This window comes from Dermacentor andersoni, chromosome 11, assembly GCF_023375885.2.
Source record: "Dermacentor andersoni chromosome 11, qqDerAnde1_hic_scaffold, whole genome shotgun sequence".
NCBI classification, from domain to species: domain Eukaryota; kingdom Metazoa; phylum Arthropoda; class Arachnida; order Ixodida; family Ixodidae; genus Dermacentor; species Dermacentor andersoni.
Genome location: NC_092824.1, coordinates 33,610,035 through 33,682,123, shown reverse-complemented (window position 1 = coordinate 33,682,123; position 72,089 = coordinate 33,610,035). Strand labels below are relative to the sequence as shown.

Here is a 72,089-nt window from a genome sequence, read left to right as displayed (position 1 = left end):
TGCCGGCGGCACAGAAATGGAGCCGCACAGTTGCCGAACATCCCGTGAACCGTCGTGTGAACTGGTTCACGGTGGCGCAGGTGAATCGAAGGACACCGTTTCGACGACTTGTCGTTCTCGTGTTTCGAGCGTGGCTTAAAATGTGTGACTCTGGCATCCCGTCCTTGTCTGTACATTGCGCATCGTTTTCTTCCTGGGTGATGTGAAAGTATTAAATATCACCGTAAGGTCTCTTACATTAAATCTGATGAAACTGTTACTTTAGACGATTTTCCATATATCATGTTACCATTCTTTTTGCTTCTTTTTCCTGGTTCGACACACAGTCATGGTCATCTTAAGAAAACATTTTTTTCTCGTGTAACTAAGCACTGATAAAATTTAGCCTGATTTGATGTGTAGCTTGTCGATAAATAGGAAAAACATTACAGATTCTCAAGTGGTAGGGCTATTACATTTACTGCAATAAATACCGTTTACGTAAAATGAAACGAGTAATGCAGCATTATGGAATCGTGGCACTTCTTGAGAGCGCCAGTACAGGTTCCAGCATGGACAGCCAGCGGAATGGGCTCACACTGTCTCATTTCTTTTCTATAATTAAACTGTTAAATATGAATATTACGCCCAAGTGATTCTCAATCACACTAGTAAAAATGTTCTCTTTTGTCTTTCGTTTGCATTTTTGCCTTTACTAAGCTTAACAACAGTTACCCTTCTTGAGGTTTTACTTCAGCAATCCAATTCCTAAAAGGAAGGTTATTTTATATATGCTTTCCTTTGCTTCACGGCCTCTCTGCTTCATATAGTTGTCCATCTGACAATAAATTGCGAATATTTTTTCTCTATATTCCTATCTTGCGCATTTATGAACTCACACAAGCTCCGATTTAATTAAACTCATTCTGACTCAAGAATCACGCTTATTTCGACTTAGATCAACTTCCTCTGACTACAGGTTTTCCCGCTCAATTTAATCCAAGCGCCAGTCAATTTAATCCGAGCGCCAGTCAATTTAATCTAAGCGCCAGTCAATTTAATCCAAGTGCCAGTGATTTTAATCCGAGCGCCACTCAATTTAATCCAAACGCCACTCAATTTAATCCAAACGCCAGCCGAAATAATCCAAACGCCAGTGAATTTAATCCAGGCACAACGGAATTCAAGAACCTTTGGATTGCAAAAAATTATCAAAATTTGCGAACATATTATGAGTTAACACCTTGAACTTGAAAGAGCAGGGAAGTAGACCAGTAGCTATCCTGCCACGGGACTAATGACAACTTTTGGAGGTTTTGAAGCGAAATGTTTCGCTACGCTAGTCAACACCGTGCATGGAGCGAGCCGGCGTATGTCGGAATTGGCTCCGTAAGCATGTTCGGAGTTGAATTGGCTCCGTGAGCGTGTTCGGAGGTGAATTGGCTCCGTGAGCGTGTTCGGAGGTGAATTGGCTCCGTGAGCGTGTTCGGAGTCGGCGCAGGCGGCCACTGCCGCGCGCTATGCGTCATCGTTTCAGTTCGCCGCAAGCGCGTGTTTATCGCAGAGGCCGACTATATAACCGCTTGCCAGAGAATAGGCGTGCGCATTCAACATGGAACAAGACGAGAGTGATACTACCGATACAGAGAGCTGTGTTTATGGCTGTACAGAAATCGCAAGAGACTGTGCCCAGCAATGATGAATAAAGAAGTTTAATAATCCTGCATAAGTTATGGTATATATCATTGATAAGCAATTTGCATAACTACACAAGGCACACGTGTAGCATAACCATAAGCTAACCAAAGCATATCCATAAGTGAAACCGTAAGCATAACCATAGGCTAAATCATAGAGCTTAACCATAAGCTGAACCCCATGCATATCCATAACTTAAACCATAAGCATATCCATAAGTAAAACCGTAAGCATATCCATAGGCTAAATCATAAAGCATAACCATAAGCTAAATCTTAGAGCATAACCATAAGCTAAACCATGAGCATCACCGAACCTTTTCGATTCGAGATATCCAGGCTTAACCTTAGCTAAGCCCCAGGCAATTTTCTTATTTTCTACTTCGTTATGAGAGCGACACAGAAGATGAACATTCTCCAAATTGAGAGGAAACGTCAGCATGAGTACGTCGAGTTAACGGTACGCATGCGATTTGGTCATGGCTATCATACGAAAGAATAAAGGTTGATTCGATGATAATCACTGGGCCCTCGCCGGGAGGCTTCGGTCGCTAGCGAACACTATTCACTATTCTACTGCGATATCCGCAGCCTCCAATCAAACACCTTGTCATCGGTACCGCTAAAACAGTCATGAATACCATTTAATTGCATAACTGATAAGGTCGAGTCACTAGTGATCACAAGTGAAATACAATGCGCAGTTCGGGGTTCTTGGTGTTTTGCGCAACATAAGGTCATATGCATTGAATGAAATACGATGAAACGAGTTGCCCACTATGCCTACTATAAACTCGTATACTTAAGTCATTGGCGAATATTATTCACTTATTTTACTATCCCTGAGGCAGCTTTCCTTCGTGAGTGCCGTCAGTAGTATCAATGAAGTTGTAGCACGATGGAGCACTTTTGCGTTACCACTGCCAACTGATACCACCGAGTTTTTAGCCATCACTAGTGATACGCTCACTGCGATGTTCTCGAATTTTCATGCAGAATAGCGTCATAGATATGAAATTAAATGTAATTCAGACGGCTATTCACTAACTATAATTTGATAACTATAGGAAATATCAAGATTGATTCACTCTAGTGATGAAGAATCACTTTGTGTAGTTTGATGGTCACAGCCATCATTCATGCGCGCCGTCAATGGTATAAATGAAAGTGTCAGGAAATGAGAGTTTTAATCAATCAACATTGCTAATTGACATCGCAGAGCCATTAATGGTCACTAGCGATAAGCTCTGTTCGGTGTTCTTGCACTTTTATGCTGCATAGCGTCAGGCATGTCAAATGGTAAGTAATTCAAACGATGATTCAAGATTAATAACCTGGAGATGATAAGAATTAGCCACTAGTAATCACGAATCACTTTGTTATGACAGCGGTAGCCACCATTCGTTCATTTTGCCACAGGTATTGAATGGTTTTCCCTAATTACTTTCCTCTGAGATTTCTGATGGGATCGAATTACTGGGGGTCATTGGTGACTACGTTCACTTTAATTGTCTCGACTGCTCACCAATCACAGCTTCATGGACATAAAATGAAAAGTTTCTCAAAAGGTGATTAAGTTATCACAATTATGAAATGAGAAGATTGGGCCAGTAGTAAATATCAATAATTTTTTACCATTACAGCGTCTACTTGTACGCGCTGCAATTGAGTAAAGTTTCAATAAACCAGCAATATTTCGAAGAATAGAAAGAACATCAGCGAGTCATTAGCAATAAATAGTGATTTTGCACAGTTCTGTTTGCCGGGTATATACAATTCTTCACTGTAACGGCATCTCAAGAAAAGTCATTAGCAGCGTAATTAGATTATACTGTGTAGGATCTCATATGGTTTAGTCCCTGGAGATGACAGATCACATCACATTTCCCGTACGTCGCATATATATAAACTTCGGTTATACGCTATGAAGTGAACAGGGCGTTCACGGTGCTTTACAATGCGTATGGAAGCTGTGATGCGTACAGAACGTTTTCGCAGGTCTGATACGTTCAGAGAAAGGCGGCTTATTTGACGGTTTGCTGTTCTAACAAATTCCTTGAAAAGGCGAATGATGTGAATTAGTAAAAAGGGCGGCGACAAACGACGAAACGCCCAAAAGGACTGGAATGGACACATAATTGCACAAAATGCAATCTGCAAGAACGGCTGTACAATAATTTAAAAGAAAGCATCAAGCCTCTTGAGAAGCAAGCGTACCTGCGTGCACTACAATTTGTGTTTTGTTTTCTTTCACTTAAAGAGGGCCGTACTAATAACAGGGTAAATGATAAATGCCTAGAACGGTTGCATTTGTTTTGCTTCGACGTGTTTCAGTGTACATTATTCCTTTCAGGGAGAGCTTAATTTGTATATATGGCCTTGCTTATCGTCATATCTCTCAGTCATTGCTTGTGTACATTAGTCAGGTCCATCGTAGGGGATGCTTTCTTCTTGCCAATATTCCTGTATAATTCTGTTCACTGTGTGCGTCCGCTGGATGCACGCTTGTGAAGCACAGGCCAGGCGTTCCTGAGCTTCATCGATGGCTGACAAAAGTGGCGAATCTTGAACTGCGGGAAAGCTTACTCTCGCGACCGCCATAAGCCTGCCACTTTCGTGTTTCGACTTTAAGAAGCCCTTCGAATGGCCACAATGAATTTTCCCGTTAGTATCACAGTTTCGCTCCTGGTCTTTGCCATATGCTACTGGCTAGGCAAAAGTAAGACCATGCCTATATACTATGGGCTCGCAAGAAGTTAGGAGGGTTTTGGAAAAGCTAGACTTCCGAGCATCAAAGTACTTTGATGTCGTAGAGAAAAAGTTCAAAGTAATTTTTATTCATCAGCCTAATAATTTCTGCTAACGCGTCAAGTGATTCTCATCGAATCAACCTTTATTCTTTCGTTTGATAGTCATGACCAAATTGCATGTGTACCATTAACTCGACGTACTCATGCTGACGTTTCCTCTCAATTAATTTTGAGAATGTTCATCTTCTGTGTGGCTCTCATAATGACGTAGAAAATAAGAAAATTGGCTGGGGCTTAGCTAAGGTTAAGCCTGGATATCTCGAATCGAAAAGGTTCAGTGATGCTTATGGTTTAGCTTATGGTTATGCTTTAAGATTTAGCTTATGGTTATGCTTTATCATTTAGCCTATGGATATGCTTACGGTTTCACTTATGGATATGCTTTGGTTAGCTTATGGTTATGCTACACGTGGGCTATGTGCAGTTATGCAAATTGCTTATCAATGATATATACCATAAGTTATGCAGGATTATTAAACTTCTTTATTCATCATTGTTGGGCACAGTGTCTTGCGATTTCTGTACAGCCATAAACACAGCTCTCTGTATCGGTAGTATCACTCTCGTCTTCTTCCATGTTGAATGCGCACGCCTATTCTCTGGCAAGCGGTTATATAGTCGGCCTCTGCGATAAACACGCGCTTGCGGCGAACTGAAACGATGACGCATAGCGCGCGGCAGTGGCCGCCTGCGCCGACTCCGAACACGCTCACGGAGCCAATTCGACTCCGAACACGCTCACGGAGCCAATTCGACTCCGAACACGCTCACGGAGCCAATTCGACTCCGAACACGCTCACGGAGCCAATTCGACTCCGAACATGCTTACGGAGCCAATTCCGACATACGCCGGCTCGCTCCATGCACGGTGTTGACTAGCGTAGCGAAACTTTTCGCTTCAAAACCTCCAAAAGTTGTCGTTAGTCCCGTGGCAGGATAGCTACTGGTCTACTTCCCTGCTCTTTCAAGTTCAAGGTGTTAACTCATAATATGTTCGCAAATTTTGATAATTTTTTGAAATCCAATGGTTCTTGAATTCCGCTGTGCCTGGATTAAATTCACTGGCGTTTGGATTATTTCGGCTGGCGTTTGGATTAAATTGAGTGGCGTTTGGATTAAATTGAGCGGCGCTCGGATTAAAATCACTGGCACTTGGATTAAATTGACTGGCGCTTAGATTAAATTGACTGGCGCTCGGATTAAATTGACTGGCGCTTGGATTAAATTGAGCGGGAAAACCTGTAGTACTCTTACCTACACATACTCAACCTAAAGGGTGTGCGGGGGGGCATGGAGTTCGAGACACGTAAAAACGTCGACAATGGAGCGCATCTAACCAGGCGGCTCTGCATACAAAAAATAACTTCTATGCAACTTTTGTTTGGAAGCCCAATTTTACGCGAACGTACACAGGATTGAAAATTTAAAAAATAGATATCTTTGTAAAAATTCTCCACGCCGTACAGCAAGAAATTGGTGGTTTTACCCGGATGCGAAGCATTGAAATCGAAGTCTGTGTTCTGCTGGCCCAATGTAGCACACACGACACCTGCTGCTGCGCGCATGAGGATAATCGGCCGTGTCACAACGCTCGTGTGACGAGGAACACCGGCAGTCGCGATATCGGCGTCGCACGAGATAAGGCCAGCGCGGGAAACCATCGACAATTGTCAGTGCCGAATGAAACGATTAGTACGTATCAAACGGCGCCTATCATCCAAATAAGGCACGAATTCAAAAATGCTGCACGCGAAGTTCTTTTTTCTCTCAGTCCTTCTTCCACCGTGCTTCCCAGGAATCGAACCACGTTTTCCCCAAGTGTCGTACCCCGCTAGCAGGAGCGTTAGCGCAACGTTCATGCCCGCCGCGAAACCCAGAAGGCCGCGCTGGAGTATCAGGCCACGGAGGCGCCTTCCCGGGGCGACCTCCCTTCTTTTCCCTCTCATTAAACCTTCTCTCAGAACGCCGCCCTGGATCCGGAAGCGCGGATACTTGTTCTTGTTTTTGTTTGAAATTGCGCAACCCATTCTGGTAGATCCACCATGAATCATGCGGTGAAAAAACTTACCAAATTTTTGAAATAAATTAAGGTGAACTGAAATAAGTATCTTGCAAATAGGGTTTAAAGTGCCTACTGTTACAGATATGAATGATCAATTAAGTAAGCATTACGCAAAAAGGAATTATGTGAGCATTAAGTGCTAAGAAGAAATCTAGAGTGCATTTCTTCTTTGTCTCACGCAGAAAGATGCAGAGGGCTTCGCAAACGTTCCTGTGTCCGTGACCCAGTGCGGTAGCCCCAGAAGGAAAGAATTACAGGAAGAGTCAAATTCAAGCCAAGCTTTTGGACGGTTCCTAATGAAACGGCGGCCTATCAAACAGAAGTGTCGCAGAGATTCACTCTCATTTAATCACGGACACAATGGTGACATATCCAGACCAGACCTGCGGAGGCAAAAGTTAGACTCAGTGCAGCGTGAACGGGCACCCATCCGACTCCGTCGTTTTCGCAGCCAAACGGATACTGCGCGTGTCTGGAGACCGCGTAACCATGAACGCGCGGACGCCGCGTGTGCGTTGATGTCGGGACAGCACGACGGCGCCCACGGCCCGAACCCGCTTCGAGTATTCGTATAAATGCTATCGCAAAGAAAGCCGCGAATTCCATTAGGAAATTCAGAGGTGGTTCAGCGCCACGTCTGGGACACTCGAAATACTTGACATTAATCAGCTCGAGAGAGAGAGAGAGAGAGAGGAGAGAGAGAGAGCGTGATTCGGGCGAGTAAGAGGCGCTAGTTTCTGCAGCCCTTTGAGTAGCACGTGTCGTCATCGAGCCTGCTTTATAACCCTCATCTACCCCGCTCTAATCTCCCTCTCGGAAGCTCCCTCGCTGCAGTAGTACCTCGCCATTTTGGTGCCAATATTCATTAGGTAAATTGCGGCTATTCTGTGTACTCTTTGTGATGCCGGGGTATTACATAAATAGCCATTCCTTGCCAACGAAACATTTTGCATTGATTGTGTTAATAGCAGTTATCTTGTACTTGAAAGGAAACATTTAGGAATTTCCAACAACTTCACCTAATAGCCACTGCCGTAGTCGTGCAACATTGAATGTTACACTGATGCGAGACTACCTTTGTTTGCTTTAGGTCGCAGTCAGTTGTAGGTATTTTAGGTTTTTTGTAGGTTTTTTAGGTAACCCAGCAAGGTGGCTACCTAGCTAGTTTGTAGCCACCTTTCGTGCCACCTGCTGAAACACATGGTACGAAAGGACGCTCACGAATGTCTTGCAAAACCAAATATACACGAAACGCACCCACGAATACGAAAAAACAAAAAAATACAAGAGAAAACGAGCAAATTACTATCTGAATGCTAAAAAAAATCAGCACATCAGAAAACAGAAGCAAGCTCCAAGCATGCACAAAAAACTTATGTTTTCGTCCCTGGAGAAACACGTCCATCCGCCACAAGCATCACCGCCGATGAATGGATGGATGTTATGAGCGTCCCCTTTGGAACGGGGCGATGGTTCGCGTGACCAAGCTCTTGCTGTTATACTGCTTATAATGCCCTACCTAGGCTAAAAAAGAAACAAAAAACATGATGAATTCTCATAACCAAATTTTCTGACCAATCTTCCAATCGCCTCTTACTGATCTCTATTGTGGATATGTTTACACCTGCTCTCGCTGAACCCAAGGGCTTTAAGGAAGCCAGCGGTGCCCAAATCTACCACTGGGCAAATATCTTCACATTCTAATGGAATATGCTCCGTCGTTTCCCTAGCTTTACCGCAGCAAGCACATATGCTCCCTTTTCCTCCTTATAACTCGCTTTATAGATTCATGTTCTAAGGCCTCCTCACCTCGCTTCGAAAAGTAATGAGCTTCCCTTTGAGTTATCATAATTTTTTTCTTTCCTGATTTCATTTTTCCTCTTAAGTAGTTACTCATGGTAGGTTTCTTTTCCATTGCCGCCACCCATAAGATTAATTCGGCTTCTCTGACTTTCCGCTTGACGTTCTTTGTTGCTGTGTTGCCCACCCTACAGGCCGCATACTTGCTGGTAAGCTTCCTAGTTCTTTTCCTCCACTGTGAATTAATGTTACTCCTGCACAAATACCTGAACACTTTCCCAGCCCATTTGCTTTCTTCCATATTACTCACTCGTTCTTCATAATTAATTTTACTGTGAGCTTCCCTCACTCCAAAACTTGCCCCGCCCATATCACCCTGCACAGCTTCATTTGTAGTCCTCCCGTGAGCGCCAGTGCGAGGCGTTCCATTGACCTTTGGTTGCCATCGAGTACTGATTGTAGCCCTGGCTCCAAGCAAACAACCGCATTTCCAAATGTAAGTCCTGGAACCATTACACCTTTCCACATACACCGAAGCACCTCGTACCTATTGTATACCCAGAGCGCGCTCTTTCATTATGACTGCATTTCTCTTCCCCTTTACTTTTATTGTTCTTCCCTGTATATATATGTTCCTGTTCCCTATATATATATATATATATATATATATATATATATATATATATATATATATATATATATATATATATATATATATATATATATATATATATATATTGCCTTCGTTTATCCGCATACCAAGGTATTTATATTCTGTTACCCGAGGTATTTCCTCGCCCTGTATTGCCACGGTCTGTTCACTATTTTCGTTGAATACCATAACACCTGATTTTCAAACGCTAAATTTAGAACCTAAATGCTCGCTTTCCTGTCCACAGATATTTGCCAGATGTTGCAAATTACTTTGATTGTTAGCTAGAACACGATGTCATCTACATAAAATAAACCTGGAAGCTGCTGCTCTACTACTGCACCCGCCTGTTTGTATGAAAGATTAAACCCGATATTATGCGATATTACCGTATTTTCGCGATTCTAAGCACCCCCCGATTCTAAGCACCCCCCACCCTCTATTTTCGCGAGAAAATTGGGAAAAAAGTTTGCATGCGAATCTAAGTAATCTAATCTGTTAGGAATCTAATTTGTTAGGAAGAGCGTGTAGCCGAGGCCGCCAAGCGCACTTGCTCACTCTGACATCGAGCCGGAGCCGTCGGAGTCCCGAGGTGGCACGGAGTCCGCAACGCGATTACGCCGTAAGCGGGACTGTACGGCGAAAGCTGCAGAAAGCGTCCCCATCAACGATGGCAAAGTGGATTTCGGAAGCGTGGAAGCGGGTCCAAGTGGACGTTGTGGTCAAATCATTTCAGAAGTGCTCGATCCCAAACCACTTCGACGGAACGGAAGACGACCTGCTGTGGGATACCGAGAGCGGCGGTTCAAGAGGTGCGACGAACTCGAGTGGCAGTGATAGCGACTGAGCATCCGACGCAAGCGGTGGGTTCACTGACTGCACCGATTTTTCTTTTGAATGTTTGCAAAATAAAATGTTATTTCTCGCACCCGTCTCATCGTGATGTCGCAGCGAAAAGAGGGAGGGGGGGGGGCATTCTAGATTTTTTGAGTCTAAGCAAACCCCCCCTCACTTTGGGCGTCGCGATCGTGAAAAAAAGGGGAGTGCTTAGAATCGAGTAAATTACTTCCAGCGCCCTCTCCATCCTCACTATGTACTACATCATAAAAGAAGTGAGGATAAAGGGCACCCCTGCCTCAGTCCCTTGTTGATATCAACTTTCTACTCGTTCCTCATCCCTTCCCATTCAACGCAAACGGTATTTTCTAGGTAAATCTCTCTCAAAAGCTGTAGACAATCATCGCCTAAGTCTTCCCCTTCCAGAATATCCCACAAAGGGTTGCGGTCTACGTCGTCAGATGCTCCTGTAATGTCTCAAAAGGCTACATATAAGGATCTGCTCTCTGCTCTTGATATTTCTATACATTGAATAAGAACAATAAATAAGTTATCATCCAAACGTCTACCTATTCTGAAGCCATTCTGAAGTTCTCCCAGAAAGGCATTATTCTCTGCCCATGCTTGCAGCTTTAATTTGATTGCCTGCATTTTTAACCTGTATATCATTACAGATGTAACATGGTCAACGGTCTATTTGATTGAATTCGGTCTTTCTCCCCTTTAGCTTTAAAAATTAAATTAATTCTACTTTGTCTGGTTTTCGTCTATCTTTTAAAGTTTTTAAGTTCTTTCCACTGCTTTCACGAGAGTTTCCTTAGTTTTTGGTCCTAGTTCATTAATCATCTAAACGGAAACCTCGTATAGCCCTGTGGCTGTGCGCTTATATATTTTCTCCGGCATTTTTCCAGTTGAAATTTGTCAGCACCATCTCCTTTTCCATCTGGTTCTCTTTCAGGCTCTTTTTTTCCTCAAATACAACCTCGTCATTTGCATGGAAAGATTTGGCTGTTATTTTTCGGACCTAATTTAATGCCAAGTCCCTTTCCCGTTTGTTTCCATCTTCGTTAGGATATGTTGTCGAATTGTTGAGTTCCTGCCTAATATTTTGTGGTTCCAAAATATTCTAGGTGCGGCCTTCTTTTTCTCACGTATTTCTGATAACCGACGTTCACTTTCACCTTTTATCTCGCTAGCACCGGTATTTGAACCATAGATATTTTTTTGTCCCGGGATATTTTCTCCCGCCATTTTGAGATCACAGCGCCTCTATCGTCCGGCGCCATGGTGGTATGTGCGGGATCGCGCTGGAGGGTGCTCGGCAAACGTGCTGTTGACGACGAGTGGCAAGTTTTCGCGCTTTCCGGAGAGGTATCAACAAGTTTCTGGGATTGGGAAACTTCTTGGCGCGTCGTCACTAAGCCTTGAGCTTCGATTGGCGACGAGCTATCGAAGCGCTACCGCAGCTCTACGCACGATCGAAATAAAAGGCGAGTCAAGTATGAACATTCTCGAGACATACCATACGTGCAACGAGCCATTATTGTATGTCTAGCCTTGAGCTCTATTCAGGTGTCACTCGTGTGACAACAATCAGAGGTCTCTCCGCGTGCCTTGCGGTGTGCCGCACCTACGTACATCCCAATGCAGGTAAATGCGAAGCTCCCGGGAAACCCGAATTTTTAGCCTTGGCACTCCCAAAATTTTCGCGGTACGATTTTTCAAGGATTATTTACCTGGCCCCCTGCACTGGCCTTACAAAAATAAGAAACTGCAAAATAACTTGACCGGAAGCGCCGTCAACGTGGTCGTCAAAACAGGCTAATGACAGTGGCTGCGAGTATGTCAAAATCAACCAGACACAAGCGACGCGTTGAAAGAATATGCGCACTCTTAGGCCTAGAGTGGCGCCTGTGCAAGGGCACCTGGCCTACTCGATGGAGCTGAAAAACGAGCTAGTCTTTGCAGCAGTAACTTTATTTTCCGAAGTAATACAACGCGCCAATGGCGGCCTGTCCGGAGGTCCGGACAGGCCGCCATTGGAATATGAACCTGGCAACGTTTAAGGCTAGAACGTTATCTAGTGAGGCGAGTCTAGCAGTGCTATTGGAGGAATTAGAGGGCAGTAAATGGGATATAATAGGGCTATAATAATAACTATAGTAAGTTAGGAGGCCAAAAGAGTATACAGTGCTAAAAAGCGGGCCCGTCCTGTGCTACCGTGGCTTAGCGGAGAGAAGAGAACTAGGTGTCGGATTCCTGATTAATAAGAATATAGCTGGTAACATACAGGAATTCTATAGCATTAACGAGAGGCTGGCAGGTCTTGTTGTGAAACTTAATAAGAGGTGCAAAATGAAGGTCGTACAGGCTTACGCCCCTACATCCAGTCATGATGACCAGGAAGTCGAAAGCTTCTATGAAGACGTGGAATCATAACTGCTATTAACATAATTAATATAACCTGAGGAGGGAACGGAAGAAACTGGTACATAAGAAGCCGATTAATGAGTTAGCGGTAAGAGGGAAAATAGAGGAATTCCAGATCAACCTACAGAACAGGTATTCGGTTTTAACTCAGGAAGAGGACCTTAGTGTTGAAGCAATGAACGACAATCTTGTGGGCATGATTAAGGAGTGTGCAATGGAAGTCGGTGGTAACTCCATTAGGCAGGATACCAGCAAACTATCGCAGGAGACGAAAGATCTGATCAAGAAACGCCAACGTATGAAAGCCTCTAACCCTACAGCTAGAATAGAACTGGCCGAACTTTCGAAGTTAATCAACAAGCGTAAGACAGCTGACATAAGGAAGTATAATATGGATAGAATTGAACATGCTCTCAGGAACGGAGGAAGCCTAAAAACAGTGAAGAAGAAACTAGGAATTGGCAAGAATCAGATGTATGCGTTAAGAGACAAAGCCGGCAATATCATTACTAATATGGATGAGATAGTTCAAGTGGCTGAGGAGTTCTATAGAGATTTATACAGTACCAGTGCCAGCCACGACGATAATGGAAGAGAAAATAGTCTAGAGGAATTCGAAATCCCAAAGGTAACGCCGGAAGTAAAGAAAGCCTTGGGAGATATGCAAAGGGGGAAGGCAGCTGGGGAGGATCAGGTAACTGCAGATTTGTTGAAGGATGGTGGACAGATTGTTCTAGAGAAACTGGCCACCCTGTATACGCAATGTCTCATGACCTCGAGCGTACCGGAATTTTGGAAAAACGCTAATATAATCCTAATTCATAAGAAAGGAGACGCCAAAGACTTGAAAAATTATAGACCGATCAGCTTACTGTCCGTTGCCTACAAACTATTTACTAAGGTAATCGCAAATAGAATCAGGAACACCTTAGACTTCTGTCAAGCAAAGGACCAGGCAGGATTCCGTAAAGGCTACTCAACAATAGACCATATTCACACTATCAATCAGGTGATAGAGAAATGTGCGGAATATAACCAACCCTTATATATAGCTTTCATTGATTACGAGAAAGCGTTTGATTCTGTCGAAACCTCAGCAGTCATGGAGGCATTACGGAATTAGGGTGTAGACGAGCCGTATGTAAAAATGCTGAAAGATATCTATAGCTGCTCCTCAGCCACCGTAGTCCTCCATAAAGCAAGCAACAAAATCCCAATAAAGAAAGGCGTCAGGCAGGGAGATACGATCTCTCCTATGCTATTCACAGCCTGTTTACAGGAGGTATTCAGAGACCTGGATTGGGAAGAATTGGGGATAAAAGTTAATGGAGAATACCTTAGTAACTTGCGATTTGCTGATGATATTGCCTTGCTTAGTATCTCAGGGGACCAATTGCAATGCATGCTCACTGACCTGGAGAGGCAAAGCAGAAGAGTGGGTCTAAAAATTAATCTGCAGAAAAGTAAAATAATGTTTAACAGTCTCGGAAGAGAACAGCAATTTACAATAGGCAGCGAGGCACTGGAAGTCGTAAGGGAATACACCTACTTAGGGCAGGTAGTGACGGCGGATCCGGATCATGAGACGGAAATAATCAGAAGAATAAGAATGGGCTGGGGTGCGTTTGGCAGGCATTCTCAGATCATGAACAGCAGGTTGCCATTATCCTTCAAGAGAAAAGTATAAGTATATGTGTATGTCTTACCAGTACTCACCTACGGGGCAGAAACCTGGAGGCTTACGAAAAGGGTTCTACTCAAATTGAGGACGACGCAACGAGCTATGGAAAGAAGAATGATAGGTGTAACGTTAAGGGATAAGAAAAGAGCAGATTGGGTGAGGGAACAAAAGCGAGTTAATGACACCTTACTTGAAATCAAGAAAAAGAAATGGGCATGGGCAGGACATGTAATGAGGAGGGTCATTAAGGGTTACGGACTGGATCCCAAGGGAAGGGAAGCGTAGCAGGGGGAGGCAGAAAGTTAGGTGGGCGGATGAGATTAAGAAGTTTGCAGGGACGGCATGGCCACAATTAGTACATGACCGGGGTTGTTGGAGAAGTATGGGAGAGGCCTTTGCCCTGCAGTGGGCGTAACCAGGCTGATGATGATGATGATGACAACGCGCGAGGTGCCGCATGGGCAAGAAAACTTGCCGGCGAGAATCGAATGAACGAGTGAACCCATGTGAATTAGGGGTAGCCGGAAGATATTAGAGAACGAAAAAGAACGCTCTTTTTCTCAGTCGGCACGTACATGTATTCGCGATGCAAATAGTCGCTAAACTTACACCTGACCGTCAGTTTCCACGCATGATAATCTTAAAGATATTCGAACAGAATAACTCTAATGAGCGTGCACGAAGAAATAGTTGCACTAGTTGACCGACTAAAATACGCACATTTCGTTCATATCCCAGTTAGATCGTGGGTGGGCTCATTGGAAACAAGCCCGTCTCAACATACACGCGACGAAGCTGATGGCATGAAGTCCTTTCCGCTAATGCTCACAATCCAAAGCTCCGGCGCTTGCTTCCAGCCGCAGTGGCGGAGTGCATGAAGTCGCCGCGGCTGAAGAAGCTCTTCACGTTCGCTCCAGAAAGTTATTTTTGAAGCAGAATACAGCAGAGTGATAGCCTGTTGACGTTGTGTCATTTGACATCGCAGCAAGCACAGACAAAACACGTCAGAATCGCACTAATTCGCCATGAAACCGCTAGTGTTCCAAGCTGCCGATGGGAAAAACGCCGATCCGCACATACCAGTGCGAGGAGGAGAGTGGCGTAAGTAGCTGGTTCGAGGCTACATTCCTCCTCGCCAATAAAACGGTCTATGCAACATGCGCAAACGGCCGACAACGCCGCCTGTCTCCAAGGCTGCGAAGCGTAGGTGGGCTCGGGCGAGCACTGTTCTCGTCAGCGCCTATGCGCATGCTGTAATGTTTGCGTTCTTGATCGTAATTTAACCCTTCTATCAGCCTTCAGAGATGTCTTGAAGCAATTGTTGCATAGCTGGGCGCTTTAACACGTAGGAAAACTCGTCAGGCACAAACTTAGTTTCCAGTGGTGCTTCGCGAGCAAGAGTGACGGTGGCCGGATTGCGGCTGTTCGACGGAGAAGATAAGCAATCGTGTCTTGTTTACTGCAGTTTTGACTTGAAGTTGACTTCATACTTTCTGCTGATCCCAGCATAGTGCCGGATGTAGAAGTGATGGGTAGGGTAAAGTGCAGTGATCATTGGTTTGGGAGGGCTGGGATTCACCTCAATTTGAAGACAGAAAGAGTAAAATTGGTCAAGAAGGAACAGGTTATCTAGAGGCAGTAAGGGTAAAAGCAGATAAATTCAGGTTGGTACTTACAAACAAATATGCAGCCGTAGAACACAGAGATGAAGATGACATAATGAATGAAAGCGTAACTAGGCTCGCTTCAGAGGCAGTTATTGAAGTGGGAGGCAAGGCACCAAGGAAACCAGTAGGCAAACTCTCCCAAGTAACAAAGGACATAATAAAGAAACGAAAAAGAATGAATGTGTCCAACTCAAGAGATAAGATAGAATTCGCGGAATTGTCAAAACTGATTAACACGGCGAAAATAAGTGATATTCGAAACTGTAACGTGAGAATGACTGAAGAAGGCGTAAACAATAGACGCAGCCTGAAATCAGTAAGAAAAAAAACTTGGCATAGGACAAACGAAGATGTATACACTGAAAGAGAAGCAGGGTAATATCATCAGCAATCTCGAAGATATAGTGAAAGAAGCGGAGGAATTCTATACTGACCTGTACAATACCCAGAGGAGTCCGGATATCTCCATTAGAAACAGAAATTAACAGCATCCAGAAACTCCTCCTATAACTAGCCATGAGGTCAGAAAGGCCTTGCAAGACATGAAATGAGGAAGAGCGGCAGAAGAAGATGGAATAACAGTCAGTTTAATCAAAGATGGAGGAGACAAAATGCTTGTAAAACTGGCGGCGAAGTGCCTATCGACTGCAAGGGTCCCAGAAAACTGGAAGAATACAGATATTATACTAATCCACAGAAAGGGAGACGTTAAGGAATTGAAAAATTATAGGTGCATTAGCTTACTCCCAGTTTTATATAAAATATTTGCCAAAAGAATCTCTAATAGAATAAGGGCAACACTAGACTTTAGTCAACCAAGGGAACAGGCTGGTTTCAGGAAGGGATACTCTACAATGGATCACATCCATGTCATTAATGAGGTTATCGAGAAATCCACAGAGTACAATAAGCCTCTCTATATGGCTTTCATAGATTACGAAAATGCATTCGATTCAGGAGAGATACCAGCAGCCATTGAGGCATTACGTAATCAAGGAGCACAGAACGCTTACGTAAATACCTTGGAAAATATCTACAGAAGTTCTACAGCTACCTCAACTCTACACAAGAAAAGCCCGAAGATACCTATAAAGAAAGGAGTCAGACAAGAAACACAATCTTTCCCCTGCTATTCAACGCGTGCTTGAAAGAAGTATTCAAGCTATCAAATTGGGAAGGCTTAGGAGTAAGAAATAACGGCGAATATCTCGGCAACCTTCGGTTTGCCCATGATATTGTTCTATTCAGCAACAATGCAGATGAGTTACAACAAATGATTGAGGACCTTAACAGAGAGAGTGTAAGAGTGGGGTTGAATATTAATATGCAGAAAACAAAGATAAGGATGAAGAGCCGGGCAAGGGAACAAGAGTTCAAGATCGCCAGTCAGCCTCGAGTCTGTGAAGGAGTACGTTTACCTATGTCAATTAATCACAGGGAACCCTGATCATGAGAGGAAATTCATAGAAGAATAAAAATGGGTTGGATCGCATACGGCAGACATTGTCGGCTCCTGACTGGAAACTTACCATTATCATTGAAAAGGAAGGTGTACAATCACTGCATTTTACCAGTGCTGACATATGGCGCAGAGACTTGGAGACTGGCAAAGAAGCTTGAGAACAAGTTAAGGACCATGCAAAGAGCGATGGAACGAAGATTGCTAGGCATAACGTTAAGAAACAGAAAGAAACGGTTTGGATCAAAGGGCAAACGGCTATAGACGATATTCTAATTGACATCAAGAGAAAAAAATGGAGCTTGGCAGGTCATGTAACGCGCAGGTCAGATAACCGTTTGACCATTAGGGTTACAGAATGGGTACCAAGAGGAGGGACACGCAGTCGAGGACGGCAGAAGTCTACGTGGAGCGATGAAATAAGGAAATTCGCGGGCGCTAGTTGGAATCGGTTGGCGCAGGACAGGGGCAGATGGAGACGGCAGGGAGAGGTCTTCGTCCTGCAGAAACAGGCTACTACTGCTGCTTCTGATAATGATGAGGATGACTGTTTTTATTTTTTGCTTGATGTCTCTGCGCCTTTAGTGAGCGCTTCGACGTTTAAACTTAGATTAGATTATTAATCATGGTATTTTACGTGCCAAACCCACGATCTGATCATAAGGCACGCCGTAGTGGGGGACTTCGGAAATTTGGACCAGTGGGGTTTTTTTAACGTCCACCTAAATCTAAATTCGCGGGTGTTTTCGCATTTTGCCGCCATCGAAATGCGCCCTCCGTGGCTGGGATTCAATTTCGCGACCTCGTGCTTAGCAGCCCAGCACCTTAGGTACTAAGCAACTACGGCGGGTCGTTTAAAGTTGGTCGCCTCGTCTGCAGTCCGGAAACGATAAACATAGGTTACTGTTACCGATGAGACGCGATACCCCCGTTTGAAAAAATAAAATAAAGATGCGAAAGCTAAGCCAGAGAATGCAGAGCGGAGCTGTAAAGTGCTCATTGTGTTTAGACGCTTTGAACAAAGGTCTCCGTGTTAAAAAGGAGGCGACAGCACCTTCAAAAAATCTTCACGCAATCACCCATGCGTTGCACAGAGTCGGCTGTTGCTCTACCTATCAGTGGCACTGAAATTGTACCTGGGGCGAATGATGTTCGATGTACGCTCGTCTCTGCTATCTGTATGTCCACTCTGCAACTTGGCGTCTGTGAACATTAAATGCTTTTGACGGGGCATTCAACCTCGTTTTCAATGCCTCTTGATTTCACTTTGCGGTAATGGGAAACGCCTGAACTTCGAAGCTCTGATGTCTGCAACTAATGCATATTCACTGCACCCCAGCTTTGTAATCCGTTGTAGTCAATTCTTAAACCTTCATGTTTCTTTTTTTTTCTTGCTAGTAGTGGTAGCAGGTGCTTGTTCTCTTTTTCTTCTTTTGCACGAAATGTGTCAATATATGTTCACGTTGCTTCACTGCAGTTGTCTCTGCTTTGAAAATAATTTTAATGTAGCATGTGGTTCACAAGAGTCATTTATTTCCATGCTTTGGATTTGCTTTCAAACTGTTAATATTGCGTCAACAACGTACCCTTTTAACTAATTAAAAAGCGCTGCATTGGCTGTTCCGACTAGGGGCACTACACCAGGTGACACAACATGCGGTGTTCAATTCCGTATTTGAGTGCGAGAGTTAAACTAGTAAAGATGATGGCGACACTAAAAAAGAACATAGGATATCAAACGAATATGCTCTTGACCGACCAGGGAGGCAAATTTTCAGCTATAGTGTCTTCCGATACCTCACTCACGTGCTCCCATGAAATAATCGAAACGCTCTCCTCGTTTAACGATAGAACATGTGAAATCCATGCTGTGCAGATAGTGGTAAGAGAGAAGCATAAAAAGAACCAACCCTTAATTATTTCCGGAGACCTATATGTGCTATTTTTCTCAAGCTCATCGTGCAGCTTTGCAAGCTCTACCGTCGCTGGCTTCTCACGTGGCCGCACCTGTACGAACCATTCGCAGGCGTGACGGCGCTCCCTGGACCTACTATAAAAAACATGGCATGTAAACGAAGCAAGTGTGTGCATAAAGTTGGTTCACGGGCCAACAAATGAAGCCATTAGCGGCAAGGGGCGTTATAATGAAAGCGGCGCACCGGCGATGAACTCCACCGCGTAGGCAAGCTTGTCGATGCTCATCTGCGGCAAACACTTGGCGCGTAAGGAGACAATGTCGTCCCATACAGCCGCGAAGTCGGACACATGTCCACTATTGTACAGTGCGATTTCCTTGCGCACACTGACCCCGCCGTAGTAACTATCTGGGGCGCGTACCAGCGGCAAATCGCACGCACGCACTTCAGTCGTGCCTGCAGTGGAAGCAGGCGTCTCCTGCACGAGGCCCGCCAGCGGTTCCAACGGCCGCCGCTACGCGGCTTTCAGTCGCTAAAAATGGCGGATGGAAGAGCGCAAGCAGGCGCCTAGGTATCACCGAGATGCCAAAAAATATACCATTAGACTAAAGATAGGCACTCCTTAGATGGAACAAGTACCGAGAAAATGGTGGCGAGTGAGCTCATGCAAGAGAAAGTTGAATAGACAGGTGAACGTCGGGTGCATAACATTTGCAAAAGAGACAAAGGCGCACCAGAAAGATTCTGGAACCATGTAAGAGCACTCGGCACTCCAACTAAAAAAAAATTGCGACCGCTATTAGGAATGAGGACGGTAACATCTTCGAAGGAGACGATGTGCTGCGACACGTCACAGGCACTGTTAAAGCTAACTTCGGCGCAAAAGAAAGCATGGGTTCCGACTCAACCAGATCCAGCATCAACAGAGAAAACTGAGAGATCAGAATTTACCATAGAAAACGTATACTGTAAAAGAGCAGAGAAAAATGTATTTAATAACACCACCGAAGGACTCAATGAAGTCCCAATACAGCTAATAAAAAACCTCGGTCCAAAGAGAAAGGCACTGCTGACTAATTAAATTGAACATGTGATTAAAACGAAGGAAATTCCCGTTGGATGGCGTGCAAGCAAAATGAACCTCATCTACAGTTAAAGGCAAAGGTAATAGATAAGACGAGCTCGTACAGGCCCGTTACAGTAATGTCAGTGCTATATAGGATGGCAATGCAAGCCATATAATTAGACCTGTCGAAATGGGCGGAAACAAATGATGTACTCGGGGAATTACAGAATTGGTTAAGACCAGGCAGACACTTAAATATATTCACTTAAATATAATATATTTTGTTTTACCTCAATGCATAGAGATTCCAGTAGCTTATAATAGACATTTATGGATAGCATATCTAGATATTAAGGGTGCCTACGACAACGTATGCAGGGAGTTGCTATGGGATATTCTCAACCACGAAGACATAGATGATTTATTGTAGCTGCTCAGGGAGATATATAAAGTCAACATTGTAAAACTTGTATGGGGAGGCTGAAATGTTAATGAAGTGGTGGAAATTCACCAAGGACTGAAGCAAGGATGTCATCTACCTCCATTGTTGTTCACGCTTTATGTTAAGGGCAAAGCCAAGTGGAAAACAGTCAATGAGGATTTGATTTATCATACACGCGTAATGTACGAATGGCGCAGCAGTAGGTCTCTGCACTGACGTATGTGAACGACATAGTGCTACTAGCGGACAATGCAAAAGATCTGCAGACAGTTGCCAATATGTGTGGCGGCGGCGGCGGCGGCAGCAGCAGCAGCAGCAGCAGCTCCAGCAGCAGCTCCATTTCTTTCTTTAATGTCAATTAGAATATCGGCTAACCCCGTTTGCTCTCCAATTCACACCCCTCTCTTCGTGTCTCTTAACGTTATGCCTAACATTATTCGTTCCATCGCTCCTTGCGTGGTCCTTAACTTGTTTTTGAGTTTCTTTGTAAGTCTCCAAGTTTCTGCCCCATATGTCAGCACCGGTAGAATGCATTTATTGTACACCTTTTTAATGATAATGGTATGCTTCCTTCCAGTCAGGATCTGACAATGGCTGCCGAAAGCGATCCAACCCCTTTTTATTCTTCTATGTATTTCCGTCTCATGATCAGGGTTCCGTGTGAGTAATTGACCTAGGTAAACGTACTCCTTCACAGACTCTAGAGGCTGACTGGCGATCCTGAGTTCTTGTTCCCTTGCCCGGCTGTTAATCATCATTTTGTCTTCTGCGTATTAATCTTCAACCCCGTTCTTACACCCTCTCTGTTAAGGTCCTCAATCATTTGTTGTAACTCGTCCTCAGCGTTGCTGAACAGGACAATGTCATCTACAAATCGAAGGTTGCTGAGATATTCGCCATTGACACTTACTCCTAAGCCTTCCCAGTTTAATAGCTTGAATACTTCTTCCAAGCCCGCAGTGAATGGCATTGGAGAGATTGCGTCTCCTTGTCTAACCCCTTTTGTCTGACCTTTCTGTCTGACCCCAACGCAACGACAAATCTAGGCCTCAAATTTAGCCCAGAGAAGTCGGGAATTATGATCTTTAATGAAGAGACGAGTAACTACCTGGTGTCGATTCAACGGCAAGTCATACCCATAGTTAAGCATTATACGAGTAAATACCTCGGCGTATACACAAACGAAGGCAAGACTTACTCAAGCACCCACCAAGATAATCTCAAAATTGAAGGAAAGTGAATTTCAGCGATAATGAAACATAGGGCATTTTGGGGTCACAATGAATATGAGGTGGTGCGTGGAACCTGGATAGGAGTCGTGGTGCAAGCTCTGACGTTCGCAAAAGCCATTCTGTGCCTAACATCGGAGACATTGCCAGGGTTGGAAGTTAATAACTAAAGATCGGTGGGCCGGTTGGCTTTGGGAGCCCACGGCAAAACCACAAATGAGGCAGCGCAGAATGGCATGGGTTGGGCCTCGTTAGAAGTTAGAGAAGGGCACAGCAAAATTGGTTTTGAAGAAAGACTCACGAACAAGGATCAAAATAAATGGACGTCTAAAGTACCGAAGTATCTTTACCTAGAAAACATGGACACAGAGAGGAGGAAGAGATCAAGAAAGTTGGCAACCAAGTACAGGGTAATTAAAAATGTAGACAACCATGAGTAATCAGAAAAAGAGCGATAGAAACAGAGACAACGAATTAGATGCAAAGCATGCGAACGAAAAAGACTGTGGAGATTTACGAGAATGAGAAAAAATAAGACTTGGAGCACGCGACAGCATTCAAAGATCTCTGACTGCTTCTGACGCTTCCCGGACGTGCAGGTCATGTAACCGTAATGTTTACCGGAAAAGGGGTGGCAGCGAAGGCGAGTTTTCTGGTAGAAACGTGGCCTCTGGCGTGGGCCGATCCCCGAGGTAGTGCTCCCACGGGCACGCCAAAAAAAAAAACGTAATTTTCCGGATTCTGTTATTGTTTCACACTTATACTGTTTAAGACTAAGAAAATTTAATACAAAAGGCATGCGCTGTCGCTGTCTTGTTTCATGACATTTCTTTGTGGGCTGTCATTTTCAACATTCCGAGGAATAACCTCATCAAGGATGTAAGACGAGGTATGAGCAACTTTAGTGATTGAATGGCGTGGCAATATAACCCGCATATACCGAATTTCATTAGCAAGCGCGGCATACAGATATATACACAAATATATACAGAAAATTGCGCTCACGGACCACTCAGCCGACGCCGGCCCCGACACCGAATTTTTCGCGCCACGGGGACCTTAACGATATCGCGTTAAAATTGGAAGGGAAGCTCTGTACGACAACACGAAAGGAAGGGCGTCGCTATTTGAGGCTCCAGCTGGTTGCCTAAGTACAACAACATACCGGAACAAATATTAACAGTTAGATGATACATGTGTATGCTGCAGCAAAAGTCCGGAGACTTGGACATCCTATTAGAATGCCAAGGTATTCACCCAGCAAGACCAGTACGTAACGTACAACTTCATGAAACGCTTCGGTTTAAAGTAGACGGACGTATATCAAACGGTCAGCAGTCGAGATAAGCAAGAGATGTTTAGAGTATTGGTGGAGAAAAAGCAGGGGAGAGATTGATACGACCGCGTGCATTACAGGCATTGCAGCGGCACAACGTAGATAGAGCGGATAAAAGAGATATATACAAAAATGCCGGAAGGAAAAGCATTGATAGTATACCTGAGTAACTCAACTGGCTAGGCGACGATTTATCACCCTTCCCTTTCAAAGGGTATTCCAAAAACCGTGCACGCTATCATGCAGCATCATTGCGAATTGAGCCACACTATTAGCTGCGCCATTGTAGGACTCTCGTTTCAGCAAGCGCAAGGCCACAAGGTTGCTCTCTAACTTTTTTAACTACAGAACTCTAATCTACCTATATACATGTTTGTTTTTAGAAGCCCTGTGATTATATGTCATACGTAGCAGCGAACATTATTTTAAAGCTGGGTAATATTTTATCACAGCCGAGTTTACGCACCAATTATCGCTGCTGTATTTTCAACCGTTACACGCGTTTGCATCCTTAACCTCAAATCAGCGTTGACATGCTTCAGAAAAGCTACTCGCACTTTCGCCATTCTGAATCGTAATACCCTCGCGACAAGGGTATCCCTAACGACATCGCTAATGCATCTATAGCACGGTTACGCAGCAAGCGAAGCGACTGTTTCGGCGGCCGTATAGTCACCGTGACCGCGGTTGCCGTTAACTCTGATTAGGGCAGTTACACCGCGCAGGCCAACGGCAGTTAGCACGCTAACCGCGGTTGACGGCAAACCGAGCTCGGCAGCCTCGGCTGAACGCAAGCGTCAGCTCGCTTTACCGATAAGACGGCGGATATATCGTCGGGGGAGTGCAGCACGGGCTCCTCGAAGTCGGGCCGTCCAATATGGCGTCAGCTGGCTGGACGCGACAACGGCGGCACTGGTACGAAAATGGGAGGACAATGGGCCCGCGCGACGCTATGTAGAAGATCCGGAACGCCCGCCCGTAGGCCTTACAAATCGACAGTAGCAGTTATTCATCCTCGTCTACCACAAGAAGCACTCGAGCTAAGCATACCTAACACTTTAAAGAATACAAGCATTATTGAAATGATTTGAGGCAATCATTTTTTCCCCGAGTGCAATAAGGGAATGGTACGTTCTCTCCGATAACCTTGTGACCTCCGACTGACGAATATTTCCTCTACGAGCTATGGGATTAGATTTACCGTTCCTGGAACGTTTGCTTGCAAAATAACGTTAATGGTTATTTCCTCTTCCGTGTTGTGGTAACCTTATCCTTGTATCATGTGTCATTCACCTTTATTTATTGAATGAGAGTGCGTTTTTTTTTTTTTCTGTATCTCACTGTGTTCCCACGGTACTGTGTTCCCAGGTGGTAAAAAACCGCCCATGATTGTTTAGCACCTGTGTAGTGCTTGACTGTTAATATACGCGAAACACCATGCAATGGGTCTCGAAGATCTTTTTTTTTTTAATATTCTACAAATTGAATGATTACGGATATCCAACGTAAGTGCTGGGATTTATGTGATGCGGTAAATTAAATGCTATAACTTTGCCCAATTTTCTGGTCCTGTCCTTGGCATAAAGAAAACTGGCGCGCGCGCATTTGCTACGCAATGTGACACACACCGCGATCATCTCTAAGGATTAGTTTGCGCTAGCACGATAAAATTTTGAGGATGCTTAAACTTCACTTTTAAGCGTGCAACGCGATAGCATTAAAGGATCCCTGACTGCTTCTCACGCTTCCGGGCAGCTGCAGCGTATACGCATTCCGCGTGCGATGCTCTACCAAATGAGCTACCGCGGCGCCGTTTAGCCCGTCGACTTTCTTGGGTATTTATGTTTCCTAGTAGAACCCTGGGAGAGTTAGCGAGCGCCACCAGTCACAGACCTTGGCGGCGGATCCACATCCTTTCTGCCGCAGGCGTCACGAGAACGTGATCTTTTTGGGTGAAGGCAACCTGTTAATAAAGCCACACATACTACCTGATGCCATCAATGTTGCCAGATTCGAGACCCTCGTTATGTAATAACGAGAAGAAAGGGGGTTAACCGAGGGGCCCGCTTTTATTAGTCATATCAACTGTTCCATGCGAAGGTTGTGGGATCGTTCCCCACCTGCGGCAAGTTGTTTTTATTCCACTTTCATTTCCATTAATTTATCGTTTCTTTATTTCATTTATTAAGCACAAGTAATTTCCCCTATGTTGTCCTTGGTGTCAGTATTTGTTGGCTTCCTATGGCTTCCACAAATGTCATTCTTGGATATGATGTGCCAAAAGCACAAACTGCTTGTGTAGAGCGCGTCGTAGTGGAGAGCTCCGGATTAATTTGGACCATCTGGCATTATGCATGGCCATTTTCCCATTCCACGACCAACGGAATGCGGCCGCCATGAGCGAGATCGAACCCTCGACCTCGAGCTCAGCAGCACAACGCCATAGTCAATGGGCTACCGCGGCGTGTTGTGGCAAGGCAGACCGAAGTCACCTTCGACAGGTGTGACGCCAGAATTTTACCGCTTTGCTCTTTGTGATGAATGACCTAATAATAATTAGCCGCTAAAAACGCCGTGCAACAAGGACGGTTAAACGATAGTGAAACCACAATTTAAAAAATGCGCCGTTGTTTTTTACTGGACTCAAGAGGCCGCCACATTTACGAGAGTTTCCCGTAAAACATACAAGTCTGTAGCTTCCTTCCATGGCGCCGAAATAACAGGGTCGTCATATTTGCCGCAATTGCACGTAAAACATACTGGCATGGCCGCTGCATTAAAAAAAAAAAAAAGTGTGCGGCTGGCCGCTGCGGCCGGGTTTCAATGAGAGCGAACGTGACAGCCGTAGTTGCATTCTCGGCCGCTTGGCTGGGCCGAACGGCGCTAGTTGCGGAGGACAGGACGCGTCGGGCGACGGCGTTCCAAGCGCGTTCCTGACGTATCACGGTCGGTCTCTAGGGGAGCGCGCGCTTTCCTTAGAAGCGCGCGCACTCCTCGAGACCGGCCGTGCCCAGACAAGCAGTCCCGGCTGGTGGCGCCGCGGCGGAGGACATCGTTTTGGATGCACGCGACAAGCCGCACCTTTTTTAACCAGCGGCCATGATATTGGCTTCCGCACACGGCACCAAATGACATGCCGTTATAACTACAGCAATTTCAGCGGTTTTTCTGTAAATTTTCGAACTTTGCATTTGGAGAAAAACGAAGCTGCCGCATGTCTTATTAAGCATTAGAATATTCCGTTTATTGGAAAAGTGTCCTTTATTACCCTTGCTGCGAAGTCTTCGTGCTTTACCAGGAACAAGTTACATTATCACGCACTTGTTATAGGTTGCACCTGAAGAAAGACTCGGAAACACTCCGCACGGCCCGGCAAGGAAGATGCAAACAGTGTGAGAGCCCTCCTTGAGAGAGGAATATTCTTCGACTTGAAGGTTGTAATATCGATCATGGGCCTGCATTCCTTAGCATAAAGACTCAAGAGTGGGCAAAGAACCGTGGCGTCATATTGCGACGTCATGCGACCTATCACCCGCAGGGAATTAAATTGAATGGCAGGGAGGGGGTGACACGCGATTCGAAACAATTCATGTCGATGCATCCATGTTTTAACCGCGGCTGGAAATGTTGCCTAGAAGCGGTTGTGGCTCATTACAAATTGACACATACAAATGTGTCAATTGTGGGTGCAGCCCATATTTTGATGCTTATGGTGAAGTTCCAAAGCTAACTGCAGACAATTGAGAGCTTGAAATGGCGTCTAATGCTGACTGAGCGTTGCAAAACATACGAGGAGCGCTACAGGTATAGAAAAACCACGAAGTTTCACTTTGGCACGAGGTGCCAAGGCCGTATACCAGACGTTAAACTACAAGACCTTATGCTTGTTCGGAAGGGACTACCGGCCAGTGAAGCAAGGGTTCTTGGACCTTCTGAAGTAGTGAAGCTATCGGTGCGACAAGGTGTACTCAATACTGTGGGGTACGTGAATAGTGGCCAGCTGGAGCTTGCGGCCACAAGCAACGTTCTTCGTTATCGCCCCAAGAGGAGTGACGCAGAAAAGGGGGGTAACCTAGCCGATGACCAATGCGCGAGGAAGGTGCTCCTGAAGACGAAGTGGGGGGCTATTTAGCAACCGCAATCCCGACACTAAATTTCTATACACACAGGGCTGGTTTGACGCCATCTCCTTTGTGTATACAGTGCAGGACACCAGAAACGATTGATCACATTGGGATACATCCACCATAATGTTTGCACTGCTATAAAAATCTTCATTCTTGATTTCAATGGGCTGCCTTCCCAAAACAGTCAAACATAATAATTAATTAGAACACCAAGCATAATACATATTCGCCATTTTTCAGTTTTTTCCCAGAAAATGTTTTTTTGCTTAATTTGCTCCAAACCAACCAATTTCTGGCCAATCACCCACGGTGGGTATGTGCTATTTGTACAGAGGACCATCACCATCGTCTAAAAGTAATAAAGAATGACGGCCGCCTTGTTGGCCTGATCACTTGTTCTGCTACAAAGTTGTGATAGCAAAAGCTCGGTTTCTTTTTGAACACACCTCGTACAAGCAGTACATAAATATGAAGTATTTGCTCTTGAATAAAGCAGTTGCGTGTGCAGCGAGTGTCGTTTTCCTTGTGCTCTCTCCGCTTTTTCCTGTTCAGTGCGGTGCTTCACCCACACGGTATCATGATCATGTTAGCCAAGCCGTTGAAGAAAAAAGTCGCGGTTTCGCGCGAAAGGCGAAGCATCGATTTCGATAGCAAATTAGTGGACAGCTATACGAAGTAAGGATAGTAGCATTATCGGCCGTATAAACTTGTAAACATAGGCATACTAACTAAATTAACAAGCAAGGCGTCAAGCGCGCACAAGCCAACATTAACACATCTCGCTCGATCACCGCAGAAACTCGCTGTCAAAACGCTGCAGTAAGGAAGAGCGGCAGCAGCAGCGAGCGAATTGACCTTCGTGCAGCCGCTCGCATCAACGCGAACTATGCCGTGAAAACACAGCGCAGTGCAGACTCTGTACCCGTCGCAGATAGCCTTGAAGATACAGCGGCCCGGCCGGGCGCCACCGCCTCACCCTCTGTGCGATATACCTCGACTCTTGCGATGGGAGCACGGCGCCCGTGAGAAGGACAAATGGCGTTTGATTTGAAATGTAAGCTCTTTCCGCGGCGCGCAGGGATGTAACACGTAACAGACACGATCGTTAGCACGCAATGTATGCACTGCGCTGGTAAACTCAATATGGCCGGGCCTGGTGAGGGGCCCTTTGAAGGCGAAGCTTAAGCGTCCTCCGAATTTTCGTTTGCGAAAGCGGCATGCAGCAAGCTTACAGTTCTTTTTTTTTTCATCTGCGTTTCGCATGAGCTACTGATAGAAAATTACATGCGCAAGGATGCACACGAGAGACCGATGCTGCTTGTAGAGCAAGCAAAATAATTGTCCTTCAAGGCAACTACAAAAATCTGGAGGACGCATAAACTTCGACTTGAAGAATGGAACGCCATAGCATTCAAAGATCCCTGACTGCTTGTGACGCTTCCCGGCTACTGCAGCTATCCTCCGGATTCGTGGAGGCGAGCGCAATGGTGTTGCAATGAACCAAGCCGGCCGCGCCTCCCTATGAACGGTAAAAACGCTATAGAAAAGAGGTATGTGTGTGAGTTTCCACGTAACAGAATTACGTTTTCTGGTATATCTTCAAATTAAACTCCGACGCTATCATGTCTATAAGTTGTGCTTAGGTCGTACTCTAGGATTTTTCTGGCGCATTCTACTTTGAGGATATCAATTAATTAAGTAACGGCTCTGCGCCACGCGGAGGGCCGGCGTGGTTGTAGTTGGGAATGATTTTTTCGTTTGACGACCTCCGACGCTGACAACAGTTATCTTCAGTGCCGGTAGTATGGCCGCAGTGCACACGCAATAATCTTGCAGCATAAAATCACAAAGGAATTTATTCTTAAGGCATAAATACACGTTCAATGTAATTAAGAACACAATTTGAGCGGTCTAATCGCTAACAGCAGCACGCGAAGCACTACTAACGACCCCGCCGAGCATAATCGGCAACAGTTTTCAACGGCGCGACCTTGATGTGGTCCAACATACACTAAAACCCCTTAATATTTCAAAAGTAGCGCACTTCTTAGATCTATCCATCATCCCGCTCTCCCAAAGCCACCTTTTTTTCTAGGTGGCTTTGGCTCTCCCCGGCGTTACCTCCTCGCCGCCTCCTGTCGCCCCATCCTCCTTCGCTCCCCCATTGGCCAATCCGCATCACGCGGAAGCTCGCGTTCCGCTTTTATAATTTTTTTTCTTTCCAGCGCGCTCCGACCGCCATTTTCGACCCAGTGGGAAGAAAGTACGCGCAAACCGATTGACCGAGTGCGTTAGCGGAGCAGATCAAGTGTGTTATGGACTATAATAGAACTTCATTGTGATGTCGTGCTGCTGCGCCTTTGGTTGCCGCAGCCGACTAGACGAGTGCAAAAGGCTTTTTTGTTAACCATCCGGAACAAAGAAGAAAAGCGTCAGGCGGGCTGACTTCAAGGAGGTTGCAAAAGACGCACGGCTTCGTGAAGTGCCACAGTCATTTATTACCTCTTCTCTTGAACCTAGTTTACGCCTACCTCGATAAAAAGGTGGCTTGCGTATGTGTCCATGCTGTTCGCGGATTTTAGCGCGTTTAGGTTGACTTTTTTTTCGAAAGTGCTCGCTTTGTTTCATAGTTTTGTTCTGCGACGAAACTGCTCGCATCCGCAGCAGGCGTGTGACAGGGAAGTGACTTTATTCAGGCAACTCTTTTCAGCTCCACCAGAAGTTAGCACATCGTCTACGTTTTTGCAAGGCTCACTAAGGCTTACGAATGCAGTCGTTCAGCTTCAATGCACGCCCGCATGGATTAAGTTGTTTTGTAGTGTTTAACGTCTTTAACGTCCCGAAGCGCCGCATCGAAAACTCGAAATTCTGGTAATTCGCGCGTGTTTGCGCACACCGCGTGCATGCGTCGCGCTTCAGCAACACGAACTCTCAACGCGCGCATGCTTTACACCTGAAATAATTGTTATTTTGTCCATTATATTGCGCAGTTACAACACGGCATTATCGAGGCCAGTTACTGACTGATGAAGCAAAATCTCGCCTCAAAAATTCCTTAGCAGGGCTCGCACGAAATTTTCCGCGGATTTCCTCCGGTAGGGCGTTAACCGTCGGCTGCTACGGCAGGGTCGGCATAGTCGGCGCCACTGTCGAAGCCGCGTCGAGCAGCGGAGGGGAAAGGACGATGAGGAAAATGGTTGGCGCTACTTTTAGGCATTGAGGGGTTTTCAATCCAGTTCGATCGCAGCGCTGCCGCAATATTTTTCGTCGTCGGGCGTTTCGCTGCAAAGCATGCGCTACTCCAGCCGCTCGTCCCTCTCAACCATGCACTCAACCGTATTTGTACACTCTAGTCAGAAATAGCCAATTCAAGCAAGTAACAACGTACATTTCTGCAAAATTTGTGGAATAACAGAGTTGTGGTAAGCGAGAAACTTTTTGTGAATGTACAAGGAAAAACGTACGCCTCCGTACATCCGCCCCATCAAATAACTCAGTGGCAGCTCCTTCAAAAAAAGAAAAACAAATCTCTAAGGTCATGCTGTTCTGTACTACAGGCGCCAAAAACAATTACAAGCAGCAAAAAAAAAGATAATAAATGAAAATGAAAAATTGCTATCCATTATAATTACATCGCTAGAGCGTACTGCGCGCCGGTGGCACAGCGGATAATCATCGAAACACAACGCACGCCAAACAAAATGGCGAATCGCACGGTAAAGGACGCGCAATCGGTGCGCGGTACTAACCCACAGTATTTGGTGGAGAAGATCATCAGATCGCGCATCTACGATTCCCGATACTGGAAAGAAGAATGCTTCGCCCTAACAGGTACACTTCCTCGGCATTGTGAATGCACCACGTTGTACAACTCGCGTTTCGGTGTTTGCAGCCGAACTGCTGGTCGACAAGGCGATGGAGCTGCGGTTCATCGGTGGTGTTTTCGGCGGCAACGTGAAGCCAGCGCCGTTCCTCTGCTTGCTGCTCAAAATGCTGCAGATCCAACCCGAGAAGGACATCGTTGTGGAGTTCATCCGTCAGGATGAGTTCAAGTAAGGCTGTCGCGGCTCGCGCTGAGTTAGCATTCGTATCATTAAAGTGCCACCAACGGCATAACTGAAGTGCTCTGGCTTTGGAGTTTGTAATTAGCAATCCGTGGTTGAGAAAGCGTGTTCCTGGCTAAGAGATTTTCTGTCTGTACGGTGAATGCTTAGGTCATGAAGTGTTCATGAGATCGAAATGTTGCCAGAACTGGCTTCGTGCTGTGCTCGTTGCACGAAATGCCGCTGACACGGGTTTGGGTAGTGCCATAGGTGACGCTAGTTATGGAACACTTTGGGCCAGCTGTTTCGTATGCACTCTAGCAATACTTGGTCACAGTGTGCAGACCACGGAACCGTTAACACAAGCCACCGCGTTGCCACTGATCTTTCGGAGCTCTGTATTCCAATTTTTGAATTGCGCCGTTCGGTGCCCGTGAATGATTGCCCCTCTTTACTTTCGATCGCAGTCACCCTTTTCACCTGCAGTGCGTATTGAATACATTGGGCACTCTATAAGGATTGTTGCACAAGTGTTACGCATGTTCTATGCATATTGTGAGTACGTTCAGCACCTTACGTGCAAGGCCTGTGCCTTATTAAGTGCAACAGATGTAACGATTTCAGATTCTGTAGGGCCTCTCCTCACCTGAAACAAAACCTGCTATGCTAGCACCGCTGTCTGCATTCTTGCCATGACAGCAACAGCAGTGCAGACCACCTGTAGGAGAATAATAAATGTGATGCTGTTTATCTACGTTTTTGATCAAGTCTCAACTGCCCTATCGGCTTGCAAATCAGAAAGTCAGAAGACTTGAGTGGTCAAACAGCAGTAAAATATATAGGTCAGACTCCAAAAATTTACGCATCGCGGAAGCCCATGCCAAACTGCCTCTCCACATTTGCTAGTGGTGCAATACGTGCCATCAAGAGCAGCGCTAGGCCTGAAATTAGTCTTGTTTTTCGACAGCATGTCAATTTTCTTGTGCCACACTATGCTTTCTTTGCCACACATGCAAAGCACACAGCCAAGTGACACGAAATGATATCAGTCTAGTGGCACTCGGCTGGTGTCAGCAACATCAGTTCCAATGATGCTACTTTCCAAACAGAAGCGCATCCCCATGCCTTTCGAAGAGTGCATTGCTTGAGAAAGAGAAAATAGAGAAGCCTTGTGCCTCGCAAGGAAATTTACATGGGGCCAAATAACCAAAGGACACCTTTCCAGCCTAGTGCTGCTCTCGACAGCTGCTGATGCACCAGATGTGTTGCGGAAAGGCCGTTTGGCACACACTGGCATGGTTCGAAAATGTCTACAGTTGACTGTGCGTTCGACTGGTTGCTAGTATGCTCCAACTAGGTTTGCAGTGATGTGGAGCCCTCTCTATATTGGAGCCAGAGAAATACGAGCCAAACCGAACATTCAGCTGCTCCCAGATGAATTGGAAAAGTCATGTGACTGAGGTTGTCAGATCTCATTTGTGCTCCCAGCTTGAAAGTGAGAGCACCTGCGAGTGCTCTAAACTGGAACATGGCGCACTTTGAGTGACCGAGGTGAACGTGTTCCAAGTGCTCGATTTAAACTAAGCGAATGTAAACCAAATGGAAAGAGTGGTGTAAAGCCCTGAAACGCTACCAGTGGAACATGCAATTAGTGACCTCCAAAGACACAGATGAGTGATGTCATTTCATTTCTGCACCAGAAAAACAAATTAGAACAGTGGTTCTGTGAGGAAAAAGTAGCACCATAAACGAAACACAAGTTCGTCTTGCACAAATGCAAAAAGGGAAGAAATGATCGAGAAGTACTACTAAGTCAGGGATTCCCCACCTTTGTTCAGTTGCTTGCTTTCTTTCTGGCATAAGAAGCTTCCACTTATAAAATTGACCAGGTTACTGTACCATACGTATAATCTATCAATCTATCTTAGTGTTCCTTTAAAGGGGTCCTGAACCATGTTTTATCAAAGTCGAGAAATGCATTTGACGTCAAAACAGACTGTTTTAGAATACTTTGCAGCACAAGTACTTCAATGCGTTCAGCAAAAGTGCAGTTATTAGGAATCAAAGATCGCCTGTGATCCCCTTTGCGGTGCTTCCGCTCGTTCTTCAGTGCCTTCCACTGCGAAGGCTATGGCAGAGCAGGGTGGAGCCTGCAACACCCCACCTACTGAACGTCCCTGTGGCGCGCTGTTAAAATTGGATTTTGAATGTTCGCATAGACAGCACTGCTTCCAATTTTGGCAACTATGATGCGCCAAACTCGGAGGCTATCTATCCTTCAGCTTAACGTTGTGTTTACGGTGTCTTATCCTTTTGCTGTGCTACAGTGTACTAGATAGCTGCGCGTTGCTGTTCTTGCATCGTGTGACTTGCACACTTATCTCTACAACAATCACACAATTGCCGAGCATCGAACAAACTTCATCTTCACGTTTGCTTGTGCGGGTATGTCGAGAGCAAGCATATCGATTAAGTGATGGAGGCCGCACTTTGGACTTGAGTTGAAAGGATTCCTAAGGTAACAAGCTTTGACCATGATGGCGACGCACGTCGAGGGTCTACAACTCTGGAAGCAGACAGCCGGTTCGTCAGATGTTGGCACTTGGGCCTTGAGTCATGTTACCCACAGATACTAATCAGAGTGCATTGTCTTAAGCGAGCCACAGTGAGTGCGCTCTTTGTGGCACCCTGCGGTGGCTGTGTTATCCACACTATGCTGCAGACGTAGCGCACGGAACTGTAGTTCCTTACTATGTGCACGAAAGCGCTGGAGTGCACGCTCATGCTCATGTGCGCACACTCATAACGCATAACACATAACACATAAAAACATATTAAAGTGTTTTTCCGAGCGTGAAAGAAGCCCACGAATGCACTCAAAATTGTCATGCGACTGGCCGCTTGAGGCACATTGCGTGCGTTCGCGGGCTTCTTTCATGCTCGAAAAAACACTTATGTAGCACGTATTAACTAACAGAAAGCTGTTTTGGGAGTTTTTCATGTTGCTGTACAATTTTCTCATTGGCACTTATCAAATTATAATATTCGGGAAGTTGATTAACTAATTAAGACCAATTATGGAATTAGTTAGAAGGCAGAAACTGATGTATCTCTTAGTAACGGCAAACCATGTTACCTTAGTTCTGTCCAGCTACACAGCATTTGCATTTTTTAAAATCTTGGTGCACGATAATTGGTACACACCCTGCATAGAGCAGAGTGGCTGTTCACAGCATTCCTACAGAGAAATGTCTGTAAATCATTAATAAAGGGTCAACATACTAAATAATCAAATTCTCTTCAGGATTTCCCTCCAAAATATTGTATTTTTTGCCTTCCTCTGTCATAGACTCGGTGCAGCATCTTTTAAGAACTTTTACTGCACCTGAAGGCTTCATATACGAGAAGATACTTTGATTTGGGACATTGCACTGAAGTATCGGTGATGAAGCCCTGGAGGGGAAGCAAAAGAAAAAAAGAAAATGCAAGAGTGGCCTTCATTTTGATCAGTAATAATCAACCTTTTACTGCTGAATTAATATAGAGTTTTGGAAAAGTGCCTTACCAGTCTAATTTGATGCATAGCTGTTTTTTAGTGTCCCTTTAAAGGAGCATGTAGACTGCCATTTGCACCTTTGTCATTTTATGGCTGCTCTTGCAGATATGTGCGCGCCCTGGGCGCCAACTACATGCGTCTTGTGGGCAGCTCACTCGACTGTTACAAGTACCTGGAGCCCCTGTACAACGATTACCGCCAGCTCCGGCGTCAAAATCGGGATGGTGGTGAGTGAACCCCTACATGTAGGATTGCGCTGCCACAAGGCTTTGATGAAACATTCTTTCTGCCCAGTGGGGATCAGCATGAACGAAATCAGAGAAGTATGTGCAATTGAATGAGAAAAACCGCACAGCTGTTCCTTAGTAGTTGTTGCTGAGTTTGTGGGCTTTTAATACCCAGCTGTGGTTACAGCATTGAATTGGAGGCCACGTGTAAAGACACTCACGTACCGAGTGTTGGGTGAATCAAAAAGAACCTCGGGTAACCATTACCAGAAGTTTCAGTGCGGTGTGTTTCGTGGGCCTGATACTCCATAGAACCTCATTGATGTGTTCCCATTATGTACATTTTACCGGTGCCAACGTTTGCGATCGACAACAAAAAGATGACCCAATAGAGTTACACTCATTTTTGGCTGCTTCATACGTTCTCGGAAAACACAATTTTTCGGCACTAACATTCAATACGTCACCAAACTGCCACCCTCTGATATGTTTCCATGCCGCTAGATCCCATGTAAACAAAAAAAAAAATGTGTGAGACGCGCGTGATCGAGAATAGTATGTAGCTGCCTGCCATGGCAGCTTCACCGCAACACTCACCTGCCCGTCTCACGCATAAATGCCGGCGTGCACTCAGTTTCTCATTTCGGTACCAGCAAACCTTCCTAGGGGTCGTCACATGACGCATTCGCAGCTGTCACTGGCAATCCTATTGCGATATGCATCATCGCCTATTTGTTTTACAGTGTGTGGTGCGTAGTGCCATTGGTAGCCTACCGCATGCCTTTAGTGGGTGATAATACAAACGCGCCACTGTTCCCTGCTACAGGCGGCAGGAAACGGTGCCCACCAGCTCGATCTTGCCACGGTTTTACGTCCCCATGTTAAAGCACCATGCAATAGGAAAACAACAAAACGTCTCTTGGGCCATTGGAGCACCAGCAGCTCGACACGCATTGGCATCTCATGCCGCAACAATCCATGCGTCTCTTCGCATTACGTAGATGTCAACAGTAGTCGAGTTTATCGAATTTCTTTTGTTACTTCGCATCGTAGGTTTTCCCGGTTGACAAGTTTTTTCTTGCGGTTTTTCCCAAATTTTTGAATGAGGTTCTACTGTACTTGGGATGTTTAAGGGAGACTGCCAAAGAATCATGGACTGTTCAGGGGTGGTACAGCTGCACCAATGGTGCCAAAGTGCTGCATTTGTGACTCATCGCATCAAAACCATAAAAATGCCTCAAATTGCACTCAAGCTACTCCAAAACACTGAGCGTGACTGCCAAGGGCTTATGTTCAAGCCAGTTTTAGGGGAAAGTGGCAGCAAGGTATTTTGTCAACTTTATCCTCAGGATATTATCCTCAGGAGTCTGCACAGTCGTCCAGTATCACACCATTACAGTGTGCCTTCCAATGCATTCCCATACAATAATCACGACCACATTAGTGCATCTGTCAAATCATATTTCTGTTTCATGGAGAAATTTTGAGCTGCACATTTCTTCCTTATCCCATGAGAGGCCAACATTCCAACACAGGTATAACAGTAGGTGTGCAATCATTCTTGCCAGTGAGGCCAGTAGACCAAATGTGCACTCTTTTCTTGGTCTCCTGGTGTTGGGACATACCGCAGTTCTTTAATATGACTTTTCACATGGCAACTGTTAATACAGTCGACGCTCGTTGCAACGGACCATGATAATCCAGTGAAAAAGAAAAAAGTCTGTTGTATCCAAAGTCCGTTCTATCCAAAATTAGGGTTGTGGTATGTTATTAAATGAAAGAACTTTATACATACCACAGTGTAACGCTTAAGCGAACGAAAAATGACAAAATTAAAATAAGTAACTATAAATTAACAGTCTCACGTGGTAATCGTAGAACCATGTGACATGGCATCTTCTTGTCCGCCATTTTCCTGGCGCTGGTAGCTGACAAATTGCAGTTTCCTGGTACGAGAGATATATACACCTGCACAGTGGGAAGAATGAACAGCCGGCACGACAGCGAAAAGCCGGCCAGCCTGTGCTGCTGTGCCAACCCCCCGGCTCGAGCACATTGCAGCCCCCAACGAAACAAACGATGGCTACTGCATGTTCTTCACAAAACAGTGGCCAGTAATATAAGCCGATGTCTTAATTTAATCTTTTACAACACGCAACGGCCGCTGTCAAATCTGTACCACAAACGAGAGCTGCAGTATGAGGCAACTTCAACTGGGAGCCCGCATTTGGCTGCCGCTGCACTGCATGCGAGACCACATCACTCGCCTCGCAGTCTGCTCCGCAAGTAGCAGCATGTCTTCTTATTTGTGCAAATTGGTGCGATGAGAAATAAAGCGTTCTAAAAACGGTGCATTTTGCGATCGTCGGAGGTTGTTTTTGAAGCGCCGAGGGCTACGGCTTCGGTTCAAAGATGGTTAATCGCGGCGGCACCTTCGGCACTTAGCCAACAGTGTGTCATTGCACGGCATGCCGTTGTGAGAAGCTTGCCGCTAATGTATTCATTCGTTAGAAAAAAAATGTGCATTTTAGCAAATTCCACAAGGGGCCTGAAATACTTGCAAGCAGTGCGCTGCTGCACACACACGTCGCTAAAGCAAAGTACGTTGTACTTATACATAGTGGACAAAATTTGCCCCCAAATTTGTATATTGTAGCCACCAGTCTATTAAAAGCAGCATTGGTTACATTGATAATATATAGGCAAACCAAACTAAGTGAGAAGAATAGTCTTTTATATATTCATGTGTATGTTGTACAGTTGGACCCACTTATAACGATGCTGGTTTTAGCAATATATCGGTTATAACAATGAAAAGCTGCTGCACCATCAACTTCTGTATGTTTTCCATGGTGAAATAACCCACTTACTGCAATGCCACGATGCCGCATTATCGCTTGCAACGATGAAGTCTGGCTGCTGGCTATCTGATCCGAACGGTAGTGAAATGTGAAATACTTGAAAAAAAGAAAAAAGAACACTAGAAATTCAAGCCGCTGCACGATGGGCTGCTTCCTCCAACAGCCGCCGCGTACTCACTTTCCAGTCATCTCTGTGCGGCTCTCTCCCGTCGCCCTTTCACCCCTCCGAACACGAGTGGCCTGCGCGCATAGCTCTATGCTGTGCATGCTCTATGTGCTAGATGATAGCAGGGGTCAAAGTGGTACGGTTTTTCACCATTATTTCATTGCATCTTCTTGATTTATACATCATAAATAGTACAAATGTGCACCACTGTTCTACAAAGTGTTAAGAGGCAAGGGACTAATCCTACATCTTGTACTCTAAAGGTCGAACATCAGCACAAGTCAGTGCAAGCCAATCATGTGTTCCGTGAGCACTGTTCTATTAACTGTCGTCGGAGTTGTGCAGGACATGCTGTCTTTTTCGGCAAAGTATGATGTCATTCTTTTTTAGAATACAAATGCATTCTTCTGGCACAAGCACCTATGAGCCGCACATTGAAGGGCCCCTTGAACCAACTCTTTGAAGATCTCCTTGTGAGATTTGTCTGCCCGTCTGATTTAAAGGTGTGTCATTTGTGGCTGGTTGTGAGCTACTCAGCTTCAGAGAGCCCAAAAGACAGGAAAGACCTTGTCATCAGCAGTCTCGCCTCTTACGTTGCTGAAAAGCTCAGCCCACGAGGGCCAGGAGTCCTTTAGCGTTGTGCATCAGCATTTGACAGTGCCATGTGACTATATCCAACACAAGTTTTCTCTTGAAAACGCTAACCTTCAGATGGGTCAAGTTGTTTAACTGGGGTTGTTGGGGACTTCATCATTCAGCACTGTACATCATATCACCACAGCGTTTGCTGCAGGGCAATGAATCAAGGATAGAAGCAGTGGACGCTGTTGAGGTGGAGTACGCCAACCTGCAAGCTCATTAGCTTTCGGTGGACATATTGAAAGAGCCCAAGTGCAGTGTATGGCATCCACAAGTAAAAGGCATTTGAGGTACAGAAGCATTGTTGAGGTTCTACAGGATCACAGTCGTGATGCTGGGGTTTGTGTAAGCTCCTCACAGTAACACGCTTGCGGACTCTCCAAAATTTTCTGTTAAGTTTGTGAATTTGGACTCTCTTTATGATTCTACTAATGTTTCATCGAGTTTTGCTGAAAATAAATTCTGTTCGTGAAATAGTTTTGCTCGTAACCTTCTCTTGGAACTTCTTTAAAGGTGGAAGGACCTATCGGTGGTATACTTGCGTCGAGCAAGAATAAGCAGACAAGTTCCTGAAGCAGGCAAAATCAGCGACATTTCACTGATGTAAACGTAGTCACTTTTTGCTGTGCTGAGCACGTTGCTGCTTCTAAGGGAAGTGGAAGTTTATTTCATGTGCAATACAAAGCATATGTATCCCTGAAAAGGCATGTCCAAGGCAAGATATTTAAAACAATGTGTGCTGTTTTCCCACTCGGTTCATGTCTGTGGGATTTTACTAACTTTAAGCTTTCCAGGTTGGTATTTAAGTTGCAATAGTGAATGCGTGTGTATACTATTTAATATTGCAAACGAAACACAAACTCAGTTCCACTCATCATTCTCTGGTCATCCCTTTGGAAGTATTGTGATGCTGAAAGGAGACCACAGAAGTACTTGCTTTATCCAGACAAGTTTCTAAAGTAGGCAAAATTGGGAACAGTAAGGTTGCTGTAAGTCAACTTGATTTTATAAACAATATGTTGCTGACCAGTCTCTTGCGTTCCAAGTTTGCTGCGGCATGTGTGTTCATGTAAAGCTACATCATCATTAATAAAGTGTGTGTGTATAAAACAATGTGTGTACTCGATGCAAACCAAAAGTAATTTGTGGTTTTATGGGAGGAAGATAAAATTTGTTCATTGTCCTAACAATACTGACTCTTATATATTCAATAGCTGAAGATAATATACTCAGTAATTTGAGAATGCCTTGTGTACATGCATTGAAAGCTGGAGCATAGAATAAAAATACAGCAGTTCCACATGGAGTCTCATAGATGACAGAGGAGTTTCCTCTGGTTGATATCACTGGTGTGCCATTCGCTGTACCATGATTGGTTGAACGCAAGGCCAGTAGCTGATAGCTTTCTGGAAAGTTGTTACAGGGCCCTCTTAAAGGGCCCCTCACCAGGCCACATAGCAAATTTCAGTTATATGCTGGAAGTTGTCACGTCCCCTCTAGGGAGCATTCTGCTGCAAGAATATTTCAAATCGGTTCGTTAATAGCCGAGAGGGAAATATTTCAGTGCTGCGAACCCGTGATTTCAGGAGGCGAGGGCTACTGCCATGAGAGATCATCTTTTTAATTTCATCATTGTCATTCCCACCTTTTACGTGCTCACCCCTCATGTAATGTCCTATTTGGACCCTTGAGGTATCAGTAAATAAATAAATAATAACCCTCTCCACTTGCCCCGTCTAGCCTCTGCAAAAAAGATTCCTTGTCTGTGTTCTCTTATATTGGAGCTCAAGGATCGTGTGACGCATATGTCACGGACCCCACCTACATTTCTTTTCCCTCACCTTTTTGCTGCGCAGTGCACTTACGCTGATGGTGTCGAGCGCAAGCTGTTGCATTTGTCTCGTTTCGTGCAGAGCACGATTTTGTGCGTTATGCACGAGAATACCTCACTAGCGGTATAAGTGAGTACTACGCGAACACTGAGGCAGACACAAGCGGACCACAGAGCATGATCCCACGCTGGAACTCAGTAGAAAATGACGTAGTTTCGTTGTCTGGTGCGTGACGGCACGACGTGGGGACAAACAGACGAAACAGAAGTACATCTTTCTTGCTGCGGCGTGAAGTAAAACAAGAACATGCAGGCATTTGGTTTGTGTGTTTTATTATTTATCTGAACTTTCATTCATCTATTGAAGCAACAGATTACGCAAACCAACAGATGTTGCCTTGAATAATTCTCGAAATCACGTGCCACAATGTGTTGTCACAGCACTGTCATGCATGTAGGCGCACTTGTGTGATTTACTTCAATTGTCCAGCTGGGAGCGCGCCACTCGCGAGGAGAAAAGCAAACAGCATTCACTTTGAAATTTCAGTTCTTTTCGCAGTTTGTAGCAATCTAATGCTTAGCAGACATGATCGTTACCTCGCATTTGTATGCACGGTGCTTGTCAGCTCAACATGGCCAGACCCGGTGAGGGGCTCTTTAAGGTGCAAGTATAGTCCGTTTGACCGGGGTAGTTGGAGAAGTATGGGAGAGGCCTTTGCCCTGCAGTGGGCTTAACCAGGCTGATGATGATGATAATGATGACGACGATAGTCCAGTGTAACGCACAGTGCAGATATGCTACTTCGGTGCAAAGCGAATCCTCTACAGCCTAACGTCACAGCATAGCTAAAGCAACTGGTGGCATTAGGTGAGCTCAGGCACTGCCTCCTTGAGCACAAAACTTGTCCTATCTCGTGCCAGGGCCTCTCGACCACAATGCACAACATGCTAGCATGGCCGGCCAGCAGCATGTTCGCCTACTATTTGTGTGCACTGAAGAAGGTGCACTGAGTTTTCACCCTTGGCAAGTGAAAAAGCATCCGCTCGCTTTATACTTATGCACATGTCCTGTGGCTACAGCTGATTGCGGTGCTGCTATGCGCCACACTTAGCGCACCAAGCTGCACAAGGGACAAATGAGCAAGTCCTAGTGTGACTGGCATGATGCATCTAATTTGGCCGGCTGCTGTCTGGCGTGCTGAAAGGTTCAAATTATGTATATGTGCTTTTAAGAAGGCTGGAGACTTGGCAACACATTCTTCAATCACTGACCAGGCTGTAGCTGGGAGTGGTGTCATTGTGTGGTATCACATATATCATGGTATTTTTTTCATGCTTTCTTCTTTTCAGCCACTTAGGCCCTTAACTGCCGATGACGATTTAACTCGTTGTGAACTTTCCGCAATTCTTGCACATGTGTTTATGTAACCTTTCTTGTAATTTTGACAGATAAACACTAATACACAATGACTTTCGCAATTTTTTATAAACAAGACCAGTAAAAATGCAATAGGCATTTCTGGTATCATGTATTTTGCAAAATATTGGGCAAGATATGTAGGTCTAAAAAATTCCTCACTTACAAATTTTTATGAAATTATTATGGCGTGAGAAGGTTAAAACTTTTGTATAGATCGTTTATTGCAAATGTAATTTTGCTTAAAATACAACAGTTGTTTCTAACTGCTGTTGTCACAGTCTCTGGTATCACCATAAAAAAATTTTTTTCTCTCTTGAAGGTGACATCATAAGCTTTTCTTTGATGTTACTTATTCGCTAGGTTACCAAAGCTAAACTTTCAGTGAAAATTTTATCATGGCATGACATATTTGCCGTATTAAGAGTTGAACCTTTCAAGCCTTGTATGAGCATTTTCTTAGGGTATTTCTTTAAGAAGTGTCTTCTGTTGTGCAGGTTACACAATCGTTCACATGGACGAGTTCATAGACGAGCTGCTGCGAGAGGAACGTGTGGCGGATATCATCATGCCTCGAATACAGGTGAGAATACAAATTTTTCTCTTGTGTACATGCTGAAAGATGCGGTGACATGGTCGCGGCAGCCTTCTGTGCGTGTACAGTGAAACCTCGTTAAACCGTAGTTGGCCGGAGCTCGGGAAAGGTACGTACTAAACGGTAGTACTGTTTAACCGAATACCATGAGATCGCCCACTTACCTGTCGAAAACGGAACTCAGAGACAGTGCGATGAAAGGGGAAAAAACATGCAGTATTTATTCACTTCGCGCGACAAATGCGTTATTTTCGTTCGATGCCGCGGCGGCCTAGCACGAGGACGACAGCGGCCTCAAACTTACTGAAGCTGCGTGCCAGCTTTTCAGCCAGCCTCCTCTTCTCGGCAAACACTCGCATGGTAGATTCCTCGTTGGCGTTACGTATTCACCGTGCACTTGCGCAGTAGTGCTGCAGAAGTCCCGGGGGCGCCTTTTTCATTGCCGGGTGCCGGAGTTTGGAATAATTATCATTTGGAATAGAGTTACGTTATCGCGCCCCTATTGTCGTCGCGACGATTGCATTCATGAGGCTGATGTAACGAGCAGCTTATGTCACTGTCGGGCCTGAATCGCCCGTGCTATCGCTTTCCGTGTCGTCCTCGTCACTGTCGCTAGTCGACACTTTGGCAACAACACATGCAACGATGGCGAAAAGTCGAACCTCGTAGCCGACATTATCTTCGCGGTCGCAGCAGCGCTGCCGAGCAACTTCGCATTCCAAATGCCACACACTGTAGTCAGCAGCAGATCCCTGTTGCGTGTCAGCGCCGACTTCTTCGTGTCACGTTCGATAGCACGGACAACGTCTAATTTTTCTTCTATGCTGAACACCCGGCGTCTTTTTTATCCAAGTTTCGGAACGACGCGAGTCCTCGCTTGCACAACGCCATAACGCTCTCTGGCACCGCTGCGAAATGATGTTGATGTTGATGTGGCTTCACGCGCAAACGCACGGGGCGCTTGGAGGCCGTTGTTCCGATCTCTGAGGCGTGTTGTTCTGCCGGGCCGCCCGATGGAGACAGCGCAGCGCCGCGTTTGCGCGACGAAAAGTTGAAACGTTACGTTTTAACCGATGCGTACGCAATAAGCTGGTACGGTTTATGCGGATACGAAACACATTATGTTCAATGGCCGTTGAGTGGGGGATTTGACTTTACTACTTTTAAAACGAAACTACTGTTTAAGCGGGTACGGTTTAACGAGGTTTTACTGTACAAAATTTGTGCTGGAATCCTTTTGCTCACACTTGGGCATAGCACTGTCATACTCAATATGCATGTGATCCCATGGCCCAAGGGACTTTGAGACCTCGTGGCAGCGCTGACTTGTGATAAATTAGTGAACTACCATATTCACTCGAATCTAGGCTGGCCTCGATTCTAAGCCGACCCTGAAAAACCCAAAGCCAGAAAAAACAACTTACCTCGAATGTAGGCCGAACAAAAAAGCGAGGACAGTGTTCACAAAATGAAAAAAATTGGCACTGGCTTAGCTCGGCTATGCCAGGATATACGTAGCGAAAGCTAAGGCATAGCATGGTTAGCCTTGGTTAATCTTGATTGCAAGTCCAGGTTAGTCTGGTTGTCTAGCTATGTTGCAGCGTTTAGGCAGTCGTTTGGCGCGCTGTTCGTCTGTTTCCTGGGCGATTCGTTTCCTCTTGATCTCGTTCCGACGTCGATTCCAGGCCTCCTCCTGCTTATCCGAATTGTCGCCCTCCATACTCATGCCTCAACTGTGGTTGCGGCGCACGCGAGCTCTCCTTTTCAATCCTCCGACATGTTATCAGGCATGCGACGCAGCTGGCGAAGTGAGCGGAGGCGAGCGCAACGACGAGGGACGCAGTGTGACGTCATACCAAATGGTGGGGGGGAAAGGTGTGGCGCGGCGCAGCGGCGGAATACCTGTGGCTCGGAGCTACTAGTGGCGCATGCGCAGTAGTGACTAGGGAGCGAGCGAGAAATATCCACGGCGAAGCGCGCGTTGTGACGTCGTGTGCCTCCTCGGAGCACCGCCACGGCGAAATCGCAAGTTCGTGGCCAGTAAAGCTTTCGCTTTAAAACAGCATTTATTGAGTATGAACATGATGGGCTCATTCTAAGTCATCATCGCTGCTAGCCTCATCGCTATTTTCCTTAAGTTTCTCTCATCGATGCTGAAGTCCCACCCTGCTTGAACGTTTACGATGCCTTAACGGCTAGCACAACTTTTCGTTTGAAAGCAGCACTATAGTGACATCGCCTGTTTAACACCATTACAGCAACACCGCGTCGCATGCCGATACAATAGAGGTCAAAATGGTTATGTCGCTCGTGTATTTCAGTTGGTTACTGGTGCAGCTAGTAGTGGCTGCGATACTGACATTTCTAGATGGTGCTAGCTATGTGTCGATTCTAGGAACGCTAGAGGAGAGATGCTGGTAGAATTCGCAATAAGGAATAAGCCCTGAATAATGAACACTTTCTTCAGGAAGCGTAGCAACAGAAAGTGGAGGTGGAAAAGTCCTAATGGTGAAACAAGAAATGAAATTGATTTCATACTTTCTGCCGATCCCAGCATAGCGCGGGACGTAGAAGTGTAGGCAGGGTAAAGTGCAGTGATCATAGATTAGTGGGGACCAGGATTCACCTCAATTTGAAGAGAGAAAGAGTAAGATTGGTCAAGAAGAAACGGGCCAACTTAGATGCAGTAAGCGTACAAGCAGACAAATTCAGGTTGGTACTTGCGAATAAATATGCAGCCGTAGAACAGAGATAAAGATGACATAGAGGTATTGAATGAAACTGTAACAAGGCTGGCTTCAGAGGCAGCAACTGAAGTGGGAGGTAAGGCACAAAGCAACCAGTAGGCAAGCTCTCCCAAGTAATAAAGGACGTAATAAAGAAGCGACAAAGAATGAAGCTGTCCAACTCAAGAGATGAGGTAGAATTCACAGAACTGTCAAAACTGATCAACAAGGCGAAAATAAGGGATATTCGAAACTATAACATGAGAATGACTGAGGAAGCCATAAAAATGAACGTAGCATGAAATCAGTGAGAAGGGAACTTGGCATAGGACAAACCAAGATGTATGCACTGAAAGTCAAGCAGGGTAATATGTATCATCAGCAATCTCGGAAGATATAGTAAAAGAAGCGGAAGAATTCTATACTGACCTGTACAATACCCAGAGGAGTTGGGATATCTCCATTAGAAACAGCAATGAACAGGATACAGAAACTCCTCCTATAACTAGCAATGAGGTCAGAAGGGCCTTGCAAGACATGAAACGAGGAAGAGCGGCAGGAGAATATGGAATAACAGTCGATTTAATCAAAGATGGAGGAGACATAATGCTTGTTAAAACGGGTGACTTTTTTCTTTTTTAATACGCGTTTATTTCTGCGTTTAATAGGCCAAACCTTGCGGCAGAAAAGGGGTGCTCTATGGGGGAGAGGGAGGGGGACCGGTGCTCTCTTCTTCCTCGACGTGGAGTGGTCCCGAGGTCGGCTCTGCAAAGAGGCGGCCAGGCCCTTCCTTGTCCCTGAAAAAGTCCAAAAAAGCACTCCAAAGCTGGACTGAGTCCTTGAGCCCGATGTGCGATGGCGGGTCGAGCCATTCCTGCAGGGTGCCAGGTCGGTTCCCGCCCAGGGAGTGTAGTGTCCTTTCTTGGACCGTGTCAAAGGCAGAGCAGCTCCACAGAAGATGTTCGGCCGTACCTCTGGCCGGGCATGCCGGACACTTAGGGCTCGGGTATGAGTGCGGGTTGATGAGGTGTAGCCTTGCTGGTGACAGAAGCTGGCCGGTCTGGGCTCAGCGAAGAAGAACCGCCTCTATCTTGCGAAATGTGCTGGGTGGGCGGCGATATAGTTTCTCAGGGTTGGCCAAATGCTGGAGAATGTTGCTTTATACGAAGTGTCTATCAACTGCAAGGGTCCCAGAAAACTGGAAAAATGCAAACATTATACTAATCCACAAAAAGAGAGACGTTAAAGAACTGAAAAATTTTGGGCCAATAGCTTATTCCCAGTATTATATAAAGAATTCACCAAGATAATTTGCAGTAGACACAAATGCAGCTAGTGTAGGAAGTTGCCATATTTTTTCTGCTTGGTGGAGAAAAGTGTAGCTCGGCTCACCTACACGAAGCCATTTTTTATAGCTGGAGTGTTGCATGAAAACTACGCTTTCTACGCTGCAGTTTCGATGAGCATAGGCAGCAGATGACAAACAAGCAGGCTGGCATTCCAAATGGGAGGCACCATTTGGTCTGATGCTGTCGGTGATGATATAGTGACAGTAGTAAATATTCGCTGCGAGGACGGTAGCCAAGTGCTGGTGTGACCATGTGTCATAGAGGAAGGTAAGCTAATCTAGGAAGATAAAATTAACTTACTCGCGGATGGTGCGGGCTGTTTCAGACTCTGCACTGTTTTATGCAGATTGAGAAGTTGTCTTCATGCACTGCACCTTTGCGATCTATTTCGCTGCAGTTTGTCTAGATTGTTGATCAAAAGGAAACTCGTACATTGGCATTTAGTTTCACGCAAGGCCATATAAACAGCCAGTAAGTGCGAAGTCAGGCACTTTTTGTGCTCATTTTCGGTGATATTATACTTTAACATTTTATTTCAAGGTGTGTTAGTCGCAACGTGTATACCGTATAGATTCGTCTAAGGGCCGTACTTTCACACTTTTGACAGGGTGCGGCGCTTACACAGGACTGAACCTTGTCGTCAGAATGGTGCCAGCCCAGTCGGTGACTTGTACACACCCTGGATTTAGTGCACGGCCCGACTCTCGCCATCTAGTAGCACCACATAGAAGTATGCAGTGTGTGAAAATTCACCGATGCTTTATAGGGGTATTACTCAAGTTCGTGCGTGCGCACCTGACCCTTCTCTGGATCGCGCAGCGCCGGCGGAGCGGCAGTCACTCGCAAGCACTTTCGCAGCAGCCCTAACAGTCAGCGCTGTGGCCCTTAACACGCGGTTCACAGTGAGTTGCGACCACGGCGGGTTCAGGCCAGGGGGACAGGGTGAGTCTTGACTTAAGGTGTTTAGTAACCTTAAGATACAAGTACCAACAGAACAACAACAGCAAACACAAATACAAAACAAAACCACAGCGGCAGAGCGTTCCGCATGTCTGAGGCGAAAGAAACCACACAATGTTCGAAGCCACGAAAGAGGCTGATAAAGAGTTCAGCTCACCCAGAGTGGATCCGCGCTTGGGTCCTGGGGCGGTCAGTCGCTCACGAAGGCCGAGCGCTGCTGGGAGACGACATGCGGTGGATTCAGCGGCTGAATTGAGATGCGGCCAGTCGCAAGCACCTCAGCCAAAAGACAAAGATGCATCGGGGGAATAGCGCTTCTCTCCGAGCGGCGGAGGGGGAGTCTCCCCAGTTCCAAGAAAGGGAAAGGAAGGAACCTTGGAAAGAGGGAGCCTTGGGCTGCGACGTTGCAGCCAGGCGCGAAGAGCAGCGGGAGTGGCGAACGTGCCCTCTCCCTGCTACCCTCCGCGAGCGAGCACATGATTATCGTGTGATAACCGTGTGACCGCTCCGGAGATGTCAGGATGCGCGTGCGATCCCACAAAGTAAAGCAGAAATAATACAGTCAAACCCGGCTATATCGAACTCGCAAAAAAACGCCTATCAGTTCGATATAGAGCATTATTCGATATAAGCCTGCTAAATAATTGGATGTCATAAAAGCACATCCCATTTATAAAATCACTTTATTGACGAAACTAGCTTAGTTTCGCATAAATTAGTCCTGCATTTTCTTCTGCTTGGGCAATTTCGCTGCCTGCGACGCACGCACTTCCCCACATTGTCTAAGGAGTCCGAGCAGCTGAGGCCGCAACCTTCCGCATTCGCGCAGAAGCACCGGACTAATGCGAGTGCACCAATCACTTCGGAGGATGTGGGCAAAGGACTGTAGTTGCTTTCCTCAACGTGCCTACTTTCATTTGTGCTCGGTACGATGTCGGCGATGTAGTCTTCGTTTCGGTATCTACCGTCGTCGCGACACCATCATCTGCACTCACAAACTCGTCCACCGTTGATTCGAATGTCCCGGAAATTTTGACAGCTCGCCCCAAACTTCGGCAACACCGGCAACGGCTTCGTCACATTCATCAGAATTTACAGTCATCACCGAGCACGCGGAAACCGGCACGTATGAAGAACGCCTCGTACACGGCCGTGCGTACGCGTCGGGCGCCATGGGCACCGGGTTGCGAGTCTGGCCACTTTAGCCCTAATCGTGCTGAGAGTGCTCCTCGGAATCTTGCACGCTGCGGGGATATCGCGTTCGACGCGATTTATGATTTCGAACTTCACGATGAAAGGCGAATTCTGCCGCTTCATCACGGCAACACTGCGGGAGAAGGCCCACAAGGCGCAAACACGATAAACCAGAGAAGCAGCCAGACAACTCGCACTTTCGCCATCTTGCACGAAGAGCGCACAAGAGCCTCTGATTGGCTGTCTGAGCAAGCGCTGTAGGCAGGCCAGGATCATTTTTTGCTGGGGAGTGTTGATAGATAGTGATCTAAAGAAAGGAAGGACGCTTGATTCTGAAACCCGTGAGGGAGCACGGCGAAGCGTCGTCAGGGGAGAGGGAGTGGGAAGTGAAAGACGATAGAGAAAGAGGGAGGATAATAGACTTCACTATGCGCGACAGGGGGAGTGTCGACAGCTCGCCCGAACAGCCCGAGGCAGCGTGGTCACGGTAGGAAGAGCGGTTGGATGGAGCCGCGCCGCCAGGTTTCTCCGCTACCGCGAGGGAAAGCCAACTTCTGGGGGCACTTTTCCGCCGCTTGACGTTCGATATATCGGGAGTCACTGCAATATTTGTTCGATGTAAGCGTAATTTTTGCTATATATACTCATTGTAACTATACCGTGACCAGAAATTGTTCGATATATAGAATAATTCGATGTAAACGGGTTCGATATAGTCGGGTTCGACTGTAGCTCAAGGAGTTTTTGAGGATTCTTTTGAGAAACTTCAAAGAAGCACTGCAAGAAGCATGAATGAAAGTAATAATTTGCTATTACCGAGAGTACAAAAAAAAAAGGAAATACAGTCGCCAACCGTTTATTCGGACCTCACGGGGACTGCGGAAATGTCCTAATAAACAGGTGTTCGAAAAAGCAGATTTAGAAAAAAAAAAGGAAATCCTTTATTTCCACGCACTTATTCGGGCTTGGCAGTAGGCTTGAAGAAATCGTGAATGCGCCGTTGCACACCGTTCCGTTTACGCGCAATCAGATAAGCCTGAATCTCGGAGAGGGTTGTACGGTCACTATAGGCGGCTGAAAGCACAGTCACTGCTTGTACACGCTCTGCACGTGACGGCAGCGTAGCACAAAGTGCGTCATTTTCTGACTCGGAGTCATCGTCCGGCGGCACAGCAGAATGACAAATGATCTCGCCGTCGTTGAGTTCTGCGCATGTCAGTACAGCAGTATCAGCATCTGTGAAACTGTCAAATGAGACGGTGTCCGGAATCGCAATGCAACCACTGCGCAGGTCTCGGCAGAACATTTTCGGCGTCAGTATGGAGCACATCGGAAGGCGACAAATCCTAGGCCTCCCGGTACTCGCTTGCCGGCATTCCCCAGCGCAGTCTGCGCGGGCACTGTCGGCGCCATTAGACACTTTACGCGATGTCTCCGTGTGCCGCTTTGCATCACCGCAACCTCGACACAGCACACAAAGCAAACATCACCACACCGTCGTGCCGACACCAGTCGCATTAACGAAAAACATGGCCTACTCGCAGCGTCGTGCACGAAGAAAGAAACAAATCAGCTGCTGGATTGTCTTGGCACGGCTTACTAAGCTGAGACCGGAACTGCTGTAGCTACGAACCAGGCAGAAACGATGATCATGAGCGGAGATTTGCAGTAACGCCACTTCGTGGGGCAGGAAGGAGGCTCCGTTCAAAACAAAAATGGCGTTCAGCAAGTCGAATCATGCACTGGTCAGAGTCGGTGCATGGTGCTCTCGATCGAGTTGGCTCATAGAGTGTCCGAAAAATCAGACGAGAGGTTGTAAGGTGTTCGAACTTTCGGCAGTTGTTATACATTATGGTCTATGGGGAGAATGGCGGTGCCGCGAAGCAGACCGAATAATCGAGCGTGTCCGAATTTTTCGATTCTGGAAAATCATTCGGCGACTGTATATGAAATATGCTTTTTGTTCGTAGTTCCCAACTTCTGTAAGTTAGACCTTGCTAAAGAAATATGCAAATTTGGTGGCGTATTAGCCATAATGATGGCCATCCATGCTAAGCCATGGCTTTACAAATGTGACAATGGGTATGTTCCAATGGTGCAGGAAGCATTTGTTTTTACTCGTTCCAGCAAGCACCCGTATCCTGCCTTACTGCATTCTGTAGGCTCTCGAAGCATGGTTTTCAGGTTGGGGAGCATGCACAAGCCTCCTCATACTTCATCAGAGTAGATCTCGCATACATCTAACTTGAGGGGGATGGCAAAATAGTTTGATCTGTTGACAATTTCAAATATAAATTACACTTATCCGATACCTCTGAATGATTCAAACAGTTTCTCAGCATCCTGAATAGCAGGAATTTACTGATTTGCCTCTCGAAGGCCCTGTTGAATGCAAAAAAGTGATCCTATTTTTTGCCCACGAATGTCGCAGCTGGCTTGCGGTGCAGTACGGTCTCTGATATACCGTATCTACTCACGTAATGAATATGCTCGTCCCGTAAAAAAACAACAACAACAAAAAAAAAACGAAGCAAAGTCGAAGCGTGCAGGGTAAATCTTATGGGAACTTTATCAAAATTGCAGGAATCAAAATGTAAGAGAGTAATGATTTGAAAAATGCATTAGATAACTTGTCTTTGCAGTAAAAATACATCTATACTGTTTGCAAACCATAACGGCATTTTTTTAAACTTCACACTGCATCGGTACCTCCAGACCTGTTGTCCAAATCGCTGGTCACTTCATCCACATCGTGGATCCACACCAGCTTGTCCTCACCGCAGCTTCTGGCCATCTGCCATTATCGCAAGCGTCACGTGGAAGCGCTGCATTTTGGCACCTGTTGCTTTTTACAATCATGCTTTGTTTGTCTCTTTCCTCAAACGTATTGCTGATCAGCATGTCAAAATTTATCTAAACTCTCTGTCCAGCATGCAGGCATTTAACTCGACCTAGGGCCCATTGCACCCAGCGAAACCATAAACAAGCAGAAAAGCGAGCAACAGACATGCGAGCTCCTTACTGCGCCTGAGTATGCTTACTATGCCGACCAAATGCAGGCAGCCCCTTCTTCACTTGGACTCTCCCGTGACCTGTGCCGAGCCGTGCACGGTGCGCGCAGACTTTTCTATTCATTACTCCAACTAAATGCTCGTCCCCAAGTAGCCATGCCGAGAAACAGCCAATCTAGGTTCAACCGCAGGTTCACACATTGCAGCGTGCACTGCAACATTGCCTTGTTCAGTGGTACCCCGATTACTGTATACGACTTTGAGGGGGCCGTGCAAAACCGTCATATAATCAGGGTGTCGTATAATTGAAAAACTAGGAATACAGGCAGTGAAACTCAGTCTTTCTAAAACAATGACTACAGACTGCCTGAATAAGCCCATGGTGCGAACCTGCACTGCTCCAAGGAAACCATATTAAATTACTAAAAATAAATGACACCAAGCATTTAATTGGAGGAGGTGTAAGCGAATCTTTATCCTCACCTTTAAAAACAAAATCTATGATCTTTTTCTGGACATCTGCCCAGCCGTGATGTATCAGCTTCCTCTCGAGCGCTGCAACATCTGGCAGCGAGTTGCCGACATTGTAGCCTGCACATACAAGCTGCCAAATGTCAGCGCTGTGCAACGCGTCTGTGTGATTCAGAATGAATGCACAATTCGGAATCGAGTTGTTTTCACTTATCGTCATTGTCTGAAGTGGAGACAGCTTTCATTGGGGAGTACTCGTGGGCGATAAGGGTTTTTGTTGCTGTGCCAAGCTCATTAGCACTGCTAAGAGCACTATCGGCCAAATACTTCAAGGAATTCAGTGCCAGGACGAGCCGAGTCTCGCGAAAGCGAAACTAGAGATCACACGAGATCACGTCTCCTTCGAGCTTGTTTGAGAATAACTATAATCATTTCATTCGGGGATGGTACCAGGCTACTATGAGGTCCACAGAGTCCTTCTGACGGGCCACACATTTAAAGAGGGCCTCCCGCTGGTCCTGTCATCCGCGAATCGTTGACGTCGAGCTGCCAAGCCACGGCGGAGTTCGCCTTCTTCTTGGCCATCAAAATTGCTCATCTCTCAAAGCGGGGCATACGTCGCGCTACATTGCCGTGACATCATGAGTAAGCAAATTGAAAGCATAATTATACTATACGAGCAATAATTATACTGTGCTTAATGACAGTCGAGTTACGTACAGTAATATCTTCACTACATTACGAAGTATCAAGATTTCACCGCCAGGCCTCGCCACTTACTGGTTTTTCTTACTTTCTTTGCCAATTTAAAATGATGCTTCCTACTTAAATCCCGAACAGTGTGCTGGATTCTATCACTATAAATCATGGCAATTTCATTTCCATCGTCTCACAACACATTCTGGCCAGTTATCAGTCCCTTTAAAAGCCATTGTACGAGGTGGGGTCGGCGTAAAATTGCGTTATATAATTGAGTTTTTTAACACATTATTTCTATGGGGGTTCTGCCGGGACCAAATCAGTTGGTTGTAAAATATGAATTGTCGCATGACCGGGGGACGTATAATCGAGGTTCCACTGTAATTTTGAAATCGTTATGATGCTGCCGCGCACAAGTGCTAAAAAGAAAAAAGAAATGGATGTTGAAAGAGTTTTGCTGTTTACCATTATGGCGTGTCATTGCGGTGAAAAGACAGCAATTCACCATTTCATCGTTTCCCGAAAGTAGCAGATGATGCACAACGGAGAGCGACATGGATAAGGAACTCGTGAATTAGGTAATAAGTGACTGACACTGTGGTGGTTTGTTCAAAACAGTTCAATCGTGACGACTTCTTTATTTCCAGCGAGTAGACCATTGCTTTCTTTTTATATACCATATTTACTCGAATCTAGGCCAACCCCAATTCTAAGCCGACCCCCTAAAGTCCGAAGCCAAAAAAAAAAAAGAAATATATATTACCTCGAATATAGGCCGAACAAAAAAGCAAGGACGACGTTCACAAAATGCAAACAGCATTTATTGAATCTGAACATGCGGAGCTCATTCAACGTCGTCGTCGCTGTGTTCCTTGTCACTGTCACCTTCAAACAGTGCACTATCTTTGCTACCGTCAAGCGCCTTAGACATGCTGTGCTTTTTGAAGGCGTGCACGATCAAAGTACCTGGGATGTTGTCCCATGCTGCACCTACCGAACAAAGTCGGCCAAAACTGAGAGTCTCCACTTCGTCGTGACAGCCTTTCTTTGGTCCGCTGAATGCCATCCTCGTTGTGGTGCATGCAAAAAGCTGCTGTCGTTGTCCCCTCCAACGACAGACGTTTTTCTCGTCGACGCCGAAGTCCCGCCCGGCTTGAAGGTTCGACAATGCCTCTGCTGCTGTCACAAATTTTCGCTTGAAAGCGGCACTGTAGTGGCATCTCCTGCTTGGTGCCATCGCAATAGCACCACGCCGCACACTGATATGGCCGACACGACACAGGTCAAAATGGCGACTTCGTTTGTGTACGGTTAGCTGCTGGCACGGCTACTAGCGACTGCGATACTGACTTTTCTAGATGGCGCTAGCTATGCACCATATTTAGCAGTTTCAATGAAAAACTGGCGCGTTTTTTAAAATCCTCGAATCTAAGCCGACCCTAGAGTTTGGAATATGATTATTTGAAAAAAATAAGCTATTGGCCTAGATTTTAATAAATTATGCATTTTAAATATATTGCTGGCGTTTCAAATTGCACATTGTACTTTGTTTAGGTGCTTTAATAAATTAGTGATGCACACTTAAACTTCATTTGGTTTGGTTAGTTTAGTTTTCTGCCCCAGCATTACTGTTACTAATGCCTTAACCAGCAGGAATATTCTTGCTAGTGTACTTTTGTTCAGACGCGCCCGTAGGAGGAGCAATAACTAGCTCACAAGGTCTGAAGTTGATCATGACATGTTATGCCATGACGTGACATATTGTTTTGTTTAGTTCATCGGTGTTAGCAGAAGATATTTTCTCATTCAGCTTGGTGAGTTGTCAGTTAACTTGCTCGCAAGAAATTGAAAAGCAACTGCAAACAGCACTTGTTACAGCCTTCGTGCTTCCGGCCTGGCACAGCGTCGCTAGTTGAATTTTCGACACTGGGTACACAGCCAAATTCCATTACAACTGCTTTGATTCATTTCCAAGTCATGCATTTACACTAAGACAAGTCATAGTGCTCAAAAGAAAACCCTCACTAAATTTTGGAAACCTGCTGGAAGAAACACAACTTGGCTTGATTGGTTCTTATTTACTTCTCACGTTTGACCGGGGTTTGAGAATTTCTACAGGTAGCAAGTGTCTGCTGTTTTCCGAAGCCTGGGTCCTACCTCGAACTTTGTGTACTGTGAGCACAAACAAGTGTCAGTTATTAGAGGCAAATTACCTTATCATATGGATTAGCCAACTATAAAGAGAAAGATGTACCTCGACTCACAAATGGAACCCTGACTTCTTGTTATCCCAAGGCACTCTGACCAATTAACTTTACAGTCTTTAGCCTCGTTTTATCAGTGCATAATATCCGTATTTATCTTCTGAAAGCACAACAGATGTTACAGCCTATATATTGTGAGACGCTATTTGTGATATACAGCAACACGATTCACAGTGCGGAGTTGCATATGGAGGTCAAAAACGCTCAAGTATCATAGCTGCAGAAGTGGAGCAAAACCGTGAACAAGTGCTTGCACCGGCCCGCTGTGCACAAACACTTACGTTAACCTGTGGCTCGCTTGAAAGGCTGTTTGTCTTTAGAGAAGACTGATGCGGCTCGCTAGTCAGGTTGGACTTTTGCACGCACATCACAACAATATCTGTGGTTTTGTTCCTGAAATCTTTGTGACCGATCAAAATAAGGTAATCGACAGCAAGGATGCTTTTGGCTGTGACGAAGCACCTCCATTCTATGCAACAAGCAAGAAACTTGGGTGCAGCACGAAGCTAAAGAGCCGCCGTGAACCTGAATGTTGTAGCCATCTTTGTTTATTTGTACAGTGTTGCCAGCGCAAGTAACATATTCTTTAGCTGCCAATTATGACAGAGTAAAATCCTTAAACTGCGCAAAGTTACTGTTGCAGAGAGTCAGTCAGTCGTCAGTTGCGGTTTTCCTCTCTCTCGAGCCTGCGATGTGCCTTGGTGCCGGCACTGATCTCAAGCGTGCGGCAAGAACAGGCTGAGCGTTGTCGTGGTTGTTCTTTCCGTCAGGTCCCGAGCATCCACAATAATGCGCAGCCTGTTCTTACCGCACTCTTGCTGCCAGAGTTGTCTTGTCATGGATATGCCGTCAGCATCTCAGTCACCAAATCCACTACCTCTGACGATGTGCCGCCACGGCTTTTTTTCCACTAGTGTAGATCTGCAGCCTACATAAGTTAGCTGCAGAATTTTGTTTACATGATATTGGCGTTTCTCACGTGGCATCATTCTAAAGTATTTCCAACACAGCGATGGGCATCGAGATCAAGTGTGCTTGCTTTAATTTAAACAGATGTGCGAGAGTAAAAGATTCTAGTCTCTCAGAAGAAATTACAGCACGGCCGTTCGATCATGGGACTACACAGTAGCAAAGTTGGTAGCGTGATTATTATGCGAGGACAAAAAATTTAAATTCTCGAGAAAAAAGTTGGGGGTGCATTTATTATGCGGGCTTGTTCATTGCACGAGTACAGTGAAACCTCATTAAACCGTAGTTGGCTGGAGCTTGGAAAAAAGTATGTATAAACGGTAGTACTGCGTAACCGAAATAACATGAGATCGCCCACTTACGTATCAAAAACAGAACTCAGAGAGAGTGTGATGAAAGGGGAAAAAAGCCATGTAGTATTTATTCACTTCGCGCAACAAAAGTGTTATTTTCGTTTGATGCCGCGGCGGCCTAGCAGTGACGACAGCGGCCTCAAACTTACTGAAGCTGTGAGCCAGCTTTTCAGCCAGCCCCCTCTTCTTGGCAAACACTCGCACGGCAGATTCGTCGTTGGCGTTTTGTATTCTCTGTGCACGCGCGCAATAGCGCTGCAGAAGTCGCGAAGCGCCTTTTTTTTATTGCGGGGTGCTGTTCTCATCGCGACGATTGCATTGATGAGGCTGACGTATCGTGCAGCTTCTGCCACTGTCGGGCCTGAATCGCCCGTGCTGTCGCTTTCCATGTCGTCAGCATCACTGTCGCTAGTCGACACTTCGGCAACAACAGAGGCAACGATGGCAAAAAGTCGAACCTCGTAGCCGACATCTCTGCGGTCGCAGCAGTGCTGCCAAGCAACTTCTTCGCATTCCAAATGCCACACACCGTAGTCAGAAGCAGATCCCTGTCATGTGCCAACGCCGACTTCTTCGTGTCACGTTCGATAGCATGAATGATGTCTAATTTTTCTTCTATGCTGAGCACCCGGCGTCTTTTTTATCTAAGCTTCGGCATGATGCGAGTCCTTGGTTGCACGACGCCACAACGCTTTCTGGCATGGCGCCGAAATAATGTTGATGTTGATGTGGCTTTAGGTGCAAGCACACAGGGCGCTTGGAGGCCGTTGTTCCGATCTCTGATGCTTGTTCTTCTGCCAGGCCGCCCGATGGAGATGATGCACTGCCGTGTTTGCGCGACGAAAAGTGGAAACACCACGTGTTAACCGATACGTAAGCAATAAGCTGGTACGGTCTATGCGGATACAAAACCCATTATGTTAAATGGTTGCTGAATCGGGGATTTCACTTGACTACTTTTAAAATGAAACTACTGTTTAAGTGGGTATGGTTTAATGAGGTTTTACTGTATATACGGTACTAATCGCAATGCTAACCCCAAGAGTCTGCATGGCTCGATCGGACGTGTGAGCACGGTGTGCCTCGCATGCGTTGAAGTGCTTTTCGTTCATTCATTCAAATAACTTTATTGAGTGCCCTGCGATTTGGTGGGGTGGACCTGGACCCTGCCTAGGTTTTGGCTAAGGGTTGTTGGCCCTTAGCGGCTTCCTCGGCTCGCTGGATGGCCCAGAGTTGGTGCTGCAGGTCCGAGCTGAGCAATGCAGACTCCCAGTGCGTTTGCATGTTTTTATTCAAGGTAAGGTCGGAAGGAATGCACTGCAAAAATGAATTGGCCTGTTGACTACATGCTGTACCACCATCAGCACACTTGTTGGCACATTCGTGCCTGAATTGCGTGTGAGCATGCCCAGCTGTGTATGGGTTACAATACCTGCAATGATGAGCGTTTTAAAAGGCCAGTTGTCATACGTGGGCAACAAGCCAGACATGCTGTTGTGTTGGGTTTCGAAACCAACTTCCTGTTTGAACCAGTTCTCACTTCTCAACCATCCTAAAAAAAGTTCCTGCGTCTCATTTTGCGTGACGATTAGTGTTCCGACGCCTCGCGATCCCTTCGTTCTTGGCCTTTTCCCTTCGGCTGCTGCATTGGTGACTGGCGATGCTACATACACGCTGTTAGTTTCAAAAGTGGCTTTCAGCTTGCAGGACATTTGAATCCATTCCCACTCACATGAACCATGCGAGCACGAATAAAACCCATTTACAGGGTGTCTACCAACCGGGAAAACCGGGAAAACCTGGAATTCTCAGGGATATTGAGTATTCTGGAGAAACTCAGGGAAATCTCAGGGAATTTGTGTCTCTATCAGGGAAAATTAGTTGTAATTTTATTGAAAGGGTCGAAAGTCGCTGTAATGTTGGCTGGAGTAACACACAGTAATCGTAACGAATCGTATTTGACGCCCTGTCGTCGGCTGGAGGAGTTGCCAGTGTACAGTCAGCGACCGACTTTCCGTATTCCCGATAATTTCGACGGCTTTGTGGCACCACCACGTAACCCATAGAGTCAATGTATCAGATGTCTGAAATTTCGGACGCAAGAACTCTGCGCCGTCCGATTTTACGGACGTTTTGCCGTGACCGCAGGTCCGAAACGGCCTTAACCAAAGCCACCACCGCTGCCATTTTGATTACCTCGCCGCCTCGAACCGGCGCTCTCGCACACAGATCCGCTGGCAGTCATAGCTGCCACTGCGGCAACGCTAGGCCTAGCTGCTTCGACGTTCGCTATTAAGCTTCTTGTCGTTCGATGCCGTGTTTCTTCATTTCTCCGCTATCAGCAATAATTTTGGCTTCGAAGCTCGGAAAGCACGGCGCATTGCATAATGCTTGTTTTTGAAAGTTAGTTTTTTTCTCAGTACAGTAATGTACCGCGGTGAAGCATTTGCAAAGTATTGCGGTGAAGCTTAAGCGTATGAAGGGGCGGGACACAGTATGCATTGCTTAATATTACACGCCTGCACTCGCCCTCTCCTGTCACAGTAGGAGCACCGATATGCATAAAAAGTATACTGGCAGGCATTCAGGTCTTTTTCAGACATGCCCGTGTCGATTTGAGCCCTTAAGGGCAGTAAAAGACATGCATTTATTTTTTCGGACTGCCTGATTTTTCACAAGTTTTAGCAGCCCCTAGGGGGTCCAAAAAATTGGACGTTTACTAAAAACTGACCAAGAGTATGCTTCAAATGGTCCGTGAGGTGAACGCGCTGCGAAAGGAGGACGATAACAGAAAGGACCGGGGCATTGAGGAATAAACGGGGAATGAAGTATGCGACCGCTTCTTTGAAGGAGCCTGACCTCAAAAAACAGTGTTAGCTGACGCCGAGATGCAGATGTCCCTCACCCAAACCAAAGTAAATTGTTTAAAGCAGTGAAACAACACTGAGGTGTCGTGCGTGGGCTGAGAGTATGTCAGCACAGTTGGCGTCGTGCGTGGGCTGAGAGTATGTCAGCACAGCACAGCTTGACTTACGAGCTGTTGAGAGAGAATCTCAATTGGGAAAAAGTTCGGTTTTGGTACCACTGAGCTTGCTATCAGTTGTTAGAAATAGCTCATATTCGAAAATATTTGCCTCTGTATGCATCCCCTTTTTATTTGTATTTGAGAATGTCCGACTCGATTTGCAAGTTTTTTCGAAGACATATTATTTGCTGTGCATTTTACTAACCCCTCCCTTCTATTCTTTTTTTTTTTTTTGAATGACATAAACACTACTATTTGTAATGAAACTGGATTAAGTCGGATTTTTAAATTTTTTTTCATATGCTTACTAGAGAGTGGCAGCGTCGTGCGATATGGTTTCAGCCCGTCTTGACATAAAACAGTTCTGCATCACTCAGGGAATTTTACAAAGGCACTCAGGAAAAACCTGGAAAACTCATGGAATTTGGAAATGTCAACTTGGTAGACACCCTGACTTAGTGTGGGCCCCTGAATTGCACAGTGAGGAGCCTTGCATGCACATGCCGCAGTGGTCTTTGCACAAAAGTGCAGATGTGGCTTGTGGATGTGGCGTTGAAATTTTGAACTGTAATGTAAAGATCTGTCCTGTGGGGATGCGCGACTCTCACGCGTCCCCTGATATGTTGTTTTCCCGCGTGCGTGGCTCCTGTCTCCTGTGATCCGGCTCTGCCGCGTGGCCTGGCGCCCGCCGCGGTTGGTGTGGTTGAAGTGCAGTACGAGAGATGACGTGAGTGTTGCGCTAATGCCGCCTCATGGCGGGGTTACTTGGGCGCGGAAAGGTGAAGGCGCTTCCTCTTTGGTTCGGGGTTCGGCGAGCTGCCCGGACATTCCACACGTGCGCCAATCCATGCTTCTGTGAGACCGTCTCACGAGGCCTCGTTCGAACACGCCAGCGTTCGCGTGACCATACGTGCGAACGACCAAGCATTGGTGTCCAGCATGGGGCGAACATATTCGCTCGCTATCCGGTCGCGGTGAGTCGGACTTACGCGATTTGTCGCGCATCCATCGGCATGTTTTGTGGATAGCAACTCAGTTAGCAGGCATATTGCAGGCATATAGCAGGCATATTGTTAGGGCATTTATTGCACCCTATGAAAGGTGCAATAAATGCCCTTGTGATTGTTTGCACTACTGCGTCGTTGTTCCTTTGTCCCAAGAGCACGGGTGAGAGACCCCACAGTCCAAGTGAAGGTTGGGATCGCATTCATTTTGGCTGCTTGCAGAACGCTAAAATGTTGTTTGCTGAAAGCCCTTGTGTACGAGTAAACCAACCCGACAGCGCAAATATCTCCAGTTCTGCATCCCATGTCTGCCTCCTTTCGGTGTAAAGATTGAATGCCATCCACGGTTTTTTGTGCAATGCATATCGGACGGCGAGGCGGTCCGTGTTTACGAAGCAGAGTGGCGATCTGCTCTTGCTGATAACTAATGGCCGCCATTTGCACGAGCGATGGTTCCATATGTGCAGCAAGCATAACTGAGAGCACTTGGCTCATTTTTCCTCCATGTCATATACTGCCCTTCAGATTCAATCTCCTGTTTAAAACATCTGACAAAACGTTGCTGTTTCAAATTTGTCGGCATTAAATATTTCCCAGGAAGCAAGTGATTGCGGCCCTTTTAGGAAAAGTGCAGTTGCAGGAGCGCAGCGCATCGCAGCGTCCAATATAATGAATGTGGCGGTGAATGGGAGTTAAACATACGCATAGTACATTGCTATACATTTGCATGGGGTTTCCAAGGGGATTTCGAAACTCTGGCATGCTCTTGAATATGAATTTAACCAACTTTGCAGAAGCGACAAGTGCTGGAGGAAAGTGGGGAGCTGGAGCCTCGAGTGAGTGCACTCGAGGACGACCTGGATGACGTTGACTCGGGTGAAGATGAGATTGAAGATGTGCCCAAGGTCAGTGTTTTTTTTTTTTTTTTCATTTGAACTTCAAGCTATCCACAGTGGCTGGTTGCATGTGTGAGCATGGTTCTAATGTGAAGCACTCTTTGACTCTTCCAGGAACATTACCGTAGTTTGGTTCCCACCGGTCTTGCATGGTTCGTTGGAGTTTGCCTGTCAGCAGCAGGGACAAGAGAATAGTGCAGCACACATTGTGTTTTGTTAGCATTATCATGCTATCATTGTTGCTGCCATCCTGCTACATTTCAGCAAAGTATGAGAAATTTGTGCCCACCTTGCGTCAAAAGGGTTGCTTGGGCTTTTGAACGGACCTCGTAAAGTCCTCAAGTGCCTTTTCTCCACGTGAATAATTGAAAGTAGTTTGGCGTGGACCAGCGGCTGCATTAACTTCGGGGTGTACCAAGTCAAGTCTCTGTAATTAAGCCTGTTTCTTCCGTGAGTTGACTATTTGCAATACCTAGCACTCCTTCATGAGCGGGTTGCTTAGGCAGCAGGACAGCATTGCTTTTAGCAGCAGCAAGCGGCCACACTTGCGTCGAGCCAGACCTCGCGCTCCTCTCCTGTATGACTAATGCAGAACAGTGACTAAAGTTTTGGATGGTGTGTGATGTCTCACTCAATTTTTTTTAACATAATGTGCACGATGTCGCAGACATGGCGGCCGTGAACAATTGTCTCACTGTTCAATTCGTCGCCTATCCCCATCTTATTTTGGTGAGGCGATTTTATGGCTTGAAGAATGAAGTAAGGCTGCTACTAATATTTTGGGCGACTCCGCAGCAAACAGCAACTTTCACTGCTGGATATTGACAAAGCGTTGCTGGTTAGGCCTAGCTGCATTGTACGGCCGTGACAAAAATTTGCTGCCAGCCGACATGGTGGTGGGCAGGAGGTAATTGCGGCTAGGTTTCCTCCGCTATGATTGCACCAGTAAACCGCTTCAACGATTGGGAGTGAGATCACGGGCTAGTCTGGTGGCTGGAAGCCAAAATTGTATCCGTGGGTGACGTGCCGGCAACTGTCGTGAAAGCTTTTGCGAATTTTGTCTTGGCTTGCACTTGACTGAATTGCTAAAGCTCACATGTAGACAGAAAGTTCTAAACTGAATTTGGGCATGGCATCCTAATCTGACTGCATTGCCCACTCAAAGGTTGCGTGCATATTTCTCTGCACTTCGCGACGGCGCACACTGCACATTGAGCTGCGTGATGAGTGAAAGCGCATCACTCTCGCGATGTCGACCACCACGCTATTTCAAGTATGTAGATGGTATATCAGTGAAGCACAGCACAGGGCAAAATTAAGTAAATTTTTCATACCGCTGGCATTGTAAAAACCAGCGAAACTAATTTACTGCAAAGTTTGCATTTTGGACTGTCTGCAAAATTATCCAAACATTTTTGTGAGACATTCGAGAAACCGGCTGGTCACTGTTTTATTTGTCCAGTTTGACCCTCAATCTGTATGCTAATTTCACATTCAGAGGCAGAACTCCTGACACAATGACGAACCCACCATGTGACTTACGTGATTATGTAGCATACCAGCCTAGAAGCCTGGTAAAGCTTGCAGCAACCGCGCAATTGCCCTCTCTCAGCTGACATGTCCCTGCAATTAAGCTTCGTCAATTGGGGACCAGGGCGCAGGTGGGCTGTGTTTAGGCTCCTGCCTGAGAATGTGGAATGGTCCCACGGATTGTCAACTTGGATAAGCACTCTTGAAGAATCAAACAAAAGGAAGTTCTCTTCGATTTGATCACTCAAGTTCTTGATGTAAACATACGCAATTGAACCTGAATATTACCTGCCATAGTTGCTTAGTGGCTATGGTGTTGGGCTGCTAAGCATGAGGTCGGGGGATCAAATCCCGGCCATGCTGGCCGCATTCCAATGGGCTGAAATGCAAAAAACACCCGTGTACTTGGATTTCGGCGCACATTAAAGAACCCCAGGTGGTGCAAACTATTCCGGAGTCCCTCATTATGGCATACCTCGTAATCAGACCGCGGTTTTGGCCTGTAAAACCCCATAATTTAATTTTTAAGCCTGATATGCTGAAGTTATACTTGCAGCAAAAATGTTTGTTAAATCGCAAGTTTCGTTAATTCGATCTTTTAAGGTTTCAGCTGTAAAAACAACTTCACAATTTCCCAGAGCATTCCTGGTGGATAGTATTTTGTTAGTAAGCACTTATAAAGAAATCGAAAGAGGTCAGGCTATAATAGCGCGGTTACGGGCACCAGTGCTTGCGGTGCAGATCACACCAAGAGAAATGCGTCAATGTGGCCGTGGGTGTCCGAGATTTGCGTACGCCCCATAAGTATTGGACGCCATGGCTGATAGCACTTAGTGCCCATAGCCAGCACCCACGAATTAGTAATACAAAAGTGTAAGCAGATATGGATATCTGTCCTGAGCAAAAAAAGAAAAGAGGACAATGAACAGTCAGTTTTGTCAGAAAGGCGGAGCATTGATGGCGATAGCAGAGAGACAACTACACAAAGTAAGGTTCCTAGTTTCATCGGCGTCATGCGTGCTGGGACAAACATTAGGAGATCTCACTCAATTACGACAAACTTGCTCTCACAACTCAAGCGAAATCTGAGTTAGTGCGACCACAAACACTAGACACGCGGAGATGCACTGTGCACCAAAGCACCAACTATCTTGGCTCACGCTTTGCACATGCTGAAGATTACTTCAAAGATACGGCATGTGCTGACTTCGCTTGTTTGCAAAGACTGTGTCTGCCAAAGCAGATAGACTACCTATGCAAGCAACTACTTGCATAGATAGCATTAGTTTTATGAAAATTACCTATACTTTAACATTACAGGACACATATAACCTGTAGATTACGAGAACAATGCTGAAATAAAGAAAATATATAGATTTACCAATTTCATTTAGGGAAGTAAAGAAAAAGAGTGTGTTTAATACATTAGACTTTGCGGTATTACCAACATACTGTCACGTGGTGGTGACGTTCAAGAACACAGTGGCAATACTGTGAAAGACAAAACTAACTTTTATTGGGCGAACCTGTGCCCACAAAAACAGGCTACACTTATAGCACAACGGTGGCGGCGAACACGGTCGGGGATCGTCGAAAATGTGATCAGCGGGTCAAGCGCGTCGGCTTTTAAAGAACAGTCGTCGAATGTTCCAGACTAATCGTTCGGACCTGCGTGCCTTCCACAAAGTTCTATACCATTCGTGTCACGCGATGAAATCAGATAACACAAGGTTCGGCGACAACAGACAGCTGGGTAGAAGCATCGATAACTTTCCAGAAACTTTGGGTACATGCAGGCGTGTCCCGCGCTGTGCGATTACATTTGTTAGGCGGCGAAACGTGGTCGCCCGATAAAGATAAGTACACATGTCAATACTATTTATTTTTTACGGAGTGCTTCATGTTAAAGGGCCCCTCACCTGGTCTGGCCATTTCGAGCTGACAAGTGTGGAGCATACATTGCGCACAAACAATCGTGTTTGCTAAGAATTACATCACGAAGCACCGCAGAAAGGTCTGAAATTTCAATCTGAATGCCATTTTCTCTTCACTTTGCGGCCGCTGCACTCCAAGCCGGTCGGTGACATACTCGCGCCCCTGCGCCTATGTACTCGGGTCTGTAGTGTGACGTCGCTCGTGGTGACACACGACTTTGATAATTATTCAAGGCATCATCTGTTATTCGTGGGATCTGTTGCTTGAGTTGACAAATTGAAGTTTAGAGAAATAATGAAACACCCAAGCGGAATGTTTGCGTGTTTTTTGTTTTACTTCGCACCAAAGCAAGAGAGATGTACTTCCGCTTCGTCTGCTTGTTTGCACGGTCGTGCAGTCACGTGTGCAGGTACCGAAGCTATGCCATTTTCTACTGTGTTCCAGCCCGTCATCATGCTCTGCGATCCACTTGTTCTACCTCAGTATTCGTGTAGCACTGAATTATACCGCTAGTCATGGGTCCTTGTGCACAGTACGCAAAATCGTGCGCTGTGTGATACATGACAATTATAACAGCTCATGCGCAGTGCCGCAATAATAATAATAAAAAAGAAAGTGAGGAGAAAAAAAAAATGAAGGCGTGGCCCATGACGTATGCGTCACGCGATCCTCGAGGTCCGGTATGAGAGAAAGCAGGCAAGGAGGTTCGCTTGCGGAGGCTAGACGGGGCGAGTGGAGAGTGTTTCGCTATGCAGTGGAGCTCGCCTCGTGAAATCATGGGTTTGCAGCACTTAAATATTTCTGTCTCGTCTATTAATGAGCCAATTTGGAAAATTTTTGCAGCAGAACGCTCCCTAGAGGACACGTAACAACTTTCTGCGCATAACCAAAAGTTGCTATGGGGCCTGGTTAGGGCCCTCGCCCTTTAAAGGAAACATTTATACTGGCAACGAGATCACGCTGAAGGTTCTGAAGATGCTTCTGAAGTGTGCACACAGCACATCCAAGTGCTTCTGTTCTTTTCTAAGCCACTGAAGTGCTTTTTAAGCACATCTCAGGGCAACACCACTTCATCCCAGTCCATACATAGTAAGCACTTTGATGAGGCAGGTGGATTGAGTTCATGGATCAGCGACCACTTGCTGCTTTTAGATGACTTGCCCACTGTAAAAGCTGCATATAATATAGTTAGCAATTGCTTTTATAAATCTGCTCCAAAAGTCCATTTTGCTGCTGCAAAGCTGCTTTGAAATGGCATGGTTAAGTAGCATCACTGTAATGAATATGAAGCCTCAGAGAGCAATGAAAAACAAAGCATGTGGTATTTCTATTGACTTATGTTGCTTACTGTAAGTACAAGTCAATTGAAATTTCGTAGAAGTTCGCCTTATGGAGAATGTGCTGGTGGCAGCAAGTGTAGTCTGGAAAAGTGTGCACTGTGTATGTTGTAGCTTGTTCAGCATTGTGACGTACACATGTAGCTGCATCATATTCATGGTACTTTGCAGTTTCTGTGGGAGACACTGTCCCACCGTAGTAGTAGGTAGTAGCATAATGCAAGATTGCTCATATACTTGACAGAAGCTTTGGGGTGTTGAAGGCTAATGGTTATTATTGTGCAATATACGTCAATATCGTCAAACCACTGTAATGCTTTCTAAATTATTGTATGTTTCTCTCATGCAGGCACCTAGTGAGCCAAAGAAGGACGCCCAGAGGCACCGCTCGTCACAGTCCCAGCATGCGTCAGTTGGCAGCAAAGGTACTAGTCGCTCTGCACACGTTCGAGACCACCGTGAAAAGGGCCCACCCAAAGAGCACCGTGAGTTCCGCGAGCCACGTGACTTTCGTGAGCCACGCGATTTCCGTGAGCCACGTGACTTCCGGGATCAGCGGGACTTCCGAGATCAGCGTGAATTCCGAGATCAGCGCGACTTCCGAGATCAGCGCGACTTCCGAGATCAGCGCGACTTCCGAGATCAACGTGACTTCCGAGATCAGCGTGACTTCCGTGACTCTAGAGAATTCCGAGATACGAGGGAGTTCAGGGACTCTCGTGATGTCCGCAACGATGGCCGGGGCGATGGCAGAGACTCTCGGGACGTTAAAGATAAGGATTACCGGGAGCACCGCGAGAAGGAGCATCGCGAACACAGGGACAAGGACTACCGGGACAAAGATTACCGTGACAAGGACTACCGAGAAAAGGACAAGGACTACCGGGAGAAGGACAAAGATTACCGAGACAAGGACTATCGCGAGAAGGACCATCGGGACAAAGATAGCCGTGACCACCACAGCCGCCGGCATCGTGACCAGGGAGAGAAACGAAAGTCGAACAAGTAAAACTTTGGTGCTGCTGGTGCAAGTGAAATTCTGTACATATGCTTATTAAAGGGCGATCTTCTATTGTTTTGACATTTTATAGCTTGATTGCCACAAGGGCTGCCCTGTGGGCGTGAACGCGAGCCCCACTTAGTAGCTATAGCGTTCTGCTGCCGAGCATGAAGTTGCAGCTTTGATTCCCACGCGCGCTCATTTGATTCCCATAGCAGCTCACAAATTTAGATTTAGGTGCATGCCAATGAACCCCAGGGGACCAAAATAAATCCAGAGCCCCCCACTGCGGCATGCTTCATAATGTGTAATAGCACCGTAGCCTTTCAGGACATTAGACACTAAAGGAAAAAAAAAATACTATCGGGTTTAACGTGCCAAAACCACTTTCTGATTATGAGGCACGCCGTAGTGGAGGACTCCGGAAATTTCGACCACCTGGGGATCTTTAACGTGCACCTAGACACTAAGGGAAAATGCTAAGTTGGCGTGGGCTGTGTAAATACCATTCCAGAAACCTTGCAACGCTTGGCTCATGCAAAAAAAAAGAAAAAAAGACTGTTTACGACAAAGTTGCATCTGAAAGGTACGAAGACCACTTTCGAAATTCAAACCTGCCGCCACCCAACCAGCAAAGTGGTGACGTTGCATGCGCCATCACCACCATTTGCTGCCGTGGGTGAGTAAAACGATGCCTGGCAGACAGCTGTACCGAGCCAAGACAGATTCGCCGATGCAGCTGCTTTTTGGTCAAGTGACATAGACCGTTCGCACATCTCGCAACATCACATGGAAGTTGAATTCTCTGCTACTTGCAGTTTGTGCCAGTTTCGCTAGCCAGCAAAACGAGCCCAGCACTACACGATAACGAAACTACTGAAACGCGAAAGTGTGGCTGGCGCAGAGTTGAGTGAAATCTAAATCTTTTGCCCGCCCACGTCATTGTGAAGGGTAATTTCAATTAGTTATGTTTTCTAAAAGTGAAATAGTACTGGATAAGTAGCATTTTATTTTGTCTTATGATGCTATAGAAGGATGTTCTTTGCAACGAGTGATTGAGTACTAGTGGCAGTATTTAGCTGAGGAGTGCTTTCGTCATCGGGCAAGTACTTGAATGTCCCGAAGAAGTCTCTAATCATGCAGGGCATTTACCTCAATTTCTCTATTAAGGCTCTGTTCATGGTAATTCGACACTTTAGAGATCTTCCAGCACTAATCTAATACTTCCGTTACCGCGCCTATTGAAATCGATCATCGGTGAACGATGCTTTAGATTGGCCGATTTCCACACGTTGAAGCTGTTTCTTATCCACTTAAGGCCATACAGTAATTAGTACAGGCACTGTACTTTCAGAATCAGTATAAATTCTCGCGCTTTGGTAATGTTGTGATTTTTGACGGACCTTTTTGCGAACTAACTTGCATATGTTGTAGCGAAAAGAGGCGTCGCTGTCACCTTCTGCTGCGCTCGAGAAAAAAAGCACGCCGCTCACGATTACCATGCACTAGCATCCAGATATTGTAGTCAAATGACTCCTAGCAGGTCAAGAATTACATTTGATCACCGGCTTTTCCGTTGGACAGTGCTGAGCGGTGATAATTAACCGAAAATAATGCCAGGTGTTCACTAGTGAGCTTTGGTTTAGAGTCCGAGTCGTTTTATTCTGCCAAAGTGTATTTCTTAAGGTCCGCCGCATGTTCAACATGTGGACCGGGCATTTTCGACCAGTTTCCAAGAGTTTTGCTTCTCTCGTAAAATCCAGGCAAGGGACGCTGTCGATGCCGCTGCGCAGTTATCGAAAGTCGCTCCTAATGGCGTCACCGCGTGCGGCTGCATCGCGAGAAAAGCGTCTTGCTCGAAACTACGCTGCACATGCACTTCAATTTAGTGATAAGGACTCGAGTTATGATTCCGAAGATGACAGCAAAGGAGATTCAAGCTCTGACGGCGGCAATGTTTTGAGTCAGCATGGGGACTTTCGCAGCTCTTTACCGTCGAGTTTACGGCTTTGAGTGGTCTCCTTCCTTGAGCGCACCTATCTACCGATATTTTTGTACGACCTGAGGGCTCTACTGATTATCTTCAGGGTGCAAACTTCGCGTGGTTATGATGTGCTACCATTGGCAGCAATGAAACTTCCGTTCATGCCAAGAAGGCCACCCGTAGCACATCTCGGCCCAGCACTATGGATCAGCGCAAGGCAGTTTACAATGGCGTGGGATTTCTTTCTACCGTACTCGCCAAAGAATGCTTACGCAAAAATATGCCGTGTCGGCAGCATACAGGCTGGAGGCAGCTGCGGAATACGCACAGGATTCAGCTGCATTTGTAGTTCGAGATAACATCTAGACAAGAAACATCTTTAAGAAGTATATCAGTTCACAAATGTGTGTCGTTTTCTTTTAAAAAAATGGACCAACCCCTGCCCTACCGGAAAATGGGGGTAAATGTAGCTCGTCTTGTGTGCACCTGACCTTCGTCACGGTTAAGTAACCCCCACGTAACAGTGCCGGATTGCTTCGGCTTCCCGCTCCCTCAGCTGGGGATCTTCTCGTTGCTGTCGGATTGGCTGGGCTCTGGCGGCACTAACGGCTGGATCGGCCGTTAGTGCTGTGTTATCGCGGCTGCTCGTCGAAGGCTGCCAGTTCCTCGGGAGAATGCGCAACGCGTGGCAGTCCCGTCCGTTTTCCAAGAATGAACTGAAGAGAAATGAAGCCGGCGCAGTGCGCGCGAGATCCTTTCCTGCCTTTTCCCTCCTCGGCACAAATGAAACGACTCTGATTGGTTGCACGCGTGGCGTGAGCGTGTGCCTGTGCAACTGGAATCCTTGCTAATGTCTCGCGCTCTGGCGTCGAGCAGCTGTCAACTGATCAAACCGTCCTTTCCCGCAGCTGCTCTGCTATGGGAACAACTGCTTTTTTTTGGTGGCCATAAGTCCACAGAAACTTGTGAGCCAATACAACTTCACGTGAAAAAAATTTGCGTAAATGCTTAGGTGTTTTGTATTCGCGATATACTGTGGCAAAGAATTTGATTCTGAACGATAGTGACCTCCCGGCAATGGCTCTGAGCCTCTGCTCAGGCAGCTAGTTAAGCAGCAGCGGCAGACGAAGCATTTCCACCGGCTGCGTCGCTCATTGTTCAGAACTAAAGCGGGAACATGCGCTAGCGGTGGCGGTGGCGGTAAAGTAGCGTGTGTGCAGCGTGTCTTAAGTCCATGCCAGTGCTTTGTTTCCACATATGGTATCGGTGTACGCCCTCGCCGCATGCCTGGTCATCGCTCTGAAACACGTCTCATGCGGCACTCCGCTTTCCTCTTCACCCCACTACTCCGCTTTCCTCCTCGCGCTCTCTTCGCTCTCACTGTCTTTCATCCTCCGCTGTGCTCGTTCGCTTGGTTACACCGAGAGACGCCGACAATGCTGGAACGGGCATCTAAGAGCTGCGCTCTATAATTCTGCATCCAGGTCTTGCTGGAGGCTTCGAGAAAACCACCCGGCGAAGCGCTGTGCCAATGGCACTTCGTTGTGTTAACGCGATAGCGTTAAGGGCCCCGTGTCGCAGAAAATCCGGCGTCGGATGTTATTTCACCAAAAAGGTTTTGGAACCACCCATACCCAGACATTCTATGTGGCACAAGGAAGCTACTGAACTAAATAAATTTCTCAAGCTAAAATACGTAGGAAAATTCTAAAGTATGACTTACACACAACCTAAAGACGTGCGTCTGATTGTAATTTGACTATGCGAGGAAACATAATTTTTTTACGCAAAAACTCAAAGAAACCCCTTTCCAGCGTTTCTACCATTCATAGACCGGCCACGGCACCCGCCATTTGTGCGCACCGGCGCGTGAGTATCTTGGAGGTCGCGGAGTGGCGCACCTGGTTCCTTGCAATGCCTCAAGGTAGCGCTCGCCTCTACCGCATCGCGGCATACACGAGATGCTATGTTTCTACGAGAAAGCCTGCCTCCGTGCTTAGCATTCGCGGCTAGCGTTTCCCGGTGAACATTACGGTTACATACGCTCCAGTTGCCGGGAAGCGTGAGAAGCAGTCAAAGATCTTTGAATTCTATAGCGTTCAGCTCTTAAAGGCAAAGCTTAAGGGTCCTTCAATTTTTTTGAACCGCCTTTTGTAAAGACCTAATACACTTTCCACCAGTAACTTATGACTATATGGCATAACCACCATCCTCATTAATTGGTTCGTTGTATCTCTCATGAGTGCTATCCATCAAGTGAGCAGGCGGTGGCACTTAGCAGAAATTGTGCCGTTACAGATGGGTGGATGGATGGAGGGATGTATGTTATGTGCGTCCCCTTTGGAGCGGGGCTGTAGGTTGCGCCACCAAGCTCTTGCTATTATACTGCCTAATGTCCTACCTAAGTTGCAAAAGAAAGGGGAAAAAACCCGATGAATTTCCATAACCAAATTTTCTGACCCCCTATTGTGAACTGTGTTTTGTACATCTTCGTTTTTTTGCATTTCACTACTTCCACTAATCTTCCAATCGCCTCTTACTTATCTCTATTGCGGACATGTTTACTTTCCCCTTGCTCTCGCTGGACCCAAGTGCTTCAAGGAGGCCAGCGGTGCCTAAATCGACCGCTGGGCAGATATCTTCATATTCTAATAAAACATGCTCCATCGTTTCCCTACATTTGCCGCAGCAAACACATGCTTTTTCTTCCTTCTTATATCTCGCCTAAAAAGTGTGCGTTCTAAGGCATCCTGATCTCGCTTCGAAAAGTAATGAGCTTCCCTTTGAGTTACCATAAATTGTTTATTTCCTGATTTCATTTTTTTTTCTCTTAAGTAGTTACTCATGGCAGGTTGCT

At 46.0% G+C, this 72,089-nt stretch overlaps 1 protein-coding gene across 1 annotated transcript; it reads left to right on the top strand.

Annotated features, from left to right (window-relative positions):
- Nucleotides 1-30,475: 30,475 nt before the first annotated feature.
- Nucleotides 30,476-67,329, top strand: Prp38 (pre-mRNA processing factor 38). The gene is made up of 6 exons (XM_050167245.2): nucleotides 30,476-31,021; nucleotides 31,083-31,242; nucleotides 34,895-35,016; nucleotides 42,428-42,513; nucleotides 61,345-61,455; nucleotides 66,598-67,329. The coding sequence occupies exons 1-6, from the start codon at nucleotides 30,892-30,894 to the stop codon at nucleotides 67,255-67,257; spliced, it is 1,269 nt and encodes a 422-aa protein (XP_050023202.2). The 5' UTR covers nucleotides 30,476-30,891; the 3' UTR covers nucleotides 67,258-67,329.
- The last annotated feature ends 4,760 nt before the right edge of the window (nucleotides 67,330-72,089 follow it).

What these genes read in the sequence shown, in the direction of transcription:
- Prp38 (XM_050167245.2), top strand. Translation starts at nt 30,892, where the DNA reads ATGGCGAATCGCACGGTAAAGGACGCGCAATCGGTGCGCGGTACTAAC. An exon ending in TCATCATGCCTCGAATACAG is followed by an intron (nt 42,514 to 61,344) that starts GTGAGAATACAA and finishes CCAACTTTGCAG; the next exon opens with AAGCGACAAGTGCTGGAGGA. An exon ending in AGATTGAAGATGTGCCCAAG is followed by an intron (nt 61,456 to 66,597) that starts GTCAGTGTTTTT and finishes TCTCTCATGCAG; the next exon opens with GCACCTAGTGAGCCAAAGAA.